The sequence below is a fragment of the Tubulanus polymorphus genome, chromosome 5, assembly GCF_964204645.1.
Source record: "Tubulanus polymorphus chromosome 5, tnTubPoly1.2, whole genome shotgun sequence".
NCBI classification, from domain to species: Eukaryota; Metazoa; Nemertea; class Palaeonemertea; order Tubulaniformes; family Tubulanidae; genus Tubulanus; species Tubulanus polymorphus.
In genome coordinates this window covers 6,619,662-6,685,943 of record NC_134029.1, presented here as the reverse complement: position 1 = coordinate 6,685,943, position 66,282 = coordinate 6,619,662, and the positions used below count along the sequence as shown (strand labels likewise).

General features: G+C 38.5%; 7 protein-coding genes across 10 annotated transcripts; 4 read left to right on the top strand and 3 right to left on the bottom strand.

Moving 5' to 3' along the window:
- Positions 1 to 12,965: 12,965 nt before the first annotated feature.
- On the bottom strand, positions 12,966 to 19,115 carry LOC141906141 (putative divalent cation/proton antiporter TMEM165). Of its 2 annotated transcripts, none has more exons than XM_074795353.1 (7): positions 19,062 to 19,115; positions 16,219 to 16,489; positions 15,717 to 15,818; positions 14,746 to 14,822; positions 14,194 to 14,349; positions 13,769 to 13,874; positions 12,966 to 13,138 (listed from the first exon to the last, which is right to left on the bottom strand). In XM_074795353.1, the coding sequence occupies exons 2-7, from the start codon at positions 16,403 to 16,405 to the stop codon at positions 13,029 to 13,031; spliced, it is 738 nt and encodes a 245-aa protein (XP_074651454.1). In that variant the 5' UTR covers positions 16,406 to 16,489; positions 19,062 to 19,115; the 3' UTR covers positions 12,966 to 13,028. The 2 variants fall into 2 exon arrangements, with proteins under 2 accessions (XP_074651454.1, XP_074651453.1); XM_074795352.1 differs by lacking the exon at positions 19,062 to 19,115 and adding an exon at positions 17,059 to 17,143.
- A 2,487-nt stretch (positions 19,116 to 21,602) lies between these two features.
- LOC141905617 (coiled-coil domain-containing protein 25-like) lies at positions 21,603 to 23,949 on the bottom strand. Its single transcript, XM_074794566.1, has 2 exons — positions 23,863 to 23,949; positions 21,603 to 23,470 (listed from the first exon to the last, which is right to left on the bottom strand). Exon 2 carries the CDS (start codon positions 23,413 to 23,415, stop codon positions 22,789 to 22,791), a length of 627 nt encoding a protein of 208 aa, XP_074650667.1. The 5' UTR covers positions 23,416 to 23,470; positions 23,863 to 23,949; the 3' UTR covers positions 21,603 to 22,788.
- A 64-nt stretch (positions 23,950 to 24,013) lies between these two features.
- LOC141905566 (NBAS subunit of NRZ tethering complex-like) lies at positions 24,014 to 41,001 on the top strand. Its single transcript, XM_074794476.1, has 49 exons — positions 24,014 to 24,130; positions 24,504 to 24,570; positions 24,702 to 24,825; positions 25,204 to 25,429; positions 25,526 to 25,620; positions 25,982 to 26,276; positions 26,361 to 26,432; positions 26,819 to 27,011; positions 27,112 to 27,161; positions 27,405 to 27,548; positions 28,072 to 28,256; positions 28,440 to 28,509; positions 28,594 to 28,722; positions 28,833 to 28,984; positions 29,104 to 29,241; positions 29,379 to 29,457; positions 29,541 to 29,645; positions 30,105 to 30,325; positions 30,422 to 30,496; positions 30,588 to 30,717; positions 30,916 to 31,050; positions 31,746 to 31,919; positions 32,290 to 32,423; positions 32,498 to 32,624; positions 32,713 to 32,771; positions 32,904 to 33,006; positions 33,124 to 33,347; positions 33,477 to 33,589; positions 33,670 to 33,749; positions 33,942 to 34,037; positions 34,438 to 34,559; positions 34,641 to 34,728; positions 34,826 to 35,149; positions 35,233 to 35,359; positions 35,466 to 35,831; positions 35,917 to 35,983; positions 36,076 to 36,186; positions 36,328 to 36,569; positions 36,975 to 37,093; positions 37,234 to 37,332; positions 37,411 to 37,604; positions 37,689 to 37,851; positions 38,013 to 38,155; positions 38,234 to 38,329; positions 38,442 to 38,550; positions 38,708 to 38,937; positions 39,838 to 39,961; positions 40,325 to 40,453; positions 40,647 to 41,001. The coding sequence occupies exons 1-49, from the start codon at positions 24,026 to 24,028 to the stop codon at positions 40,935 to 40,937; spliced, it is 7,044 nt and encodes a 2,347-aa protein (XP_074650577.1). The 5' UTR covers positions 24,014 to 24,025; the 3' UTR covers positions 40,938 to 41,001.
- A 903-nt stretch (positions 41,002 to 41,904) lies between these two features.
- On the top strand, positions 41,905 to 54,149 carry LOC141905339 (uncharacterized). Of its 3 annotated transcripts, XR_012619257.1 has the most exons (3): positions 41,905 to 42,231; positions 49,300 to 51,527; positions 54,030 to 54,149. XR_012619257.1 is itself a non-coding variant. In XM_074794180.1 (2 exons), the coding sequence occupies exon 2, from the start codon at positions 49,303 to 49,305 to the stop codon at positions 50,305 to 50,307; it is 1,005 nt and encodes a 334-aa protein (XP_074650281.1). In that variant the 5' UTR covers positions 41,905 to 42,231; positions 49,300 to 49,302; the 3' UTR covers positions 50,308 to 53,299. The 3 variants fall into 3 exon arrangements, 2 of the variants coding, with proteins under 2 accessions (XP_074650281.1, XP_074650282.1); XM_074794180.1 differs by lacking the exon at positions 54,030 to 54,149 and having other exon boundaries at positions 49,300 to 53,299; XM_074794181.1 differs by lacking the exons at positions 41,905 to 42,231; positions 54,030 to 54,149 and adding an exon at positions 42,822 to 42,950 and having other exon boundaries at positions 49,300 to 53,299.
- On the top strand, positions 53,892 to 55,356 carry LOC141905340 (uncharacterized). Its single transcript, XM_074794182.1, has 2 exons — positions 53,892 to 54,224; positions 54,436 to 55,356. Exon 2 carries the CDS (start codon positions 54,449 to 54,451, stop codon positions 55,118 to 55,120), a length of 672 nt encoding a protein of 223 aa, XP_074650283.1. The 5' UTR covers positions 53,892 to 54,224; positions 54,436 to 54,448; the 3' UTR covers positions 55,121 to 55,356.
- Positions 55,357 to 56,088: 732 nt separating this feature from the next.
- Positions 56,089 to 61,799, top strand: LOC141906135 (uncharacterized). The gene is made up of 7 exons (XM_074795345.1): positions 56,089 to 56,549; positions 57,099 to 57,153; positions 57,408 to 57,444; positions 57,805 to 57,944; positions 58,619 to 59,182; positions 59,467 to 59,542; positions 60,055 to 61,799. The coding sequence occupies exons 1-6, from the start codon at positions 56,181 to 56,183 to the stop codon at positions 59,532 to 59,534; spliced, it is 1,233 nt and encodes a 410-aa protein (XP_074651446.1). The 5' UTR covers positions 56,089 to 56,180; the 3' UTR covers positions 59,535 to 59,542; positions 60,055 to 61,799.
- A 385-nt stretch (positions 61,800 to 62,184) lies between these two features.
- Positions 62,185 to 65,620, bottom strand: LOC141905667 (5-taurinomethyluridine-[tRNA] synthase subunit GTPB3, mitochondrial-like). The gene is made up of 8 exons (XM_074794635.1): positions 65,107 to 65,620; positions 64,828 to 64,963; positions 64,245 to 64,398; positions 64,076 to 64,148; positions 63,823 to 63,966; positions 63,487 to 63,652; positions 62,990 to 63,376; positions 62,185 to 62,416 (listed from the first exon to the last, which is right to left on the bottom strand). The coding sequence occupies exons 1-8, from the start codon at positions 65,504 to 65,506 to the stop codon at positions 62,185 to 62,187; spliced, it is 1,692 nt and encodes a 563-aa protein (XP_074650736.1). The 5' UTR covers positions 65,507 to 65,620.
- Between the last annotated feature and the right edge of the window lie 662 nt (positions 65,621 to 66,282).

Below are 66,282 nucleotides of genomic sequence, written 5' to 3'. Positions count from 1 at the left end.
AGCCATCGCTATTCTATGATATGACCGGGCAGGTTATAGAAATACAGCCACCCACCCAATGTGTTAATCATTTGCACCAATACCTGCCAAATTAAAGTTCGTTATATGACGTGCTGTCACGTCATGTGCATAAGCTCTACGCGCCGTGTTCACCGGTGGCGGGCCGAGTTTAGGTAAGCCATCGTTCAGCAGGGCAATGTACAATATAGACACCAATAATGGACGGCTTCGTGTAACGTTATTATCGGCAACTTCATTCCGAAGATGCGTCTGCTACAAATCAAATTACGAATACAAGTTGACTAAACTGGCTGTTGGCTAAATATCGCTGTAGAGCCGACGTCCAGCGTTGGTGGACCAGAAAGCGACGTTTTATGTGTGATGTTGGTCCTGGTTCAATACACTCACGCCGACGTTTAAGTGTCACCGCAGGCAAAATGATTTTAAATACAGCCGCTCTTAGTTATTGTACATCATTAAAGCACGTAATATTGATGCATCCGGCGTGAACATCTAATGGTCCCCGTATATGTAGTTATAACATTCAGATTCTGGGCCCAGTTGCACAGTCGTGACTTAAGTCCAAAAGTGGTCTTAAATCTTAAGACTGGTCTTAATTTGTTAGATTGGCTATAGAACTAAGTTGGTCTAAGACTGGTCTTAAGTCTAAGCCATAACTATGCAACCGGTCCCTGATACAAATTTATTGCTCCAGAGATTATGCAATTTTTCGAGCAAAGGATACAAAAAATTAAACAGTATATGGCTATACGTACAATAACAGTTACTCCAGATCTGTACTGAAGTTTTTATACGTCGTTACATACGCAAATTGATTTACGTACACAACGATGGCTACATGAGGCTATACTGCTAGTTTCCTCAAGATGTTTGGATCTTGTGATGCAAGAATACTCTTAAATTTTCGTAGTTACTAGTGGTATGTACCGTCTTCTTAAACCAAACACAGGACACACCATTATACAATGTTACTCATCGCCGATTTGTATAGGTTAAAATTGGTCGTCCATTTCGGGGGATATTTTCATCAACCCGTTTCAATCGGTAGTCTGTAGTTTAAACAACGCAATCGTATCATATTAGTCCTTAGGCCAAAATGGTAGCGCTGATGCTAATTACGCAATCGCCCGGTTTTCGTGCTGTAGAAACACGCCGGACGATCAAATACGGCTCGTATCCGATGGCCTCTGTACGCGCCGGCCGGAACACGAAATTTCCGCGAACAACCGACAAAATACGACCCCTGATAAACAATTCTTATCGGCAGCTACAACTGTACAAGTTCTCCTTTAATGAAAAACCGGCGGCGGTCGGCGCTATTCGAAGGATCGCTTATAGACTCGTGTAGCTGCGTGATATAGATATATCGTCGTTATTTACACTACACACTTCAGATATCGAATCGGCGACTGTAATTTCCGGCGAGTGAAGAACTTCGTTTTATTCTCGTTTACTTGTGTTTCTTGTTATATTGGGCACGAGAACACGTTACGTATCACATTTCCCATCGACCTAATTCGATGAATTTTTACCAACTTCTGTTACGCATTGTTATCAATGTAATTTGTGTGTCCTTCCTACTTAGGCCCATAACGCACACGACGCATGGAAACACGGAAACCAACATCTTGGTCCCGGAAACATTGTTTTCAAAAAACATGTTACTCGTTTCTCGTAAACGTGTTTCTGTCCCCTGTCTCCTTGTTTCCCCGCATCGTGTGCGTTGTGGGCTTTATTTCATTTCGTCCTTAGTTTTTGATACATAGGTTGAAATTAATTCTGACGTGTAGCATGATTTCCCATAAGGTGCACGATAGAACCCGGAATAATGACAGTTCACACTCGCGTCCGGATTCTACAACAGGAGTAGTGTCTGTTAAATAATACAACAGCTCAATTACAGGGTTCACCTTGAGAAACCAAGATCTGAACGATTCAAAGCAAGATTATTTGAAATAGACAACAAAACTCAAACCAATGTTTAGTCTTGCAAAACTGAAGGATCTGAACATAGCACAAGATTTTCTTTAGGACCACCGCTCAATCCTTCAGAGTTAGTCTTAGGAACCAAAATAAACGATTGAATGCAAGATCATTAGAAGAAATCTGTCCATTTGATAGATTTTGATTAGTTAATATGTAATTACTTAATTTTAGTCGTGTGGTACAAATGTACCATGGAGTCGGAATAGCTTATCCTGCATCAGTCCGGCAACGGTAAATGCGACTCCTAATTGTTTTCCATGAAAATATGATGTTGGTTTTATTTGTAGACACATTCGTGTCTCAGTCTATTTGTTTTCGACGATTGATTGTAAATATTATAAATATGTTGGGATATTTTGTCATAACCCGAATCAATTCTCTTCCAACACTGTCACAGTGCGTTGTCTGGCGGGTAAACAAAATGGATAGGCTGCGTTTGTCAGATCCTTAACCTATGTCAGATCCTAAATGCCATCGCACAAGAGGAGAAGTACTGCGGATGATGAATTGGCAAAACGGTATCAGTTATTTTGAAAAAACAAGAAATGTGCTTCAAAGAATTGATTAACTATGCATAAAATACATGAGATTTCTATTTCATTCTGGGAGTGATTTCGTTTACTTCAATATTACGAGGTGTACATTTCAAGTTATAGTTTTAAGTGCATCAAGGATATCAGGCATTTCGCCATAGGTATTTTCTTCACAGTGAAGATATGGCGACGACGAATCTTACCTACTACTCAGGTATCCATTTGCATCAGCTATCAATGATACATCGAACGTATGATGATTTTGATAATCCACGAATTGCCGTTCGACAAGAAATTGCTAAGACAACACCGTAACAAATCCCACTCGTCCTCCATGATTCAGAAATAGATTTATATGAATGATATATGCGAATGATCTTTGCTTGTTGCCACACCTATCACAAGTATTTGTCGTATGGTGCGTGCACTCACCACAGCCAAATATTGTCTTTGATAAGCTTCGAGATCGATTTTATCATCATGCACCTTATTGATTGAAAACAGACCAAATTGCTGCGGGCGCCGAAAAGCATCTTTATTTACACATAAAATTGCCATATCCCATTCTATTCGCCGGCGAACGGAGTTCTATATTTGTGTTGCCGATCCATATTTGTCGATCTACAATATCGAATTGGACTAAATTAAAGCATAACATCGACCTGTGATTGCCAATCTGGCATGGGATGCAACGCAAAACCGTGCCATAACGTCGGAGAAATAAAGCGACGCTCGTTCCGATATATCGCCATTTGATATGATATACCTCAATCAAAACGTTTGATTTTGATTTATGGATTCATCAAAACAGCTCGTGCGGTGACGTCTCAGGAAATCCATACTGAGACGTTTTTCAAACATCCTTATTTTGCAGTTACGTTGATCGTCAATTTACAACACGGCAGCGCATTTTAATTGATTGAATTGACTACAGCCGCGTTCACACACCACTAGATCGGTCCAAAAGGGTCCGTACCTGGAACGGGCCAAATCTAGACCGGTGTTATAGAATGAAATGCCTCCCCTTATCCGCATCCGCTTATTCGCATGCCCCCTTATAGATCTCGGGAATAAGGATTAGGGTATGTGAACGCGCCCTGTGGATGCTTGTAATATAGAGGGCCGACATCTTTTTTTAGATCTATAAACCTTGAAAAACTGGCTGAAGCAGCACAGAGAAAACTATCGCCCCCTTTGCGGTTATTTATTCGACTTCTTTACATATCTACTGCCTTTTAATTAATAAATGGGAAATAATTCCCGAGGTGGTTATTTTCATTTACAAAGAGTCACGGCGACTGTTATCGCGCTCGAAAGCCTTAAAAATATTCCCATTTCCCGGTGTACTGTTATGAATTTTGAATGCATTTTGCCCGAAACGATAAAAGCAGCCGTGATGCATCGATAGCAATTGATGGCACAATGACTCGGGGGAAACTATATACGCTTTACCTGTCAACTGTCCAAGATAATCCTTCGAGACTCGATACGGCCAAGAGACCGACGAAATGCCTTAGATGTAATGAACCAATTCCGGCATTTAGAAAGAAATACCATCACGTTTACAGCGCAGATGAATACAAGGTTATGGGTTTATGTCAGAATTGAACCTCTCATTAGATTTAAGGGGTTTATGTGGGTCGATGTGCACTACGTCATCAGTATTGGCGCTTCAAAATAACAATTACAGTTGTGAATTTTGGCATTTATTTTGGCGGATATTCTACATGTATTTCGTGACTCTTATCTTATTTTTTTATAAATCTTAATTATTTGAGAGTGCTCTACGTCATCGATATAGCGGGCCTAGACTGGCTGCCAGTCAATTCAATTCAATTCAATTATCGATATACTCAAATCAAAAATAACTTTATTGATCCTTTATTCATTGTCGACAGTACGCAATATATGTCATATTTCAAGACGTCAATAAAGTTATAGTTTTCTTGTTCTGATACCCGAATGGTCGATAATGGCCAATTTCGCCATTAGACAGACGAGTGATATGTAGATGGAGCTTTTCGGTGCCACTACCACTACGGAATCTGGCGGAAGATAAATATTTGCGTATCGAAATCACCCCGATTTTTCCTAAGACTATGAGGGAAGTGGGTAATATGGAAGAAATTGTAGAAGGTTTAAGCGGATAAAGCGATCAGATATACTGACAATATTCGCGGAGAATGCGTAAAACCCGTACTATACAATTACACACCATTGCGGCATTTTTCGTCCGCAAATATTTACAGCATGATATTCGAGAGAAATGGTATTTGCACCAACCGGTTATGGTTCACGCCAAGCTAATCGGTCTAAAAAACTGATCACGAGTTATGACTGTTCTGGTTTGTAGTGTTTGGTCTAATTATCAGTATAATTTAAGATGAACTTCTAAATTATTATTTCTATTATCATCATTATAATCATAATTAGTTATGATAATCATTTTTGCCTTTATATGTGTTACTTTTATCATTTTCTCTCTCCCTCACCTCCTCCCTGCCTCCCCTCCATCCCTCCTGTACTTGTACTTCCTTTGCCGATAATGTTTCGTTACATTAAAGATCAATAAAGCTAGTTTTAATTTGAATTTGGTATAATCTAGACTAGCGACAAGCCCGGTCTTCGGCGGTTATTGATTCTATAACCATTCCTATAACCTAGTTCATAATACAGGGCCTTAGTCGATCCTCGCTTCGTAGCCAACCAACGGGCCTTTAGAATCAGAAATATTCGAGTTAAGTTACGAGCAACTGTATGCAGTCTGACTATGATTGAAACCATCCTTAATAGATAAACGTTTACCTCAATCAGGACGCGACCGTGTCTGATGACAACGGGAGAACGCCGTTATTAAACTCACGGCTGGAATTTTTCCTTATCCCGATGATTTACGGAACTGCTATTTGCATGAGCAATCATATGGGACGATATAACGAGGAACGTGCTTTTTGTCAATGACAGACGAACCGATCGCGCGTCATTGATTTACTACGATAACCGAAACTTCGACAGACGACTGATAAGTCATAAATGATATGCACGATTTTCTGTCCTAACGGATTTTCATCATACATTCATAAACGAATTGATTTTTCAATTCATTGTTAGATATAATACTAATTTAACCAATTGAATGGCTAAGATTTTGTGTTATTGATATGGTTATTGCCAATAGTAAACTTGCAATTCACTGCCAAAGTTGTCAAAATCTATCTATGGGCCGATGAAATATGATAAACACGTACTACAAATGGTTTTCTAAAAAAAGAGAAAAAATGAACCAACAATACAGGATAAAAGTACCCTAACAAAATGGCGGCTGGCAATTGTAAAATGGTTTATTAAACGATTGATTAAGACATTTTCGCCATGTTCGATTTTTCATGTAAAGGCTAACCGGCACGCTGTGAAGCAACAATCAATATACGACTGAACGACAAACGTGATGTGCATCTCGAAACCCGGGGGAGTGCGTCATAAAACGAACAAAATCTTATTAATTACGTTCCATGATAATATTCGTGACATTAGCCGTGTATTTAATAAGTTCGCTCGACAGACCTGGCTGTTTGATGGTAGACACATCACACGGAATGCATAACGTTAATTGCTAACGTCAAACTCGATAGATACTGTATCAAATGCAGTCTGTATAGATCGCTTCTCATCACAGGTCTCGGAGATAAACCACACCATACAGAAACCCGTTTAAATACACGACCTTGAGACTTCAAAATAATAGATAATAGGAAACGTAGCATCTACGTAAATATGAATTCAGAGGCTTAACAAAATACTGGAAAACATCGGAGTATTGAAAGAAATATTTCAGAAATTTGTTACATAAGGATGGTAAAATTAGTTTATTCAATGTCGCAACAAGTATATTTTCACGGCTTCTGATCCCTATGATATATATCACAAATCGAAGAAGTTCTAATGCTTGTCTACGAGGCTAAGGCTATATGTGTTTACCACTCGCATCGGGAATAACCGCAGTGAAAATTAATTATCACGGAAAACGCCATTGCGTTTTGATTAAATCAGTAGGGGATACTGCAGTATCATGAGGCAAAGATCCTTAGGAATAACTTTATTTGGAGGCAACCAGCATGGCTTTTCTATTCTATCGGTCCTCGCTCTCAAAATTCTACCCGCACTTTTCAGCGCGAAGATAAGTTAGAAATCTAAGCATTGGCTGCCTGGCTGAGACTTTGTGTAAATGATTGAAAAAATCACTTCAAAATAAAATCACAATCACAATCGCGATATTTTCATGTTTCAAATCATATGTGCCTTTCAAGAAGAGCTTGTCAAATAACACGTTCGCTTATCCCCGTGTCCTCTATTCAAGAGGAACGTCTTCAAAGTTGAACCATTCACCGAAAAAGCAAATAGAAATCGCAGCAGCACAAGGAACGTTTGGAATTCTTACGCTTTGCGTAATATCGGATAAATAGATATCTGTTGCATTTACGACCGAGACATTTCTCGTTCAGTAAAGCATGAATTATAATTGCTGCACCGTAAAATCAGATTAAACTCGTGCCTTTCGTCGACAACTGTGCGGTGAACTTTAAACTTATTTCAGCCGGCTTCTACATCATTACGCCGGAGAAATTGAGCGCCTATAAAGTTTATGTGTAATCCGCCTGCTTGTACATCGATTTGCGGTGTGTGATGTAATCGTAAGTCTTCTTCTGATCTTCGTGGGATTCGGAACATCGACGCTTTCATTGGCAGGCTTATATTGTCGTAATGAAAATCAAATAAGATTTTCACTCGTCAACCGTGTTGACTTGTCAGTGCTTTCCAAAAGCAAACAGAAATAAACATGTATATTAAAGATGTAGATTTATCCAGGGCCCAGCTTCACAAACGGGGATTAACATTTAATTTGAATTAGTTAAAATTATAAAGTTAGATTTCTAGACGTTAAAATTTGTGTACTGTCAACGTTTAGAAATCGAACTTCACTCATCAAAACTGACTCCATTTACTGCCAATTCCTTTTTAAAGTAATTAATTTGCCAAGTTACATATGGAATTAAATCCATGAAGAGAACTTCTGACATTTTTTCTTATTACTGCCTGACAGTGCGGGGGAGGGATACGCAATTTAGCCGCTAGGTACTCGGGATAATGGAGGCTTTAACAATAAAGTGATGCACGTACTTCTACCAGAGAGAAACGATGCCTGATAAGCATCAGCAATGATCATTTTCACATGTGTCACGCAGAAACTTACCAAAACAGCAAAAAAAAAGAAATTGTAATACTGACAAAACACGATCTTCATCTTCTCAAACATATTCCAAATAGAAAGTGACAAATGCATTTTTCTTAATGTACAAACATGATGTATTTTTGGTGGTACCCATAGCAACAATGAACGTCTCGATTTTCCCAAGTAAATATCAATGTAAAAATGCTTCTACGTGCCGTATAAAATCGGAAATTACATTCATTTTGGCTCTTAGAATCTGTCTGTCCAGAGATAGTAAGTCGGGGTTTATCAGTCTTAACAGCGGAGAAAAAGTCCAATCCCTCGCGGCTTTATCATCGGATTTAGCAAACGTGCGACCTTTTGTCAAACCATATCAAAGAAGCCACTTATAATAAGTTTGTGGTACGCACCCTTGGATCTGCGTTGAATTGGGTTCGGGTTCAGTTCCGGACTTCAATAATAGGACTGGTCCTACCTCGAACCGAATACGTTAATGGTCGGGGGAGGCTTTTTGGTATCGTGGGCAGTTGGAAGAAGAAAGTTCCACATCGTGAGCTTGTCGTGAAAAGGTTGAAAGGAGGTGACGTAACGATTCTCAAAAATAGATTCACTCGTCGTTGTGTTGCTTCACGTTGGTTGTCAACGTTCGTTATCTTTTACGAAAGGATTCATTCGTTGTGGGATGACGCGGTTTTTTATTGAGTTTCACAGCTTGGTTATTTTCATGTTCGAAAGCAATCACAGAATACAATGGAATATTTATGCAGTAGGCTGTGGGGCCCGGGATTCTGAAATACAAATGCTCAATCTAAGGTATTAAGCATTTTAGAAAGCTTTCTGATTACCTGACCCACTATACCTTTATTTCCGTCGTTCCCCTTCGCTAATATACAAATGAGACAACGTCTTTTTCTCAGAACGCAACTTATACCGCCGCCGGTGGTGATCGTAAACTCGGTGGAAACGAAGGAAAAACTAACCGTGCCAGGGAGGGAAAAAGAAAATAAGGTGATATTCTCTACAGCCCAGTTAAACGATGGGGACATTATTACTTCTCACAACACCTTTAGGTCTTACGTTCCGTCGGTGTACATTTTCCAATAATGAAGACAGATACGGTGTGATGTGTTTTGACAGTGATTATACGGATGACGAGCGCCTTCAATTGTTTGCACTCTCGCCCGACGTTGGCGAATATAGAACGACTACGTCATCGACGGAGGCGACGACCTACCGAATAGTCGCAGGAAAAAAACGCTGCAACTGACGACAAATCGACAGACGACAATTCGATTAACGACCAATCCCTCGAAGAAGGTAATATTGTGTTCAACTCCCCTCAAATCTGATGTAGCAGCTGATAAAAATAACGCCGGCACTGTCGCAATGACATAGCATATTTATACCGGCCGGACAATAAAAATTGACGCGTCCATTCGTTTCCAAATCTGGAGAGCAGTGTGATATATAAAATGAACAAGATCGAAACCTACGTAGGTTCTGACAGCGCTTTTGAACGTGTATGGTGATATACAATTAGAAAAGTGAAATGAAATGACCGGGTCATCGTTGTAAACTGCAATAAATTTGTAATCAGTTCATTTCCAAAACTGCCGGGTCTGTTATGGTTAACTTCATCATGATTTATAAAACGAAATGTACGACGGGGTAGATAGGCAGCCGACCAAAAGGCCAACGTTAATAAGGTCATCAGGAAGGAAAAACAAGGTATCAATTGTACGCATGGCGTCATCTGGAACATTGGACATATAAACTAACCCGATACGTCCATGTTTAAACTAATTTCGTTTCAGACACCGTCTGAAGTCGATGCGATTGATTTTTCTCTTTGCAAGATAAATGAATCTCGAAAGGCGCTGGATATATTGTATTGTTTGTGCATTTTGAGTCGTAGCCGGTAATGAGCATAAATGAAATGAGTTGTCGCGTCTGGACGTGCCTAGAGCCGAACTGGAACGTATACTGTCGATGTAACAGATGGCAATAACGGTCTACAACAGTAATATATATATGCCATATTGCGTCGTCAGCTTGGACGCGGTCAACTGGAAAAGCTGCACACCAAAGAAATATAACGAAAATAAGAACTATCAATAAACAAATAAATATGATGTATTTTCACTTGTATGATTTCACTTGGTTAAATTGATTTTACTTTTTTCGTTTTGTTTTGTTTCCAGAACATAAAGCGCAAACCGTTTCATATGATGGCAAATCGATTTCAACCGCGTTGAAATGAAACATGCCATTCATTATACGTATAACTCTATACGTTAATTACGTCCAATTTTCAAGTATATGTATTAATGTCGAGAGATCTGTATTTGTCATATCGCTTCATATTCAACCGGTAGCGTATAGCTATATCATTGTCAATTATGGGCGTTACTGCACAGGAAGACAGTCGGTACACCGGCATTTATAATAGCTCAGTTTCGTCCTCCTTACAACAGTGTTCAAACGTGAAACATAACTAAGAAAAAGAATGTCTATCTAATTGTCTTATTCGAAATGTGTCACGGATCTAGGCTCGTCTAACGTTACGCGCCTAGAATCGAGACTTAAAAATGCAACAATTAAGAAATCTACCCGCCAACCCCCTCCCTCTCCCCCCTAAGGCGTGCACATTCACTACCGACACTTACTTGATAACGTATATACGGTTTTTATGAAGAACTAAACGCCAATGATTCAATGATTCAGCTTACTTACCCTGTTTGATCGACATGACTACACGGGTGACTTCGAAAGATTCGACCTGTGGTTCAAGACCTCTTTCACTTGAAATATATGTGCATTTGACTCGTCAAAGTTTCGTTAAACTATATTTTCATCGAACAAGGTTGAAGTTTGTAACCTGGATCAACTGTATCAATCATCGTAAAGTTTATTTCTTTATAGTTAACAGCGCCGATGACATAATCTCCTTTATAAGGAGGCCCTTTATGTATTAGTCGCTGCCTGGCCTGCTTTGATTAATCCTGCGTAGAGCGCCGCATCTTCGCTTTGTAAATGACTGAAAACGTCTGAAAATTAATATCCATATTATAATCCTCGCGTCTCGGAAGACATTGTCCGCGTGTATTGATGAATTATTTCATTAATTCAATAATTACAACAGCAGATTCATATAATGCGCATATATTTATACATGGTGATATACGCGGCATCAGATGATATAAATCAGCCGAGTGAGCGGAGAAGGCTTCCCGCGACACGTTTGTTTTCACCGCGCGTTGAACGGGATCTGTCTGCCTCACGGAGACAGCGTCTCTCTGTCTGTCTTCCTCTATTCTTATCTCCCTATCCCCTGTCACCCTCTCACCCTTCCCACGAGGGAGACATCCTCCCCCCAACCTTCAAACTGACCGTTCGATCGCACAGGCTCAGTCTACTAATTCCAACAACCCTGTAATACAGTGATTTTTCTGTCGTCTTATCGTTAGTCGACGTGTTTCTGTGGCGAAAAAAAAATCCACGAATACAACAACCCTGTCAAAAGAGGTGAGTCCAATATTTCAGAGCCCTTGGATAATGTACTAAAACTTTTTAAAAGATTGAATTAAAAGCAAACTTTCTCCGTGAACACGTCTAATTCAGCTCGGATGACAAAAAACGATAGATACTGACGGGGATTTATCCATCATTTACCTAAACCGGAATATTGTGATAGCGACGCGTCGATTTATTTGAATTACAGCCTTCCAAAGACAGCAACACTCTGAGCGTATAAGAGACGTTTTCTTTAAGCTATTGAAATCTGATTTGCAGGTAAACGTGAAAAAGAATTACCAAGAGCGTGGGAAGGTCGTGCGAATCAATTTCCGACAGGGAGTCGTAATCAATAAACGTCGAGCTCATTAGGAAAACCGATAACTCTATATCAAACACGGCGATGTACTTTCGCTGAAATCGAATCTTTTCATTTCGTTGAATAACTTGATTTGAATTCGAATTTGGAATGTAATCAGACTATTGACGTGTTCACAGCCTCAAAATATTCTGCACTTGTTTTTTTTCGACGTTTTATCAGCTATTTCGTCGGTATGTTTTGCATTCAAACCACCACCGCATCTAAAATTCTAATCCGGCGTGAGGCGTCTTCGTTTAATGGTCTCGTTATATCGGCGATATTTCGAGAGATTCTAGAGAATTTCGATCAATTTCTACAGAGAATAGAAGCCATTGAATTTTTTAAAATGCTATCCGTAGAGTTACTTATCTAGAATTTGACATGACTGCAGTGATTGTACATTAAGCACACGACTTGGTTGGTGACATCATGAAAACGTTTGATCATGTTTGATCTCTTAGGGGAAATTAAAACTGCGTCATATAGCATTGCCGTTCTGAAACTGCATGGAATTTGCTGTCGATGATTCGGACGAAATGGAAAAATAATCCACAATGCGAAACAGTACATTGTTCGCTATTTCATCGACTTCGTCCGCGAGAGACAAGCTGCAGAAATTGAGAAATCTGCGGTGCATTTCGGCGTTTGTTTTTGCGCTACGGATATTTTAGCCGATCGATCGATAGTTCGGTATGTAATTGTCAGCTAGATCGGATTACACGGCGTTCGCCGCGGGAGCACATGTCTGAGACGGTCCCGCGGGATTACACTGCAAGAAATTACTTGACAATGTAAGCGCCCAGATTGTTCACGGTCCACGATTGATCAGGTTTTTCCTATTATGCCGCGGCTTGATAGAATTTGACGAAGCGATCATATTTATATTTACTGTTTATCCCCGAAGTATTAAGGTGCGATGTTGCCAATTCGTTTATGGTTGGAATTTAGACGTGTCGCCGAATGCGCGTTTGTCCTACCGTACCAGTCATCGCCTTAATAGCAAGTCGGCCTCTGGACGGTCGTTTCAGCTCTGTCGGGTCTACTCTTAAGCTCAACAGAAATGCGGAAGGAGGCATCATTATTTTAGGCTACAACAGGGACAGTAAGAATTGGACCGCCGAAGTCAGATCAAGCTTGTCTGACGGTTGTTTCTAATCGAACCGTCCTCAAAATAAGAAATATTAACTGCGATCAAACACATAAATGAATAAACGTATGAAAGACTTTTTATTTTCATAAGAAATTCAACAGAAGATAACAAATAAAATGTGAATTTCGACCAACAAATCGAAGAAGAAGTAAATAATACACAATACGATAGAACACTAGATTTAATGATATTACAATACAACACGAATGAGACAATTTTTACGAGATAGTGACCTCACTGGCGCTGAGCGGCGGGCGCCGACGATGGGTTGATCAATACGCTTATAATACTGTATAGTCCCGGTAGCGAAAACAGCAAGTAGACAATACCAGCGATGATAGAAACTGAATAATAAATACACTCAATAAAAAATTAAGGCATTTGATGGGATGGATTCACAGATGATTTTTCATATCAACTCATTACATGCAGAAAAATCCAGCTAAAATGACTCGTCTATTGTAGGAAACTTTGATAAAATCCGTAATACAATAAACCGTGGGAAAGTCGAATGATGTAAGTTGGAAAAACATTCAAATATGAGAAAAATGTAAACTACGATATAGCAAGCTAAAATAGGTCGATGACTAAGGTGCCGTAGGCCAACCCCGGATAATATAAGTTATACGTGGTACTAAGATTGAGCTGTATTATTCCAAAGCTGGAAAAATCCGACTTTCTCAAAGTCAGAAATTTTCTAAATTGGAGAAAAATTTCCAGTCCAACATACGCATTGATTTCCTGTATCTCTAAAGCTAATAAAATCCTAGGATTTAGAAATTGAAGTTTCTTGAACTTAAAATTCTATTTGTGGGACTTGAACACGTCATCTACACTGATTTATTACACGTATCGATTCAGTATTTCATTCTGATACTCCATATTTGGCCATTTCAATATATCGAGAATCTACTTAAAAAGTTACAATACAAAACTGAGAATTTTAAGTCAATAATAAAGAAGTCTTATCTTACTGAATTTCAGCGATAAAGTATGAATTGATCTTTTATCTGCGTAGATAGCGATACCAGTGCATAGAACATGGGATAAACATCCGCCAAAAAATAAACCCATGAGGTTCTGAAATGAAACAATCAATAAGAAAGGCTGTAAGAACAATTTTTGTATTCAGATATACTTTCAAGTTTTTCTCTGGATAGGGGCCATTCATGAAGTAGGCAATAAGGGCCACATCTCCTTATGTACATTTTAAGCTTGAAATTTGACATTAAAGATCAGCACAATTTTATTCTAAAAATGTTAGTTTCAACAAAAACATAACATCCAAATCCTGAAGTTAACTGCAAGGCCAAGTGTAGATGAAGCTAAAAATTCGAATTATCTAGACTTAATGAACTCAGATTTTAACGCATTGGATAGCGGAATACCCGGTAATTACCTGTCTCAGAGCCAGAGCTAAAATAACGAATCGAACCCTTTGCGAGCATTCGGCCACAAACAATGCTGATACAGTAGCTGAAAATACACGCGCGACATGTCTGCCGATCTTACCCCGTCTCTGATCACGCAATACATCCGTAGATTGTTTTTCCAACTGAAATATATTACAAAATTGGTACTTTGAACAAAATTCTGCATTTCTTGCTAATCTTTAACACTCCCGGGGCCAGTTGCACAGTCGTGGCTTAAGTCCAAAATTGGTGTTAAATCTTAAGACTGGTCTTAAGTTGTTAGAACTAAGTTGGTCTTAGACTGGTAAGTCTAACCCGTGACTGCGCAACCGGCCCCTGATCCCCACATAGATAACGAATTAGCGTTACGCATACATCGAGCAGTATAAACACTGGCCAAGTCAGTGGGCAACCGGTAGTTCTATTCGTCTACTGGTTAGCATGCTTGCTCTACATACGAGACCCTGGTTCAATCCCCCGGTGAGTGCGCGTAATTTCACCGTCACTTCTCTTAATTGCAACATAAAGCCACAACCTACCTCTTTTTCTTTTTTGTCCAGATGAGCATGAACAATGTCATATTTGTGAGAACTAGCATACATTCCCATTCCTTTCACTGAAAAATAGACACGCAGTTAACTCTAGTTGGGTCCAATTTGAATCAAGACTTTATACTGGCTTAAATCTAGTAAAACAAGATGGATAGTAGTTCATAGGTTGAATTGTTTACTTGAAATACAAGTTATATTGACAAATATTCGTTACTAATGTATAGTAGTAGCTTCATCCAGTAAATGAAGCTGCTATAAGTAGTGAAAACTTGTACTTCAAATACACAAGTTTACCTATAATTTAATAATTTCCATCTCATTTTACTTAATCTTCACCAGGTTGCACAGTTCCTCATTCCTGGCTTTAACCTAAAACGACTGGTCTTATTAATTCATTCAATTTATCATTAGGATCAAAATGGGACTAATGTCTATTTCAACTTGACTTGAGAGCATATCAAGTGGCCTAGCTCAGTCAGTTTTGATGGTACATACCTGATTGATAGAAGTCAGTCTTATTAGGACCAGAAAGGACTGGCAGCTGACTTAAAGCATTGCTTTTTATCCATTTTAAACTGTATTGAAGGATATCCAAAAAAGTCTTCATTGAAAGGGGTTAAAAAGGGAAAATTGACTCCATGATTTGAAAGTTTAACAATATGTTTCCATGCCAACATACCAAACTTCAATTGGTAGGCATGGAAACAGATTGTTAAACTTTCAAATCATGAAGTCTCTTTTCTCTCATGAACCCCTTTCAGTGCAGATTTTTAAGAAATCCTTCAATACATTTGAAGAATGGATAAAAAATCAATATTGAAGGTCCACTGCCAGTCCTTTCTGGTCCTAATTAATAACTTCTATAATGTATTTACCACCAAAACTGACTGAGCAAGGCCACCTGATGTGCTCTCAAGTCAAGTTGAAATAGACATTAGACTCTAAGTATGTACCGGTACCTGTATATAATGTCCTTGCAGCTAATGTCAAGTAGATGACGGTAGATAAACAGACAATTAAGAAAACTTGTAACCGAGCCATCAGGTAGACACCGACTGTGACTTCAATACATAATGAAATTTTTTAAAAAGTTTAAACTTTAACACAGTAGAACAGATGAACATTATACGACAAATGAGCTCATTTCAGCTAGCAGTAGATTACTGTTTCAGTTCATATCCTTCCATTCGATCAAGAAACAATACCGGTATTCCAACAAATGATATTATTAAATGGTCTCTGCAGAAATATTGAAATTTAGCTCGAGTTTAGATTGTATGATTGAAAATTGGGGAATCTTTGCATCAACATATCTACCAAATAAGTACTTCGAACAAAATTCAAATCAACATTTACTGACATACATGACATAGCATCCTTTGAGATGAGTGTTTCTTTTGCAATAAGTAGACAGTGAAAACAGCAGCGAAAAAATAATTTGTTCACAGGATTAGAGTTTACCTGTTGCAACGAAAAGCACCAGTTGAGTAAGAAGAGTGCCGAAAAACACCGCAAATTTTGATTGTCGGCTGGATAGACTAACTGTTGTGAGAAAAGCTCGACTACATAGTTCTGATATAACTATCATCGAGCAACTGTTCGCGAAACTCTGCAGTATCTCAGTTTTCCTTTCATCGTCCAACACCATAATTGTATATCTACGAATGAAATCCTGCTATCCAGAATAGTTAAGAACTTTGACCAGCAAGCAGTACAATCGCTAGGCCCTAACCTGCAAAAGATAATCAATATGGATGAAGACATGGATATCCAAGTAAAGTTTTAAAGGGCTTGTCACATATAGCCAAATTATTGCGTCTAGGTCTAAGGTGTTCATCTCTACCCCAGTATCCTCCCACATGCCTAGAAAAAAATAGTATTCTTCATTCTTATATTATGGCGCTTTGATTCAGACTTTTTGATTTTGGACCCAAGCTTTCTTAAACAGATGTTAAATGTTGGTTTGTTGAATGTTGTTTTTTGTTTGCTTTATGTCTTGTCTGTTTTTGATTCGAGCACACTAAAAGTAGAAATCCAGTCCTATGCAAATGGACAGGGGTATTGGTACGGGTACCTAATCTCTTACTAATAACAACATAAACATTTTCCTTATTTAGAAACCGTAAATTAAGAATTGGCAAAACTTAACATAAACTTGACAGACTATTATTGGTACCATATCGCCGGTTTTCAATCTAATTGACGCTTGAAAAGAACAGTTATTGGCAGATTACTGATCACCACATGTTGAAAACGCCAACATCTTTGCGCTGACAACACTTATTTAACCATCCAGGTTACCTTTCAAACTGTAAATTGGCAAAAATCTTTCGATAAATGAGAAGCAGACCAATTTCTGAGTTTTCAAGGGTAAACCTAATGATAGGTTGTCGGATTTCCACTGGTCATGTTTAAATCCAGTATCCGATGAATAGTGACAGCACTCGCTTCTCTGTGCAGACCCCTCTGCGCTGACTATCGCTTTCCTGAGCAGGTTTTCGGACACGGGCTGTTCAACAATTGGCAGGTTTGGACGTAATATGCCAATCGCATCTTCAAAAGCTTCTTAAGCATCAACCGCACAAAAATGTCGTCGGATTTCGTACGAAATGTTTTGGTTGGTTAGCCACCCTGGTTGGAGTTGATGATTGAGGCCGGAGGTCACTGGCGGATCCCGGCGCGGCCCATCCATGAATTTGGCTGTATATCCCTGAATTTTGACTTCATCCAATGGTTATTGTTTTGCTCGTTTTTCTTGCCGCAGGGACAATTCTTATCAACGGTAAATGCGGAGCACAGGAGGCATGTCGCCGAGTTAACTACCGCACTCTACTCATCCCGTAAACCGCCACATTTGCGTTCCAGAAGTTCACACAAATCCATTATCTGTCTGCAAATTGATGCAAATGCATCCATTTGGTTCTAGTCAAATTTATCTGCTATAGGCGTTCAACGAAAAATGATTGATAAAAACTGTTTAATGGCAAAGAACTGTTGGTTTCCCAATCAGTCGACTCGGCGAATCTGGCGTAATACTACGTGTTATTAGTGTATTTCGGGTTGACAACAACAACCCAACTATGCCTAGAAATCGAACGGGCGTTATCTGCTACGGTCTGACCGATGTCTACACTTACCCGGCAATAATGGCCATTATACGAGTCCTGTTGTATTTAATTGGTATAGTTGCAAACATTCTCGCTTTCTCAGTTCTCGGGGCTATGAAACACCAGGGAAGCAGCGTCTATTACTTGCGTATGTTAGCTATAGCTGATACAGTGAACTGTTTGACAGGAGTTTTTGCCAGAGATTTCGAAATGCTTATTCGTAAAGTCAACGCGATCAAATTCATACGATATAATCGAATCCACCAAATGTATCGTCTACACGTAAATCACTATGTTGACGCTGTATATCAAATGACTACAGCCACAAGCTCCTGGATACTTTTCGTGTTGAATATTGACCGATACATCGCAATTAGATTTCCACTCTCAGCGAAAAAACTATGCACGGAATCTAACTCCAGACGTATCTCTATTATCATCTGGATTCTGACATTTATTTTTGATTCGCCAACTCCGTGGGACACAATGGATATCGTCAACAAGCCCGGTCATCCTTGTGCACATACCCGAAAGATGCGTGTACTATTAGCTAACTACTATTATGCTTTATTCTACGATTTCATTTTCGGTAGAGTCATCTTGAATTTCATCCCTGGAATTCTTATTCTGATATGCAATGCTCATATGTTCTGGTTAGTTGGAAAAGCCCGACAGAACCGACGACAATTCAAACAGAAAGATGAAGCTGCTTATTCCAGTAGTAGAAAAGGAGAACTGCAAATAACACTTACAATAATGACATTAAATGTGTTTTATTGCTTTCAATACGCAACGGGTGTAGCAAATACGGTGATACCAGCTGTAAGTAAATTGGTTGGTTGGAAAACGCGACCTTACCAATCGGGGCAGCTTTTACAGGCAGTAAATGCAATGATGAATCTATTTGTTTATATGAGCATTCGTTCGGGATTTGCCCGGACACTTGTTTGGCGTTTGTCTTGTGGTTTTATCGGCTCACAGATGTAAATTATCACCTCGGAAACTCATTTCATTACCTTTACTTTATCTGTTCTACTGCCCTGAATCCAGCCCCATTTGATCAAAAACTCATAACGTGAGTTTTGTTAATTAGTCGGAAAACCAGACGGTCGTTACCATCATAGTCTTTGACTAGGGCTATAATGCAGATCCGGCGGTGAAATGGAAAGTATATGTACCATATACGTGATACGGTACCTTTAAGCTGGTTTACCAAGCGTGGTGTCAGGCAATATCCGCCGGTCCTTCTTGGGAACCTAGCTGTACCCCAGAAACTCAGCCATAAGCACTTAGGTATATAGTTCTAGACCATAATCTATCCCTTAGTCATCATATCGATTTTGTAGTCTCTAAGGTACAAAAACTAATAAACCCGCTGAAACACCGAGTAGGACTTTGAAATCCGAACATCTGGATAAGATCTATTGCTCGTATATCAGTCCCCATTTCGATATTTCTGAACTGACCCCCTTCAAACGCATGGTTTGTATAAGTTCAATGAAGACCACATATTTAGTTCTGTGCAAATTAAAGGTTTAAGTAGGAAAGAGGAAATTAATCTCAATAGACTAAGAGTCGACTTCTTACTTAAAAATCATTTCTTCTCACATAATTTCTTGGTGCCAGATGGAAATCGTATGTACTGTTACAAGAAACAAACAAGAAACAATTCATTTCTTACTCCAGTGTAACCAGCCAACTCACTTTTAATCTATTATAAACCTTTTGGACGAACTAGCTACCCTCGAAATTATTCATACTTTTAATTCCCTAAACCGAACTGAAAAATGTAATTTTCTTCTTCTTGGCAACCCAGCCTTGCTTGACTTAAACACTAATACTAAGATAATCACTCTCTCATCCAAATTCATTTGCAAAAATAGCGACCGTTTACCACTACCCTGATAGCATGTTCTCATTCTCATTTCCCCCAGTGTTATTCCTTATTCGTTAGTTTTGTGTTACTCTGTTCATATGTATATGTATGTAATTGTATGTTCAACCTGTCCATGATGGGTTTTTTCCCGCGCGACAGGTGTCTTTCTTTCGTATCTTATGTCAGTTTGATGTTAATAAATTGGATTATAAAACAATCAGGTTGAAGAATAAACCGATTCCTTACCAGTTTCTAGAGCTTTATTCAAATACGGGCTAAACCATTAAGAGGCAGTTTATAACGCCTTGGCCATATATGCGTAGCAAAACTACTATGACCTGGACTTACTTAGCAGCAGCATCCGAAGTATCTCGGAATACAGTACTCGCCTCAGTTTGAAGAAACTGCTTTTTGCGGCCCACCTTACTGTGTGATATTTTCGTCGGTGTGGGGTAATAACTGAATCGCAAATTTGGACTAGTTTCTCGGAGTCTAATGTTGATTTTATCCAATGATCATTTTATTCTCGTTTTTCTTACCATCGGGATTAATTTCTACCAAATAGCAATATTTACGCTGCTGCACAACAGTCAGCACCCCTAGCACTTGTCTTGTCACTAATCATATCGCAATATACCGTAATATCGATTGTGTTCATATTATCTATCTTATAGGGAGCAATTAACTATATTTGAACTATATCAAACAGTATCTGTACACGGAATCCAAGTATTTCAAATGGCCGAAGGCACGCATCTACATTCCGGTTTCAGAATTGAAGCGTAACAGTGATTGCGTTTGATTTCACCCAAACCATTATCCGGCTGCAAAATAAAATGTACATCGGTATTTGATGCAATGCATCCATTTGTTTCTAATCAAATCGTCTTCTATAGGCGTTCAACGCAAAGAGATGATTGGTAATGGCTAACGGCGAACTGTTGTTTGCCAATCGGTCGTTTATGGAATCTGGTGACGTAACGCGTAATTTGTCGAACTGATTCGATTTTGCCGACGACAACTACAACGTATCATGTCTGAAAATCGAACGGACTTCGCTTGTTTCCGGCTGACCGGTGTCTATACTTACGTAGCCATTATGGCCATGATTCGAGCCCTGCTTTATCTGATCGGTATAGTCGCAAACGTCTTGGCTTTCTTTGTTCTCGGGGTTATGAAACTCCAGGGAAGTAGCGTATTTTATTTGCGTATGTTAGCTATAGCCGATACAGTGAACTGTCTGACAGGAGTTTTTGGAAGAGATTTCGGACTACTCATTCGTCAAGTCGACCCATTCAAATTCATAAGATATGATCACATTTACCAATTGTATCACGTGCACGCCTATAAGTATGTTGACGCCATATTTCAAATGACTACAACGACAAGTTCCTGGATACTTTTCGCGTTGAATATTGACCGATACACCGCAATCCGATTTCCATTCTCAGCGAAAAAATTGTGCACGGAATCAAACTCCATACGTATCTCCATCGTCATCTGGGTTCTGACATTTATTTTTGATTTGCCAACTCCGTGGGACAAAGCTTATATCGTCACCGCACCTAGTCACCCTTGTATATCCACCGAACAGATACGAGTACTGTTGAATAACAACAATTATGCTTTATTCTACGATTTCATTTTCGGGAAGGTCATCTTGAATTTCATTCCTGGAATTGCCATTCTGATTTGCAATGCCCACATGTTCTGGTTAGTAGGAAAAGCCCGACAGAACCGACGGAAATTCAAACATAAAGATGAAACTGCTTTTTCCAGTAGTAGAAAAGGAGAACTACAAATTACACTAACAATAATGACTTTAAATGTGTTTTATTTGTTTCAATACACAGCGGGTTTGGCAAATACTGTAGTACCAGCTCTAAGGAAATTAACTGGTATGAAATTATGGCGACCTTACCACTCGGGACAGCTTTTACGTTCAGTAAATTCGATGATGAATCTATTTGTCTATTTGAGCATTCGTTCGGGATTTGCCCGGACACTTGTTTGGTGTTTGTCTTGTGGTCTTATCGGCTCGCGAATGTAAATTTGTCATTCGGACTCTAATTACCTTTACTTCAGTAATCCGTTTTAATGCCCCGAATCCAGCACCGTTTGATTAAAAACTTATATAGTAATAGTAATATGCTTAATCCAAATAACAGACAGTCTTCCAGGGCCGCACCGAGCATATAGATTTTGGGGGGCAGAGAAAAAGGGCAGTTTTATAGGATATAAAGATGTTTGCAAGGGCATTTTTCAAAAATCTGCAACTGCCCTTGACTAGGGCTATGCGGATGAATCGTGAAAATACGAAATATGCGATACGTAAAACATGTTTCCAATTCTTTACCCGTTTAATCACAATCACTTCATTCATATGCAAGCCTAAAATTAACTCCAGTGCAACGATTCTCAAGGAACTTATGTGGTTTAGTTTCAAAATAAAATATATCAATTCACTACAGTTAGTTTAGTTTCATCGTCGTTACAGTGCAATGGATTTTTCTGGCTGGGAAATTAGACATCCGAGAGTCACCCGGCATGATAATTCCGTCCAGCACATAGAAGAGTTAACACTTTACCGATGTATTAAATCATTCAACTGGTAATACATGTATAGGTTCTTTTTCGGTAGACAAGAAAATTTACAAGACACATTATGGTGAACTATCCTAGCTTCATTACTAATACACATTGAAATTGATACTCGTTTCTCATTTTTGCCGAGCTTAAAAGGTGACCTAGCCGGACGCCTATCTACCCTGTACATAACATTCTTAAAATCTTACTGTAACAAACCCAACAGTTATAGAAACGAATGGATTAAAAATGTTATGGCAATTTCCCAAATGACCTGGCAGATTAAGAGAAACAAGGCATCATTTCTTTAGCCTTACTTCATAAATAATCCAGTATATGATGAATAAGGACAGCATTAATCTTGTTTAAGTCCACTGCCTTAATGGAATGGAATCAATGAAAAATAACTAACTACCCAAAGACTTTAAGTCACGAAAATGTGATATATTCTACTATTGAAGCTCACATAAAATCATCTGATTCATTTCCATCATTATAGTTAGATGTCATATTTTCTTCCACATGTAATGTCTTATAACTCTTCATATCAGCTATTTCTTGTTTACGCTTCTCTTCTTCTTTTTCTAATTTTCTAAGTTCTCTATCCTCTCTTTTTTTCTTTTCACGTTCTTCGCGTTCCCTACTTTCTTTTTCTTGTTGCAGGTCGGGATTCTTTTCGACTTTAGTTTTATTTAAGCGGTTTACGATTTCATTGATACGTTTCTCCACATGGGTTTTTCGAACCTCTTTTTGGTTGTAAAATCCAACTTGACCAACTTCCATGTCGTTGGTTTTCTTAAGATTCCTCCACATTGTATACACGACGCTAATGTTATTCAGCTTATTCCCTTGAATACTGTTCGCCTTCACTAATTGCGCACAATCTGCTATCACAGAAGTAGGAACGTCATCCAATGTCTCATCCTGATGCAATCGCAAATAAACATGAGCTGATGAGAGCTTGTCGACGTGAAACCAAACATCCTCTTCGAATCCCCATTTGATCAAATCTTCGTTTTCAACTTTGTCTCTTCCCATATATATTGTGTAAACTATGTCTTCAGCTTTACAAGTGTAATAGAAAACCATCTTCACAAATGGACTTCTGGTGGTGTCTTTACCGGATTGGTGTAGTGACTTGAATCTGCAATGAACATGGAAGAACATCATCGATTAAAATAAATTTTAATAGTTAGTTATTTCATCAGAAGGTTTTTGTTAATGCCTCTGCCTATATTCATGAGTTGGCATTGAATTGGAAGTTTTAGACTAACCAAAATTCTATTGGTTCTTAACGAAGTTATCAACTTCATGTAAAAAAGATTGTCTTCCCATCTATCTCATCATCGATCTATGTTTCGTAAACCGTTTATATGTGTCTATTTGTTACAAATGAAAAAAGGATCAATAAAGTTAAATTTGAATTTTGTAATTAAACAACCTGTCTCTTTACTACGCCTATTTACGGCTACCTCGCAGCGATACCGAATCAACCATAGCATTAGGCCGGTCATTAAAACAGTAAGTGATACTAACCACATGTATAAATATCCTTAGAACGACAGATCCGCGTACGAATCAACCGGCGGCGATATCCCGCATACAAACAATAAAGATAACTTGAATTGAACTGAATATAGTTACATTTAATTGAAAGCGATTGGCGCTAGATGGCAGCATCTGACGGTTGATTGCCAACATGGAACTTAGCGAAAGCGGCAGCAGCCGCTCAAAAAACACCGAAGAAAACATCTTATACGACGTTTTACTGTTTGATGAATGGCCTCAGGATACAGAAAATGTCGTAAGTATCAGGGGAGTCATCTGTTCCATGCGTGAGTGAGCTGTATTTCTGACGGGTTTGCAATTTTTGACGGTGACGACTGACATGACTGACTGCGCTCAGATTCAGAAATTGGTCTGGGTGTAGACCTTTCGCCGACAAGGGGACGGGTTAAGGTTAATTTCTTTTGGCCCCGATTCTACCCTTAACCTGTTAACTTTGAAGGTATACTTAGTGATTTACTTTTTTCCTACGTGATTTGCTGATTTGGGATTTTTGACTGGTGATGTCGGTGATGACAAAAAATGCCAAATCCTAAATTCTTTAAATAAACTGTGTTTTGTTGAATAAGCTTAAACTTCTTCCAATAATTGTTGTTTGCACGCTTTTTCAGAGCAAATCTTCAAAGGAGAAGTATAAGCAAGTGTCGTTGTATGGAAGAGGCTTATCATCCACACAATGTAGGTTTTGTCAAATGTTAACTTACCTTATCTTACTTTAAAGTAAGATAACAAAAGTTACTTCTTGTGACAGTGTTCAGTTTCCAATGGATACTGCTGGTTGCTAACATTGTTTTATTCTCTCTTTTCAGTCGCTGTTGGTTCTGTATTACGCACCGTGGGCTACCCTCTAGAAAGTTACAGCCCGTGCGCGCTACCCGAGAGCCTTGTGAAATTAATAAACAGTCAACTTCAATGGCAACTAGCTGTCTCAAAGTATGAACGCCATTTCCTTTGTGGTATATTTTTCGTTCAACCCTCCAGGAAAATAATTCGACCAAAAGATGTGATTTTGTTTAAATCGTAAAACTATCCATCTTTGACAAGATTGCTGTTCGTGATATTGCTCAAAATTCTGGTAGACACCCAAAAAAAACATGTGGATTACATCAACCTCATTTTAATCTGTAATTATATTGGTGAAATAGGCATTATCTTATTCAAAATAAACCTTTTGGTAACCCTCTTCCTCCTATAAGTATGTTGACGCCATATTTAAAATGACTACAAGCAGGCTTATACATTGATGTTTGGAGGGCTTTAACAGATCTGGATTGAATGCATTTTGAATGTAATTCTATGATTTTATTACAGCGATGGAAAGGATATCGCCATTTTACAAGATCAGTTCATCGAGATCAGATCCCAGCGAGATGATTTCGGATCGGTGATCGGCCGCTGTACGATCGCGCGTGATAACTATCCGCAATGGCGTACGATGGCGTGGAGTCCCGATAATACGATGTTCGCTTGTTCAGACAGTTCGGGCAACATTGAAGTGTTCGATTTGGTCGGCACAAAAATATGCAACATATTCAGCGTAAACACAAAAATTCTCTATTCGTCGAGCTTCTATTTAAAACGTCGAAGCGATAGTTCTATTAATTTATTATTACCGGTAATTGATCTTTTGCAGATAACTTCTTATAACCCGAATATGCCGATCGACCTGAGCAGAGCATTAGCTGGTTTATTTTTCACTGCATTCAAACCGGAAGAATCCAGTGATTGGTAAGATTGAATTCAACTATAACACTTATATAGACCATTACACTTTTAAATGTTGTTCTTACTTTACTACATATATGAAAATAATTTTCTAGCATATGAGAAGTTTAGAGAAGTTTATTCTCATATGATATAAATGTTACAAAATTATTGATTTACATTATTATTGATATTTGCATTTTATGTATAAGGTAATGGACATGGTGCAGGCCTAAAGGCTGTATTCATAAATATGATTACAAGCACTGTATCATTTGAAAGGTGTCTGATAAAGCCCCCTCTAACTGTGAAATTGAGCCCATTGTATTGGCCCCAGATTAATTTTTGGCGGTATCTATCAAGCTAGTTTTTTGTCTTTTTGTAGGGTTCAAGAATTGATAGTTATTACTTTCCAAGGCAACCTGACCAGTTATCTGATCAGCGCCGACAGTGGATATAAAAAATCATACAGCTTCTCATTAAGTAGCCAGTACCCATATGGTATCAGTAATGCCATCTATCACCCAATGCACAAGCTAATTATTGTCGGAGGAACCACCGAACAGACGCATAACGTTGTGAATCCCATTGCCAAGGATTATGGGATTACCGCTTGGCGTCCTCTGGACATACCGCCATACTGGAAATTAGTGACAGACTATGAAGACAATGGAAACAGGGTCAGTTAGAATAAAGTCAACATTTCCATTTAATGTACAAATGCCAGAATATACCTGTAAAATGGGTTTTGTATATTTTTCTAGCGGAGGACTAAAAGTTTTATATCTAGGATTTCCAGCAGTGTCACTTCATACAAATGGTCAGCAAAAAAACATGTAAGAGAAGTTACAAATTTTAAGTACAAATTGAAAATAGCTTTAAGCAGAGATTGTAGCTCCAATCAATGACATTTATGAATTTGAAGTTAGACTTGTCAAGAATGCCAGTTTCATTTTTTAAATCTAAGTAGTGACAGCTTAAGAAATTCATCCATCGTTAATGTATTTATCAATCTATTAGAATTAGTTACTTTAGTACACTTGAGTAATCCAAATGTTTTGAAACCTAGTGAAAAGGCAACCAAATAAGTTCCAAGCATATTCCCAATATGGCGTATGGCATAGGCCTAATAAGATTATAGCCTTCGATGTGGAACTTTTTCTTAAACAAACTAGCAACGGAAACATCAATTTAGATGATGCTACGTAATTGATTGTTTCAGGACGGACTGTACCGGTTATGTTTATCACCTAGCGGTAAGACATTGGTCAGTTTACATCAGTCGGGTAAACTCGCTCTGTGGGACGTACCCTCTTTAAAACTGCGAAACATCTGGGAACAAGAAGATCAACCCGGTATCGAAGAACAAAATCCAAACATTGTAGAAAATATGCAACGACGAAAAGCTATAAAAGGTTAGATATGTCACACAATGTCCCTTAAAATATGACTTTGATAACCTCTGATATTCCTGATGGTGAATGATTGAAGAATAATACTGTCATCGTTTTTCAGATTTGAACCTGTCTCCTAGTTTAATCGATGCTAATTGGTGGTCGGAAGAGGTAATAAATCACATGTTTCTAACAGATATCCAACTGTCCATAAGATTATTTTATGATTTCTTATTTTATTTTCTTTGAAAATGAAAACCATGGATAAAATACAACTTGTACATGTAGTTTGTTTTGCACTGCCGATGAAAAAGTTTACTGCATCGCTTTTTGAGTGCCTGAAAGTCTCCTTGATTCGGAAATTCATGGTTTGCGAGTTGGTAAGATAACTGACATTTATCTGGTGTATTTTAGGCTGTGATTCTGGCTCGAGGTAATGGAGCGCTAACCGTATCATCCATCAACACAATGAAAAATCTGTTGGGAACATCACCCGAATGGATAGAACCCTCGCCTCGTGTTTCAACGAGTCACGAAGGCGGTTTCATCGGACTGGAGGTATGTATTGGTCTGAAAATATTGTTGAGAATTTTTCGGTCGACCTCGGATAACTAGTCACTCATAGGACTTTGGAAAAAGTGACATTTTGTCAAAATGACTACCCGGTACTAACATTTGGCGAAGGGAATTTGAAATACAAATTGTGACTCAAAAAAAGTGATGACTTATCTGATGAAGACTTAACCTGTTCAATGTATCTAGACAGCAATGAAGTGTATTAATCGGTGATAAACTTTGCAATTACATCATATCATGGTCTCTATTGAAAACACTGTTGAAGATAAGTAACTACATGTTTTATGATGCACCGCAGTGTAGACGCACTAAGGCGCCCATTATTCTATGCAATGGGGTGGAATTTTTCAAATTATCTCCAGTACTTTTGGGTATTGATTAGTCAGCACTGAACAGGTTAATGGAGTGTGATTGTAGGCGTACCACAGTTTAACGAATTCAGATAAAAGGTAAAAAAGACATAAGCAGAATGAAAGATATTCATCGAAGTTGTTCCGGTTTTCAGTGCGAATGTAAATATTCTGGTATGAAACGTCGACTCGTATCGTCAGATGGTGAGAATGAAGATGATGATGACAGCGATGATGATGAAGATGCCGGTATCGTACAGAAAACTACCGGTTATATGAAAAGCGTTCTCTACTACGTGACGGACAGCGAACGATTCACCCCTCCGAGGAAACGTGCAAGGTTTTAGAATTTTAAGACATTGTAAAATGGAACATTTGAATTGCAAATTTCATATACATAACTCTTGTTGATTTCAAGTGAAAATACTCCTAAGGTGTCTGCAATCAACGAATAGAGATTATAACCCTACTCATGAAAGATTCTTGAATTAACTTATGGATTATGTATACCTAATTTTTGTAGAGTTGTGAATCGCACCTATAGATTGTTCGGTCTGAAGTCGACTACTCCCGAAGAGCTCTATGCCAGAAAGGTACCGGTACATTTTCCAGCTTTCGGTTAAAATGGTTGCTTCTTATCAACTACAAAGATATTGACCAGCTGTTTTTTCTTGCAGATTGATGACAAAGAGTATGGCGAAGCGTTGATGTTGGCGAAAGCCTACAAACTCGACTGCGATTTAGTTTATCAAAGACAATGGAGGGAAGAAACACCAGTATCTGTAGCGTCTATACAAGACTATCTTGTAAGTGAATTTCATATGATATCAGATACTAGATTACTCCGTGGCTATAATCCTTTCAGTGGATCTCATGACAATATGGCATACAATTTTATTTTTGTTTCTGCGACCAGAGTAAGATTAGTAAGCGTGCGTGGGTGCTACACGAATGCCTGGAGCGCGTTCCGGAGGGTTTAGACGCGATGAGAGAATTGCTACAGTATGGATTGAGAGGAACTGATGCCGAAGCTTTAGTAGCTATTGGTAAAGGCACAGATGCAGGAAAGTAAGTTTAGTTAATGATCTTAGCATGAAAAGTTTGTGACATAGGGCAATTGGCTCTCTTTACTTTCTGAAACAAAATGAATATCTTGTAATATGAATAGTTTTTCTCTTTGAACGTAGGTTCATACTGTGTGACGTACATCATTACGAGGACTTGGATGAACATTACGATGAAGATGAAGAAATCCATCGAAATCGCCTGAAGAAGCTCGAAGATATGCGAAGAACAGAATTCTTGGAACAAGTAAACTTTGCCTGGTATGTACCGAACTTAAACCTATTGACAAGGAGATACTATGTATGGTTTGCTAGTTTGCCATGTTACAAAAAAACATTGGTTGTAATTAGACTGTATAAATAATACTAAAAGAACTAATGGTTTGTGTTGTTTACAGCCTCACCCTTGAACAGAGGGAACTATGCCGCGCTAGAGCTAAACTACTACAGTATTTAGATCGTTTGTCAACTTATGAGGTATGAATATGATTACATAATTTCCTTAACCGATCGAAGTATCTTTATTCTTGATGTATTACTCACAATGATTTCGGTTGCAGATGATACTGGGTGGAACTCACATAGCCGATGAACGTTACGATCACACTTTATTCAAGAAATTCCGTTCTCAGAATATTGTCGAAGCTGCCGTAGAATACGCTCAGGTAAATTCTACCATTAAAAAATGTATTTTCTACAGTTCGAGGTTCTTCGTAAAATTACTACCACTGTTCATAAGCCCCGTAACCAGCCAATAATTCGAGCATTTTGTTTTAAAAAGCTGGGCTTTTTATCCGGAGTTTTTTCAGGTGTACATTGTAATATTAGATGAAAATGAATAGGACTATCAATGCCTATATCAAACTTAATTTGAAAGCAAAATTTTGTAATCTATTTTACTTTTTGTATTGCCAAGAAGTCTTTATTCAAGTTAATATAGATTTATACATGATTTTACTGATAAATCGGGATGTGGTGGAAAACAGTGTTAACCCCATCAGAAATACCATTGAAACAAGTTTTGCATTTAAACACTGCTGATCTTTTTTCGCACTTTCGCTTTATGCCCCATGCGTTCTAAAATCATTTATTGAAATTCACCCTATTCTGTAAATCTTATTTAGAACGGTGATTGGAAAGCGGTTGATTGTATATTTACGTATCATGGCGAGGATGTGTTGCCACACCGGTTCGGTATCCTGTCGAATTTCCCAGAAACGTCGGCGCCCGATGAGTATCGATCGCTTCTCCCCGAGGCCGGTATGAGAATCGATGACCCCGATGTCGAACCATGGCAGACGGAGAAATGGAGAGAAAAAGATTGGTGCGAAATCGACCCGTGCAAGTAAGCTAAGGTTGCCTACCGCTTTGCTTGGCACTGTGATACCAGCATCTTCAAATACTTTCAGATAATCTTTACGCTTCATATCAATTTTTTAAGGTCGGCTATAGATCCAAACCCTGCTGATCTGGGAGCTTTCATTTACGAAAAAAATCCCGAACTGCTTCAATACAAGTAAGTAAAAAACATCTACGTTCATCAAATTGAGTAGTTTCTTCTTGAATTCAGCTTTTCAGACAAAACCACTGATTCATTGGTATTTCAGGGGCGTGAATTTGCGTAAATCTGATTTGACCGAATGGTATTCATATCGAGCTTGTGAAATTGAACGACTATCGCGACAAGTCGAACACAGTATTGATTTAATGAAACTCGCTATGGAGCGTGGTGTACAGGTCAGCTATTCTGAATATTCAAGTCAGTCACATTACACATTTAAGAATTAAATTTCTTCAATGATGCCTTAACTTTCATTTAGGTCAACTAAACCTAATTCATACAGCTGATTTGTTCCAGACCCAATTCTCTAAGACGTGAATTTATTCCACCTCTACTTAAATTGTTAGATAATTGAATATTTCTCATTGTTTTAGGGCTTGGAGTCAGTCTACAATGATTTACTGACTATGGAAACGTTAGTGTTTGAAGGTTACGTTAGTGAGGACGTTAAGTTCGATGATATACGCTCTATGTCAGAATTAGATAAGCTACAACTGTTGATGTCTCTGGTAAGACAGGAGATTGAAAATACTGGCTGTCATCAGCATTATTGGTTCTCGGGCTTGATCTTGATCTTGATGAGTAACGCCAACAGCAACCAATTCTGGCTTTTTCGTTAGCGGGTGATAGAGGCTTAACTGCACTTAGGTAGACTGGAGCCGCTGTTTGAAGGCTTCAGTCGAACTCAGGCTTCCATGAGACCAAAGTTTTGATTTCCATTCTGTTCTAGGGTCCCTACAACTCCTTGAATCCTTGAAAACTCCTTGATTTTTGAAAATATTTTTCAAGGTCCTTGAAAATCCTTTAATTTTGAGAAATATCCATAAACTCCTTGAAACTCCTTAAATTCTGGGAAAGTCCTATTAAAAATTTTCAAAAGGTCCTTTTCAGAAGACAGTGTATTCTATTATTCTTCACTGTGTGACTTGTGAACGAAAGTTGTTTCACTTTGAGATTTAGACATGTACTGGTAAAACCAAAACGGCACACACAACAACTGATCAAAATTTGAGAAAAACGGGAATTTTGTTTTTGAATTTTCGACTTTTTTTCCTTATAGCCTATATGACCGCGAAAACCTCCTTGAATTTTGAAAATTACTCCTTAAAAAGTCCTTGAATTCTGGATACCAGGAATTGTAGGAACCTTGTGTTCATTATTTTCCCACTGCTCCGACTACTAATTATGTAGTACTTAATTCTAGTCGAATGAAAAGATGTTTGAGAAGAATGTTTGGAGGTGGCTGGTGCCATTTTTGTCACGATGTGAGACAAACACTGCCGGAAGCAGCCGAGATATACTACGAGAGTTTGTCATTAACATGGCTAAAACCGATCTTGTTCAGGTCGTGAAGATATTCGAGAATTCGAAAGTCGGCGTAAGTATGCTATCCACTGAGATTGAGATCCTCACTTCTTGAATTAAGCTAATTGCAGAGTTGATCCAGAGATACTTTCCAGACAATTTTGGCTATAAGGTCATAGAATCGCCAAGGGCCAGTTGCTCAAAAGTTGTTTGAAGATAATCGGCAGATAGATAGTATCCAATGAACCTTTAATTGTCACTACGTCCATTGGTTAATATCCTTTGAACAACTGGTTCCAGAATTTAACCTATGACTGTACATCGAATTGAGTCCAACCTGATTTAATGTTTGATTGATTTAACATCTATTATTTTGTACATGCTTCATAATGAAATATTCTTTCAAAATTTATAAAATTACCATCATTTCAATCGTGTTACAGATGAAAAACAGAGTGATCGCTGATGATTGTGAATTCATGGTGTTAGCGCTGGAATGTTTGTACGTGTGTGAACGCGACGACCAGCTGAACATAGCATTCAAAATTCTCCACTGTTTACCTCATAAAGGATACGAGTAAGTTCAATCTGCAAGATTTTTTAAGTGCAAAACTGACTTATATTCATAGTAAAGTAATTTCTTTATGAAAGGAAATCGAAGCCTGAGGTTTTACGGCTACACCAGCAAATAGATGAGTTGGAGCAGCATCTGAAAGCTGCCGATATCCTCGAAAAAAACAAATTGCCAAAAACATTGAAATACATCAAAGACACTCAGGTAAAAGCATACACCAATGTACATAGGCTTAGTACACTGATTTAGTATACCGTATAAACATAGTTGTACTCTTACTTTAATGTTACAGAGTGATTTTGAAGAAACTAAGAATTTGATGACACGGTTATCTCGATCTGCTGGAAGAAGGTATTCCTTATAGCAACCAACACTGACCGATTTATTGAAATCAGATCTTGCATTACCAGAAACGAGTATCCGTAGTGTTGCCAAAAGACTAAAATGATTTTCTGATTCCAGTTACCGCTTATTCCATTTTAGGACCCCACCTCCGACAGAGATGGAGTGGAAGAAAATTCAACTCGATATGTTAGAATTATGCACGAATGTCTTCAAATGTATGCAGCCTAAGTTTTGTCATGAGGTATGGCCTTCGTTAGTAAACTGAGAATGTCTAAATGCCTCATTTTTTTCCATCGGGATTACCTGGGGAAACACTTTGATATTAACCACTCTCATACTTATTTCAATGCCTTTGCAGATATTTACCGAGAGTCTGTTGTGTTCGGGATGGCGTGAATGTATTACACTAGCTGGAGAAACGCTAGAACGAACTCGTGACAGTACGGACACGGGCATCCTACCCAGCGTTATGGTACAACACAAAGTTAGCTACACTAAAGCCGTGCAGCTTGTCATCAGTGCTGCAAGAGAATACTTCAATTCATCAACAAATCTTGTTGATCCATGCATGGAACTTGCGAGGTACTGGCTATGAATGGTGCTCACTCTCGAATTACCTCCATTCATATATTATCTCCAAGAATAAACAACATGAATAAATTTCAATCAGTTTCAAAACGTGACTACATTTTTCAATTATTCAATTTGCAGATCGTGTTTAACATTGATTCACGATTGTCACCCCGAAATAATAGAAGAATTAGATTTGATCTCGGCTCTAGCAGTTCTCGACGATTGTGGACTGAAAATACTTCCATTACAAGGTATTTTAGCTAGCCCGCTTTTAACTTAGATCGACTTTATTGAACAGTTCTAAATCTTTGTATAATTCGACCTATTTCAGTTCGTTTATGTAAAGATCGACTTCAACTCATTCAGCAAGCTATTGATGCTAAATTTAGTGTTTATTTCAACCAGGCTAAAGTAAGTGTCGGTAAATCAGTTGTACCGGATACTCAATATATGTCATCTGCCTTAATACCCATCAATTCGTAGTTGAATCAATTTTTGTCACTGTAAACCAAATTGAGAAATTAGTTATCCAGTCACAGATGTTTTGATAAAATTGAAATTTTATGTATCGGATGGATATGTTTGTATGGTTCTCTGTTGTAGCTGTTGAAACTGGGATATTTGTTACGTGTTCAAGCTGAAAATAGTGTGGAACGAGATGGAAGAGTCTTACAGTTAGTGGCTCAAGCTGCGCTTAAGGTAGAAAAACACTTACCTTTATAAGCATGCCATATTCTGTATTTCTTTAGTGGAATAGTTAGGAATCAACACTACTCCGGTAATGAGCCAAAGTTGACGATTCAGGAAGCAGCTAAAATGCTTCCTTTTTAAGGAGGCATTTTATAATTTGTAAAGCGCTTTGAGCAGCTTAGCTGGATTTAGCGCTATATAAGATCCTTTATTATTATTATTATTATTATTATTATTATTATTATTATTATTATTATTTAACAATCTATTCTGACAGTTTCGAATTTTTGAGTTATCTTCATCATCAGAGAAGATCACTACTTCCGTAATTCATTCCATGGTCCAATTTTGGATTTGCCTCCAACCCAGATAGTGGTTCTCTATCATTCTTCCTATTATTTGATGGCAGGGTGGAAATCATAAAACTGCCCTTGAAGTCTGTATGAAACTGATGGATGCCGGCTATGCTCCAATCTGGAAGGAATGTAAACAGCTAGCAGAAGTCACAGATTTCAAAGAAATCAAACCTAAGTAAGAATCTGAGCATTTCGATATGGTAGCAGTATTTATGAAGTCAGTGTTGTTTATTTCGACTATGAAATATATTTCTAGATTTGATTTACTGTCATTCGCTGTAACTCACTGTACACCGGATATGATCGAACCAATTTTAAGGGCTCGTTCGCTTCTCGAAACTCAGGTCTGTCGTCTATTTATACCTAAGCATATGCGTATTTTACCTGTTTGAAATTCAAGAATTTGAATGAATTGATTGTATTTTATTCGACATCATTCAGATGTTGTATGAACGTCTGCAAACTGAAGTGAAAGGGACTGATTCAGCAGACGGTGGCTGTGTGTCGAAACCCAGTGTGCTGTCACCCGCCGGAGCACTACAACAAACCAAAGAACTTCTGTCGACAACTTCAGAAACTACGCGAACTGTGCTTTCGGCTCTAAGCGATAAAAACTGGTGGAGCAGCACGCTGAGTAATCTTACCCCAAGTCGTGTTGATAGAGAAAGCGGTAGCGATGATCAGTCCCGTAATAATAAAAGTTTAGAGCTATTCGCTTGCCATCCGTTCTATGATGATATAATGGAAAACGCATATCTTGATCAGGTAAAGAGACCTCTAATGTTGATCTTGTGAACGTTTTCACTGCTTTAATTCCATTTGAGTTCATACTGTCTGCGGTGTTATAGGATTCAGTGAACTATAGGACTGGCCAGTGTACCAGTATTGAACATGATACCAACCATGCTTTGCTAAGAACTGCGAAATTAGAGGAAACCTTAACCGAAGGCGGAAGTCAGAACCCTGCTACAGAAGGTATTAAATCTACTTGAAGTCGGTCTGAATTGTATAGTATTGTATAGTACATTTTCGAATATAGTACATGTATATTACTCTTGATGCCACATTGATTATATTGCAGTGCTACTTCAACTGGCTCGTGATGCGATGGCCAAAGATACGACTCTAGCATTGGCATATCTGCTCGCTCTATCGGAAATATCCGAAGCGGAAAAATGTCTCAGTTCGCTGCCGCGAACCCAGTTGACTCTCGAGCTGTCCGCTTATTTCTACGCGCTGCAAGTTTACAACAAACTGAAACCGTTCAACGAACCTCGCTGGAACAAATTGTACGGTCATTTTCCGATGGAGATCGTGCACGTTTTGGTTAAAAAGGGAGTGAAAAAATTACCGAAAGAGATGCATTTTCTCGGCGTGGAACTGCTCAAATACAGCGATCTATTGAGTGATTTTCTGCAAGCGCAGACGCTACAAAAATTAGGAAAAGGTCTGTATTGTTTAAGAAGGTCTAGAATCTGACATTTCAATACGTTCTCAGTATTCATTGGATTATGTAATTCTTTGTATGACAGGTGTAGATGTGGCTAGGTTTACTCAAGATAATGAATACAAAGAAGAAACAATTCTTGGACTTGTTATGTGAGTGTTCTTAACACATAAATAATTCCATTTACCCGGTATTCTGCCGTATTTAAATCCATATATTTACCGAATATGTCATTTTCTTTAAGGACTCTTGATGAAAATGTGATGAAAGTAGCAGTTTCTCTGGCTGAGAAATATGAGTTACCCTTATGGGATCTGTACATGACACATCTTGAGTTCCTTTTCTCAGAAAGCGGGTACGTGTCAAAAAGTCCGATTTTAGAAGCTTTGAGATGATAATCTATTTTAAATTGATTGGCAAATGAATCTGAAAGAATACCCAATTGCACAACAACATTTGTGGGTATTTCATAATCTTATTTCTCGCTAACAAACAGGTTATCGACAACTGAAATCGACACACGTGTGAAGAAACTACAAATTTTGCCTTTGTTGAAAAGCCAGGGTCGTAAGTTCTGGGAAAGAATGAATACGTACGTGTATCCGACGATTTCCGGTACTGATCAGTCTCGACATCTGTATTACTACACATTACTGCTGGATATCGACGAACATGACGAAAGAATTGATCCAGATAGTCATGTTAAAATACTGAGAAAATTAATGCCAGCCACGTCGGGTTAGTTACTCTTCCAGGCATCGTAAAAAGTGTTGTTGGTTCTCAGGCTTCCATTACAAGACCCTTATTTTTGCTCTGTCTGTCTGACAGTGTGTCTTCAAAAAGTTTTCTTGACAAAATCTAGCTATTGGCCCTAGATACAACATATCTATGCAAAATGCAATGGGAACTGACGCATGGTAATTTCGGAGTGCCTCATGCATACATCAGTAATGACGGATTGATGAGCCTGAGAGCCATTGTTGCCTATGGCTTGTTACATTTTTAGCCTCCCCTTTTGAAGGGAAACTATTGGTCAAACAAATTACAAATTATTGGTCTTGTATCTATAAGTTACATTCTTCAAAGCTGGTGAGCACATTTATTAATTATTAGGTACTCATTATTGAATGATTTGAATTCTAGGATTGAATTACAAGAATTTGATGGAAGGAATTGTCGATCCATTGACTGTACTTGGAAATTGCGTCACGGGGAACAATGTTAGCGTTCTTTCAAAACTAGCCAACAGGATTCCTGATCAGGTGAGAACGAAACCACAAATTAAAACTAATTACCGGTTTGAGGATTTTTCGGAAAAGGTCAATTATTTCTTCTATATTTTACTAATAAACAAAGCAAGTCGGGTCAAATCAAATTCTTCATTCATACTTGTTTACTATAGAACGGTGGACATCTAAAGCCTAGCAGTATTTACGCGCTGTGGGCAAAAAGATTTTTCTGGCAAGGCGATCAGCGTGCTAAGAAAAGACCAGAAAACATGGTAAGATGATTTGCCATTTACCTACAGATGAATGCCTCTTGTAAATTCATGAAATAGCTTTTTGTGCTTGATATCCAGGGTGAATGGATCCACAGATATGAAGCGTGTTCAGAGTGGCAGCAGAGACTACTCCCCGAGGATATGGTGTTGTTCATCGATGGGGTGACATTCAGCGCCGAAGCCCGCTCACTGACCGATGAGTGTCGTGCTGAAATATTGCGTAGAGCTACCAAATACTGTAAACAAGGCGGCAAAAAGAAAAAACTGGACCCGTAAGTTTTTCCAAAAAAAATACCGGCACTGGCTTGATCCATATAGGTTTAGGGTATTTTGAATGTTCTCGATTCCTTTTGAAGGGTGAAAATGACATGGGAAGAGGCGTCTGAACATTTTACTCGATCTCAGGTGCATCTTGAACGTTTAGCCCAGGATACGATCATTGCCATGCGATATGCCGAGGATGCTACTATCAAGGGTTACGCCGACATGTTCGATTCCAGTCGTTCTGAACCTGAAAAAGTACGTTCTATTTCTGCAAAATTAACAGGGTGCATTTTGCACTAATAAATCTATTTCAATGGCTGGATTGAAAATGAATTCGATTTTTGGACAATTGAAATTGCGTTGTACCATGAAGTACCCAGTAGCAAAGTAGACTCAAATTGGATCTTCATTTACAGTTATCCAATCTTCTGTTGACAATGGTCATAGATGGACAGACACCAGATATGATACAGGATATTCTGGATGTGGCTCCTATCGATAGGTGGTCATCAAAAACTGTATTCCAAGAGGCTATTAATCATATCATTCAGTCAGTCAGGTACGTGAACTTTCAAGCCGCTTTGAATTATGGCTTTTTGCGATACTATGTATCTAATTGTTGATACTCTTGTATTAGGCAACCTGAACCACGAAGTGAAATACTCGGTGAAACAGCTCCAGTCCATGCCCTGAAGAAGATTGTCGAATCGTGTGCTGAGCATATTAAATGCGGGTGAGTTTTTTCACTCATTTCGCTCAATTTATGAACATCTTTAGTTCACACTGTACTAAATTTACTTATTCATTTTGATGATTGTATTAAGTGAATTATCATTTGAATTCAGAGGTGATATAGTGACTCAAGAAGATGTGATGTCGATACTGAGACCTTTTTCTGCAGACAGTGAAATATCAGTGCAACCACGACTTGAAATACTCAGAATATTGGAACAGGTAAATTTGGTATTTCTATGAGTAATTAATCTAAGCTAGGTATTTGCTGTCATTGTAAGTTAAACAATCTGCAGCCTGGACCCACCTCCTCAGATTTTTACACCCTATCACCATTCCAAGGATGAACTAACGTGTTTCGTGTTTCTCTGATTGACAGGCGTTCCTGTTGGAGGAGGCAGATTCATCGCTGCTGGTTTACTATCGAAGCGAGGCTATCGTGAACGATTCCTGGACGAACGTCCGGGTCACCGAGTCGGAGGTACAGTCCGATGACAACAGACAGCGAATATTCGAGAAGTTACTCTCCGAATCTACGAGCATGAAACATTTACTCTCATTGTGCAATCTACTTTCTGTATGGCCTGCTTTGAAATCTGCTGAAGCGAGGTGGGTTATGAAAATTTCGATTCATGGTTTTAAAGTTCATGTTTTTTTCAGGCGATCTATAAAATGTATGCACTCAAAAAGTTCGACATTAAGCTAAGATGTTTACAATATGCCAATAAATCTCTTTTATTCTTCATTTCTGTTCTGATTGTGAAGAATGTGAGTATTTGTCAATACATGTACAAGTATCTATAATTGCAAAATATTCTAGCTCCCTTTATTCCCATTAATTGGATTTTTGGACAAGATTAATCCAGATTATCTAAAAATCGAGAATCAAAATTTGGGCTTATGAATGAATTCCATTTCTGACGAATCTGTTTAAACCTTTTGTGTTAACTTTCAACTTTCCAACGATACAGAGTTTTCCTAACTTAAAGAGTCCACCACGGACGTTGATGAAAGATCTCTTATCATGATCCTTTGGCCAGATAAAGTGGGCTCGTATGTAGGTAAACATTATGGCTTATGGTTCATGTTCAGGTGGCTTGTCACAGGTTGCAGAATTTGTTTGTCTACACACTCTTCAATACAGAAAAGAAACATTGTACAAAATGTATATGTTCATTTTATAAGATAGGTATCGGACTACTTGACATTACATAGGCAGTTGACCTTGGATAGTTTACCCCTCTCTTGAGTGAAGTGTTATTGTACTATACCCTAGATACCAATGTTGAGAAGCACATTGTTGAGGACAAATACTGGATAAAAAATTCCCATTATCGTTCACGTTATAGAAAAATGGCAATTGAAGGTGACGGAAATAACCTACCATTGTAGAGGTGTATTAGCAAAAATACATAAAAAGGATGTATTTTCGGTATTAGTGATAATAAGTAATAGCTATCTCTTGTTGGCAGCTTCACGTTATATTGTTAATTCTAATTTTTCTTTTAGTAATCCCGATGTAAATCCATGGTGTTTGGTCCTGTCGGAGATGGTAAAGAAGTATCCCGAATCTGGAAAATCCGTGCTCGAAAATGTCATATCGTTGCAGCCTACGTCAGCTTTATCTAGTCAGGTGAGGATATGGTATTTCACTGCAATAAGATTCTCAGTGAAAGAAATGACACAGAATTAGGCTTAGAGAAAATGATACCTTATTGCTCCTGATCAGCATGGTCACTTAAGAAAACTGCAGTAGAATTTGTAATCGGTGCATATCTATAGCTGCCTGGTCTGTTTTTGTTAGCCTGGTCAAGATTTTTTTTTAATGTACAGGTTAGATAGGTGGCTGGCTGGGTCAACTTTTAAGTTTAGCAGATATGAGAAACAACGTATCAATTTTTTTAGCCTTTACTTATACAAAATCATTTTGTTTACGGTCATGTATATGTATCGAACGTTTTCTGAAAATAATTTTAGCAATGATTCTATATTTCAGTGCATCCGACAATTATTTACTCTATTGAAAGAAAGTGACCAGTCAGTATGTGCTATTAAAGTTGTGCTTCACAGTGGTTACAGTGAACTGTATGAACTAGCCATTTCTGAACTCCAGTCTCATAAAGCCGTACGTATGATGTTGATCGCATTGTTTAGGGTGCATAGTCATCAATTCATAAAATTGTTCACACAAATTTTTGCCAAGTGACATATTTTGAATGTATTTTTCGTAAACATATTTTCTTTGTAAACCTCTTAAATTGAGTTGACGAATACCGTACTTATTGTTGCTTTACTGCTCTACTTTTTCTGTCCAACAGGTGCTCGATGATAGTGAAGAGTTCATGGAACTGCTACTAAAATGTCGCTTAACGCCGAGTACTGTGCGTTCGCATTACTATCCCAAAGTTATAGAATATCTAGTCAGTCGACAAGTGAGCATCGACCAGCCACATGAGTACATCAACACAGATGAAATAGCTAAACAACTGCACTCAGCCGGATTCGTCGCAGAAAGCGGGTCTTTATTGCTACTTCAAAGAGGCACGCACTCTAGTTTACGAACATTTGATGCAGCTTTGGCAATATTTTCAAAATGGTTAAAACAATGATTCTATGTTAGCTAGCTTTTTGTGTCATTGTTAAGTTATGTTTGCTCAATAAATCTCTTATTTATCTTAAGAAGTTATTGCTTGGTACATGTATTTTGTTTTCAAATCTGATTAAACTTTATTCAGACATTGACATGATATAAAAGCGATGAACATGAAAACATCTTTTTTTATGAATAGGCCCTAAAAAGGGAAACATTTAGATGAAGTACGCATTTAACAGAAAAAATACATTTTACACAGATAGCCTATCAATACATATGGTTTATAGGATGTTTAACCAACATCTGCATTTAGGCTTTTCAATGACATGTAAAGTACACTGATCCACTACCTTAATTCATCAAATTGAAAAGATAATTTTCTAGTACTTTGTGTTTTTCATTGCCATTGTTCCCCCAAAAAAATTTTTCTTGTTATGATCCATCTGAACTTCAATCCAGCAATTTGTGAAAATTCGTTTTCTTTCTTGATCCTATCATTTGAATCGATTTATTTTCACTCCTTTTTTATTCGCAGAGTGTGAAAAAAAACTGGAATGATGGAATTTTTATTTTTTCCTGTTTTCTTCCATTTTGAAAAAAAATGGGCATAAAAAGGCTTGGTGGCCCCCTCCATATCAATGAAATTAATGAAATTTTATTCCCACTTCTTGCATTCTGTCTTTTCCCCCTTCCAGAAAGGGAAAGATTTGAAATTTACCGTCAGAAATTGAAATTAGCAGAATCTAAATTTAAATTCTGGATCCGCCTCTGAATGTAGTTCAGTCAATAACTGATGTTGTTGTCGGGGCTTTAGTGATGCTGCTGGTAATTTTTGAGTCTGAATGCTCCGGTTTCATCAACAGTTTCCATGGTGATAAATTTGATCTGAACTATAACACAGTGTGCGTGTAATGGAGAGAGGCGAGTTTATGCACGACGAGGTTTTTATACTGCATGCTGGTGCTATATAGAGCTACATATACACTGTCGGTGCGGTGAATAAGCGTTGGAATTCTGAATGTATACTACCGGGTCGGTTTGTTATACAAATCGTCAAATGTTTATTATACGTGTGTAACCGGTCTATGTTTGTGACGCTGTTTAGCCCTACAAGCCGCCGCCGCCGCCGGTTTAAAGGCCTGCAACGAGAGGATAGAACCGAGAGTATGTATACTGTCTAATGGTGGAAAAACCAGCTCTTAAAACGAAAGGCTACACTTATACTACAACTACCAACAACTCGCCGACGATTTCTCGGCCTTATCCTTAGACTAAGTGTGCCTGCCTAACCGCCGTAAACGCCATAAACGGTGAGTGACCTTTCTTTCAAAAAAAGATAGTAGCCTAATGTCTATTTCAACTAAAAGTCAGTAACCTGACTGGTTTGATCGGATATTTTCACATTGGCCTGGGTATTAAGCTCATCCGATTATAAAAGCTTACCACCAACGATTAGGTAACTGATTAGGTAATTTTTTTTTTTATTAGTTATCAGGCGAGGCAGATCTAGCTGGGGGTTTGCCAAGAACCTTAAGCCGCGATCACACGGCCGGAGGATTTGGCCGGGGCCAAATTGGCACTGAACAGGCTCGGGCACAATTTGGCCCGTGCTTAATTAGAGAGCGCGTTCACACGCAAACCTGCTCAATGCTCAAATAAAGCGAAGTGGATCATTTCCAGTGCCAGTCGCAATTCAAACGCAATCATTTGTCTGGTGCAAAAATGCTCGTGTGATGGGGCTTTAGTGTCTGCACCGCAGATTGGTCACACTAAGATCTCAGCGACAGACCGTGGAGACAACCGCTGCCAGGACTGGGTGAAGCTGGGGGGTGAATAGGGTGGCTAAGAGTCACCCCTTAATGTCTTTTCACAACACATGTATCATCCCAGCAGTTCAGCAGGTGTTGGCAGTGCTTGACTCAGATTGTTGCTTTGCTGCCTCAGAATCAGAACTAACAGTAGCGCGGAACTCCGTATACTGCGTGTACTAAAGAGCTCGCGTCGCGATAGCGATGCCACTGGCACTAAGGTTCTCAGTGAAGATATTTGTTATGAGCCCTATTTTTCGTTCGGGTAGGCTACAGGCATTCCGCAAGGCCATTGGCCTATATGAGTCCAGTAAACGGTCATTTTCCCAATCAAAATTATCTGAATTTTTCCCAATCTGTGTCAAAAAATTCCCAAAACCAGTACTATGACGGATTGTAAATCATAATGACTAATGTTTGATAGATGACCTGCTAAGTTTCGGCAAATCAATTGTGGGGGTACCATTAAAATCCTTGCTGCGGCACTATGACTCAGTAGGCTGTCATAATTTGTACTGAAACCATTGCTCAAACGCTTTCAAATTCCACCATTTTTTCGAGGATTTTTCAAAATTTTCTAAACTAATTAGTCTGAATATCAAACACATTAGGAAGGCTTGATTTTGAAATTTTGTGTCGGTTATAGTGTTTCCTTGTTCTATTGGTAGTAAACGTTGGCTTGGACTATACTGCGTGTTTTCGCGCGACGAAATACCAAGAATGAGGACGATTTGACCGGGTCTGCGAGGACGTTTTGACCTGACACCAACCACATTAGGATAGCAGAGTTAGATCTGAGCAATGAAAGCCACTTGCCCGGGGGGGCCAGCATATCTGAAATTTTGCTTGCCCCCTCCAAAAGCTACTTGCCCTACATTGGCAGTCTATATAAATTGGGGGCACTATCATCCGTTGTATCGAGTGGGAAAAAAAGCTTTGTGGCATGAAATTGCACTAGCCCGGGGGACAAGTGATAATGATGACCTACTTGACCTGATGAGAGTATACTTGTCGCGGGCTATCGCACAAGTGCTTAGATCGGTAAATGAAGAAATCCCACACTTCGAATTTGAAATTATACGATCAAATTTATTATTACGAAACCACAACGTTTCGGTTGTTGAGTAACAGCCATCATCAGGTGGAAAATTTGATCGTATAATTTTAAATTCGAAGTGTGGGATTTCTTCATTTATCTACAGTTTACACGGATTATAGTGTTTATTTGACAACTAGCTTAGATCGGTACCTGGGATAGCAAAGATTAAAAACTTCATATTCATGGGCTGATTTGTAGAGTTCGCTACTTCGTAGAATCGTGAATTTCGATTCCATTTTTAATCGTTTCCCGTTGCGCAATGTATTATTCATTCATTTCCTGGTTTACAATACAAAAGCATGACTTCATATCTCTTCGATAGGTCATGTTACTTCATTAAAAGATTCATCATATCCCTCAGCTGTAACACCAGACCGTACTAGTCTCTAATCACCAAATGTCAGCAAGCCCATATGCTTAGAAACTTAGCAATATGAAAATCTAAATTCTATAACGTTGTGGGCTATTTGATAAGTACTGTTTAACCTACCACTATCCTCTTCCTGCCTGGCTCTAGGCCTAGTTTTTACGCTGTAAGAACTGTTACGATATAATGTATAGGGCCTACCGGTAGGTCTGATGATTGATACATCGGCTACGAATATATTTGTAGCGGAACTGATGAAAAAAAAACGGAAGTGCGAATAAATTCGTAGCCGGCAGCGAACGTGTTAAAAAGGTCCCGAAAACACCCCTCTAAACCTTCGAATTTCAAAAATTATAATCATTTTAGAAATTCTCGTTTCAAGTACATGCTTGTTTGCTTTCAGCATTCGGCTGATATGGTGCAAAGTATGGCGTATAGTTCCGTATTAATTCTGACCTCCCTTTCGAAAGATCCTTGTGAGACGTCCCTGATCTATTATGTCGAAATGTGAATTCTTTTCTGATTGTTGTTCGTTCGTCATATTGTGGTTTTACCCCGCAATTGAGCTTGTTCATTCACTCTTGTCTTTGGAAACCGAAATTAACCATTACAGTTTTAGAAATTACAGTTGGCTTGTCAGTCAACAAAGTGACGAATTCACTGTTCGTTAAACCATGGACTCGAAATCGTACAAATATATTGCCCTCTCTTACCAGAAAGGAAGACTATTAAGATGCGCGCGAAAATACTGCATGTTGATTGGTTAGATTTCTCTCGACTCCTCTCAACTAGTCGAGTTGTGTCGAGGAAAATCGAGCAACTTTTTCGTTCACACACGTGACTCACTTCAAAATAGTAAGTGCTCGACTGTGAGTTGCTCAATTCCTCGATGAAAAATCCTGTGTGTGTGTGCGTGTGCGTGTGCGTGTGCGTGTGCGTGTGTGAACCTAGCATAAAACGAAAGTCCATTGTTTAACCATGGACAGAGTCCATGGTTTAACTCATCATCGATCCACTCTGTTGGCTAATTTAAAATTATGAACCGTTTCATCACGGTTCAACAAAACATCTGCATGGATTTGACATCTGTAGCACTTGATGGTTATTTGAAATTGATGAGACTGAGCAATTCATATCTAAGGCAGGTGCGGCAATAGCTAGACTATGTTGTAACGTCTATAGCGAACAGTTTTGCGAATTGAGAACATTTAGTTGTGTTGGTATTTGTCGCGCGAACACGAGAAAAATTCTATTTAGTAAAAAATTAGTCACAAACGCGCTTTATAGACTATAGGTTTACACCAGGATAGAAAGCAATAATGAAGGTCCTCCGCTTTCCTGTATCTTTTATGAAGGTATCTATTTTTAGAATTATTATTAAGGTTTTGAGTTTTCATAAAATCAAAAACGTTTTTGGCTGTGGGCTTCGGCTATTGTAGTTAGTTGCTTATCTTAGTTTTTGGAAAATAATAATTGTTTAAGCATATGTTACTCCATGACACATTATTAATATTATTAGGTGCCAATAGGCCCTTTCACACGACATTATTTAGACCGGTCTTAATTTGACCAGTTCCAATTTGGACCTGACCAAAGCGTTCACACTTGCAAAAAGTCCGTTCCAAATTTGTTCATTCTATTTTTGACTGGTAAAATTGGAACGGACTAAATTCTGTGTGTGTGGACAGAAACTGGTACCAGGTCCGTTATAAATCGTAATCTTCGGTATGAATTCAATTGTAATGCATGCACGCATCACCAATATTCGTCATCAAGCTGATTAGTATAGTTTTCAGATAGCATGTAATTTCTCTATTGCCTAAAAAATGATATGTAAGGCTAACGGAAAATTATCCATCTTAATGGGCCTATCTGTCTATTGCGTGTGTTGCTCAACAGTAGCTGTTCAATTGTTTTGAAAATGTCCTAGAATTTGCCATTATAGATTGATGTGTCCAGATATATATGATAAAGTGCAGTCGTCAAAATCTTTTGAAAAGATAATAGCCAGCGACTCATAAATCTACTATTTAGGTATAAACCTCCGGGTAAAATACTCATGGTAACATCTTTCGAGGCCAGTGGTAACTACCATATCTGTGGCCAATTTAGCTATGCGTGTGTGTGTGAACCCAAATTCTGATCTGGCCCATTCCAAATACGGAGCCATTTATGGAGCCATTTTCCGTTTTGGACCATTTTCTAACTAGTGGTAATAATATATATTTAATGATAATATATTTTCTTATATAGCGCAGATCTAAGAAATAATCGCTGCGCTTCACAATATAAAACACAATACAGAAAATTGTTAAAATTACATAAGTTAGGTATACATGCATAATAAAACAATACATAGTAGGTTTTAAGAGTAGGTTTGGCTAAAAAGGTATGTCTTAAGATTACGTTTAAAAATATCAACGGATGCACTTTCTCTCAGAGATATTGGAAGTTTGAACGCGGCTTGTATGCTTGTAGACGACCGCACCAGAGACCTGAGTTAGACTTTTTACTGAATAGAGTCAGCTTATTGTTCGTTGTTCCTATAGAATCCTCATATCAGTTCTTTGACGAGTTAGATATACGTCTGTGTTGTCAAAAATATATCGGCTTGTATTTATGATATTACCCAAAAATTAGAGAAATGTCTCTATATAACCAGTTTTACATGGATTAATACGGGCATTGAATGTGGTGAATTGAACTTAAAAAAACCCCACTTTTTCAAGTCTCGAAAACAAGTTTTCTTTCAAAATTTTCTTTGTTAACCTCCCCAGTAAGTTCGGTGCACATTTTTGCAGTCCTCTCTCTTATCGATAAGCAGACAGTTCTCCGTTGTAAATCGTTGATGGTTCAAATTCATCCCTAGCGAGAGAATTCTATCGACTGCTCATACTTACGGGGTTCAAGGGGGACGGGATTGTTTGGATGTGGACATATCCTGTAAGCCCGAACTAATCATTTAGGGCATTACACCGGGGAGGTGGCCTTCTCCCTGATTACATGGATGATGATTACATCAGAGAAATAGTTCACATATATATGTTTTCAAGATAATGTATAATAAGAAACCGTACTCCAGAGTGTGTAGTAAATCATAAATGATTAAGCAAATGAAAAAAAAACAATATTTTGCACCAGACTAAAGCCTAGCGCACATCGACACTGCAATTGGAGACAACTAGTTGCAAGGCAGTTTTCGGTGCATGAGAGGAACTGGCTGGATACGATCAGTTGCTTGAATGTGTCGATGTGAGCGAGCTTACGATTGGTAAGCGTCGATCTATCTCCAGTTCCAGCCAGTTGTCCATGTTCTACTTTTGAGCAACTGGTTGTAGGCCTACTCAATCGCAGTCATATCCGTCGATGTGCGCGCTCTGGATTTCGACGATCGACACGCGCCGTGCAGTTGCTGCAACTGACCAGTTGTAACTAGATTTCGATGTGCGCGGGGTAATCGTTCGGTAGCAACTAGTTGTCTCCGATCGCAGTGTCGATGTGCGCTAGGCTTTATGAACTGCCTGTTTGTCTGATGAACAAGTGGTTAGCGCAATCTGGTCAATTTCGCTGGAATGGGGGTCACAATTTTTTTTTGTGGACGTCATTTATGGACAGCCCCTGATTGTGATAACACGTTTCATCATCGTTGCCAGCTGTCTAATTATTGGTGTTTAAACCATCTGGAGCGTAGCTGTAATTCTCGTTCTCTATGAAAGTAGGATTCCACTTGTTGCCAGCTGTTGATTATTGGTGTTTAAACAATCGGAAATGATTACCTTAATTCTCTTCTCTAGTGGGACGAAAGTGGACCTGTATCTCCTGTTTGAAAAATCTATATATCGACTACAAAAGCAGGATTCACTTGCTGCAAGCTGTTGATTATTGTTGTAAAATCTATTAAAGACCGCCGATGCAAGTAATTTGAAATTATGAAATTATTAGTCGATTAAGTCTATTGCAAGACCGTTTAGCTGTACAGATGGCTTCATTGTCGTTATTATTGACGATTATTGTAGGTATATATCGTAGGGGATTTTCATTTTCTTTCCTCGTCGTCGGTGGTCGATTATGTAGATGAAATATATGTATTATCTTTTAAGGCGCGATCCGCTTCAAAAACACGCCACGTTTCGTTTCAGTTGATGTTATCGCTTTTAACGGAATTTCATCGAGTGCATGTGAAATTATTCATCAAGGACGTATATTGTATTTCTATAATTCTAGTTTCATATTGTTACATTACGCTTAGTATCTCACCATAAAACACTCTCTATGTGTGGCTACTTTTGTCGGCCTGCAAATATTTTCCTGCAACGCTCCTCAGTATCAACCTAGATATTCAGCGACAAGATCGGCAGCAAATCGCTATCAGTCGCCTTTAGTGTGCAGCTACTGATAGCAAATCAGGGCAAGGGTCTCGTTGAAAATCATGTGATTCACAAAATAGCGGCTCCTTGAAGTGGCACAAGTGACTGGAGGCAGGGTCCCTACAACTCCTTGATACTTAAAAAAAACTCCTTCTAAACGGGAAATACTTTTTAAGGTCGTTGAAACAATTTTGATTTGAGCAAAATGTCAGGAACTCTTTAAAACTCTAAAAAGAAGTAGTACATTAAACTTGTAAACTCAAGTTGTACAATTGCCTAAATCGATACAGTTGGAACCAGGATTTTTTTGTTAGAAACCGAGTTTATAGCATGTCAAAAATAAAGAATTGCTTATAAAACCACCACGGTTTACCCAGATAAACGATAACAAATTTAGGAAGAAGTCTACTGTAATTGAGACATAAAAGTAATACAGACCTTTACGTGAAATGGGAAATCTTCTCCATTCAAATTCCTTATATCGAGGAATGACTGAAACCCTGAGTTCGTGACCTGAGATACGCATGCAAAAATCATCTGGTATGTGGTCACCGGTGACCAGACAGTGATTTCATATAACCAAAATTGCCGATGATTATAAAGATCTTAACATTCACGACTTAAATTTGCCTCGTACTGGCTTCAGACCTTGTCAAATTTTCATATCTTCCAAGTTAGTTCATGAAAATTTCCATTATCAGATTCATTAATGATGTGTATATTATTTTTGGTTTCAGAAAATGGCAACGAACGCAGCGAAAGGATTTTTTCTGATGGTAATATGTTGTATGTGCGGGCTTCTCGTGTACCAGTTCGGACATTCGGTGATGACGAAGTCGGACTCGCGAATTCGCCAGCTTTTAGATGAAAATAAACACCTTCGAAGCATCATCGAAAAGCATAAAATCGTCATACCCGCGATCGCGAAATCGACGCCCAAACCGACGCCCAAACCGAAGCCGACGACGCAGTCGTTGCAACTGAGTACCGAGTTTCAAGTGCCGAACCATATGCATTATACGTGGTACCATCCGACGAAACTTACGTGGCGTTTCCACCACATGATCAGCGTTTTGAGCGCGCAGCGATTCAACAAGCCGGAGAAGATTTTCTTCTGGTACGAGAAATACCCGCAGGGCCCGCTGTGGAACGAAACGTTGAAAAAGGTTCCGAACATCGTGATGAAATACCGCAAGAAGGTGACGTCGGTATTCGGCCGGCCGGTGAACGTTCCCGAACACCAGTCGGACATCGTGCGTCTGGACGCCGTGATGAACTACGGCGGTATATACACCGATTTAGACGTGGTCATCGTGAAGTCATTCGACCCGCTACGTAAGTACGCGACCACCATGGGACTCGAGACGCCCGGCGGTTTGTGCAACGGTATCATCATATCGAAGGCGAACGCGTCGTTCTTGAAGATCTGGCACCAGTCTTACAAGACGTTCAACGACAACCAGTGGGCGTACCACTCGGTTCAGTTGCCGGCGCAACTCGCGGCCAAACACCCGAATCTCATACACGTCGAACCGCGTTCGTTGCATCGGCCGAACTGGATGGAACGCGAGTGGATTTACAACACCGGTAAACTCTACGACCTCAGCAAAAATTACGCCGTCCACACGTGGTTTAGGTTTTATAATAAAGACCACACGGCGGAGGATATCAAGAAGTTGAACACGACTCTCGGACGGCTGTATAGAAACGCTTATTACGGAAGCATGGATATAATCAATACGTAATTGCTGTAGACTGTAGGGAAGAGAGGGAGAGTTTTATGCTCCTATAGGATTAAGAATGAGAGTTTTTTACTATAATGATTGATGTATAGATTTCCGATTAGTCGTGATTGTTGTAAATCGACAGGTGTTTGCGGCAATATCCATGTGTATATACATCACTTTTATTACCGATCTGATATCTACATTTCATATGTAACAGTTGATTTATTAGCCAACTCTCCGCAAGGCTATCGCGTTCACTTTTTGTGTCCATCGTTCGTCCATCCATAGATGGAATCCCAGTTGTAAGACTTTGATACACAACGTAACACAAATAATTATAATCCAAGATCAAACACGAGAGACAGCAATCGGTATGACTATATAGAGCGTTGTTTATTCTTCGAGTCGGTTAGTAGATTTGACAGTGATATAATAAATGTTAGTATCTTTTATACATAATGGTTGCTATTTACAATAAACAAAACATAAATATAATTAAAAACCATGAGCACTAATTAGGCTTTGTCTGGGCGGAACCCGTTAATCCGTGTTCCGCTCAGGCCTAACACAGTGGTGGATCTAGCCCTGGTTTTTGAGTTCTGTGTTCAACTGTGGAAGGACACCTATATCATAGCCCAATGAATAATAATTTTGAATTTTTAGTGCCCTGAGATACAATCTGAGCACATTTGGGGCATCAAATCCATCCGGAATATAACTTACTACATATCAGTACAATTCAAAATGGCATATCCCTTATCTAAGTCAAATGGACTCATCAATAATGGCTCACCTGCCAGAGTTTGTTTCTTCCTGGTAAAACGGGATTTTTCATGACCTTGAAAAATCGAGGGGCAAACCTCAGGCTGGAGTATTGCTCAAGCGGTAGTAGCGTAGGCTGGATCCACCCCTGAATCTAGTTTGAAGACACTTCAATGGGTTGTCTTTAAAATTTTGTTTTACCCAGTTCTTTTTCTCTCCACAAGGATGACTTAGATATTGAATTATATACAATTTTTCAATAATATTGGTTCCTATGCATATTCTGTAATCATATTCAATGCCAATATGTGGCTAATGACAGATTTTATTGTTCTCGTGGGTTTCAAGGTCATTGTATATCACCTGGCGGCATTGAATAAGCAGAATAAAATGATATTTCCATGTACATATTCGTATGCATATATATTTCATATCTACAAGCAGTTGCAAAATTGTAGCTCATGACATGATCTGTGGTGAGTTTCAAGACAATTGATTAATCATTTGTTCGCCAGGGGGCATTGAATAGTGAAATTGACAAGCATTCAAACTAACTGGGCTTGATTGATGTCCATGGATCCATAGTCCCAGTGATTGTATGAAATTTCTGATTTGTACGGGCACTGTATCAATCGGTTTCATTATTCATTCCAGCAAAACGTATTCATGTATGTATTTAGTAGCATGTCTGTTTATATATTTCCCTACATAGTTCTGTGTATATGATATTGAGTGGGGAGTGTATTTTGACAAATATAACTGATTGCATCATTTGCCATTCATGAAAAGCCGACTGACTGGCCGTAGTGTCCCTTGGGGCTCTTGTTTAATCCCAATTTTAGTATGACTTATGAATAAGTCCACAGTGTATAATTTTGGCACTTGAATATCTATTTGAGAAGCCATTTGTGAGCAATTCTATTTTTAGGCAAATAAAAAAAATTGAAATTTCTTGAAATCACTGAAACGCTACCCTCGCTTATCTGCCAGACTCACCGGGGTCCGAATAGTGGCGGATAACCGGGAGTTCAGGGGCGGATCTAGGACATTCAGGAGGCCGGGGTCCAGAAGAAACTACGTGCGGGGTTCCACCCTTGGAATTAGATATTTTCGAAGAAATATGTCTGAAAATATACTATTTCCGAAAGGATGTCAAATTCGCAGGTTTTAATGACCTTTGATTTGACGAAAAGGGCAACCGCAGTGGGAAGGCAGGGGTCCGGACCCCCAAGGCCAGTCCTTAAATCTGCCCCTGGAGATGACTGTAGTTGGTAATCTACTTGTTTCTTTCTCTGAGTAATAGTGGAACTGCATTAAAATGAACTTCAGTGGGTCAGTAAAAATCAGTTTGTTACTGAACAAAAGGTTTGTTACAAATTTACATCCGATAGTTTGTTATAAAACGGTCCCACTGTATAGAACTCTGTGATAGAATGCTCAACATTGCCATATTTCTTATGCGGTGTTTGACCAACCTCTTGCCGTGTAAAAAATAGGCTGCTCGATCCAGAGGCTCTCCTTATATGATGTCATAGTTGATTAATTAGTTCACTAGGAAAACGAAATTCAGGTTGTGTATCAATTAGATGCACCCATGACAATACATCGATGTTAGGCCTTTTTTATTACTTGAAGTACGGATCTGGCTATTGGAATTAGAAAAATCTTAGAGAAATATATTTCTTCGGTTATGCCAATATTGATTTTCCATCTAGTGACTTGTAAATTTTATGTTCGTCTTAAGTTTCAATCTTGTGATCTGCCAAAAAAAATTTTCACCCTTATGCAGAAAATGCTCAAATAGAAAATATATTTATATTATGTATTTTTTCTGTTCCCTTCAATTTTAAAACGCCTATTAGAAAAAAAGATTTTATTGTATTTTTTCCCCCCATACTCCAAGTGATAAAAAAAAGCCTTAGCGAAGTGGCCATCTTTTTGTAGAAACATTTTCATATTAGCTGGACCCAGAAATTCATAACTGTAGAACTGGGTCGTGAATTAACCAGGTAAAGCACATTGTACCAGGTAACAAATGGGTAAACTGCACTTACAGTATTTACCCTTACTGAATTTCTTTATCTACCATTTGATGTTTTTAATGTTTCGTTGATATTTTCATTCTTGAATTTGGAGCTCTAAGTGTAAAAAGTAAAAACTTATTTTCCTTATTTTTGTAGTTGCTTAGTTGTTCATTCAGAATACACCTCATGATTCATCGGCAAAATAAAAAAAAAAGAAAACAATAATCAGGTTTTAATCAATTGTTTATTTTTTTGTATTGGTGGAATACTGATGACTGAAAAACAAGAAGTCTTGAAATTTTCTCTCCGGCCAGGGATTCTTTTGTAGAATTAACAGATAATAATAAAACGTTAACTACCACAGTTGTGATCGAACTAAAAACATTTGTAATATTTCCGTCAAATGGTTACATGTAGAATCCTTCAGTCAATGTAGGCTTTAGCATGAAGGGATGGAAGTAACCACCCAAAATATTTCTACTATTAGTAAATATTAAAAAATTAAATTACAATTGTAGCATTTACGTTTTGTTGTCTCGAAAAATTGTGGTCTCGAAATAATTAATTGACGACTAATGTAAGCAAAGGACTGGAGATTGCACTTATCGCAAATAAATACATTCACAGGCTGAAAAGGTCGAGTTCGTGCGATAGTGGTTTTTTCGATAAGACGCCCGCAGTGACTGAATTGTTTATGATATGATACCCTCTGACAGTGGTAGTAATCCATAACGCGTCCAAACGCATTTGTCGTATGATAATAACCAGGTCCCGGTTCCACAGTTGTGAGTTAGAGTTAACTCCGAGTTAGTTCATTTTCAATGTTTTAACTCTAGAGTCAAATTTAACTCAGAACAGTGGAACTGGGTCCTGAGTATTAAACATGATCTGCTAATAGATAATAGTTTATTTGCCGTGCCACGTATTATCATGGAATCGAAACTCGTTTTTTAGTGTATATGGTATTGTTTAACCGGTGGTTTTGTTGTACCGTACTGACGTGTATTGGCGTGTTATGAATATACAACTACGCTAAATCGACGTGACATCGTAGTCATGGCTACCATGTCATAGCAGTACTGACACAAACTTCCTTCGGTAGACGGCGTTTCTCTCAAATTCGACTTGGTATTATTATTCAACCGTAAGGTATGTACTCATATATTTGCTTAAATACATATACTATGTATTTATGATTAGTTCCATTTTCTGAAAAACATACGTTATCTGGGTTGAGTGTTGAACAGTTGAAGAGAAGGAAGCTCGAATCAATTCAGCGCCGCCAATAAAGTATCGATTACACATAACGAACGTTTACGATTTTGTCCTTGATTGTTTGATTATGGGAAAGTTTTATTAGATTTCAGGCAAGGATGTTGGCAGCGCCCGTATCCCCGAATACTGGCCCTCGCGTCAAAGCGGAAGCCCAGGGAAATTACGAGAGAAACAAGGGTTGTTTGGGTTTGTTTTTTAATCAAGAAGCAAATAAACAGTATAACTCTCCGAGGCCAGCAGGTCGATGCCCTTCAGGGGCTGCGAGAGAACAATTAGAGAAACATCGAGGACAAATGGGTAATTGGTTGGATGAGTCGAAAAATAAAGAATATGAGTCACCCAGACCAGTTGCTAGGTGCCCGTCGGCTGCTGCGAGAGAACAAATGGAGAAACATAAAGGCTGTATGGATTCAATGATGGGCGGTTATCCGTCTATGCCGCCGTCCAGAAAGGTGCACGCGCGGGCCGTGAAGCCCGAAGCGGGTGGTAATGCCAAGGCACATTCCGGCGGTGCCACTAAATCACTATTCGAAAACTACGGACATCAAAAACAATCGGCCCAACCACAACCACGAGTAAAATCAGAGGCTGAAGAAAACTTTTTTCGAAATAAAGGCTCGATGTCGACTATATTCGGCGATTCTCGAGGCGTTTATTCGCAGCCTAAACCTGAGCCTCGAGTGAAACCAGAGGCCGCTAACAATGCTGAATTGAATAAAGGGAATAGGGCCTCGAAGATATTATGCATGATGCCGCCATCCTCGAGATAATCCCCTTATTCATTTAATCCGATTAATTATGGAAACTGGTGGAAGTGAATTTTTATATTATGAAAATTCATTCGTTCGCTTATAATAAGCGAACGAATGAATAGGATGAAATATTCATGTTTCTATAAGTGAACGATACCAATAACATCTGTCCTCAGAATTACATGATTCGCAAACGCTATCGTGTTCAAATTTTGTAACCGTCATTCCGTAAAAACAAAATAAAAAAGTCTTGTGTCAATGTTGAAAAAATTGGTAATTTTGTTAGTAACTTGAACATCTCCGGGACTGTGTCCATATTGCTGTGACTTTGGCCACTCGACCCCTAGTCAGTAACCTGTCTGTGGTTTAGTTTCACAAACCACATAGGTATAAGCCCATCCGAATATAAAAAGCTTACCACCAACGATTAGGTAACTACCCCCGCATTTTGCGCAGTATCATGATGTACTTTAGGAGTGCCCATTCACTGCTGCTCCTCAAAGTCGGCCCTGGATCCGCCCCTGCTTATCAGTGCCGGTACACGGTAAAAATATTTCAATGTCATTTTTACCTACTGTATATTTCAAATTTTACCAATGATTATCACGACCCCATCTTCACCCGTCAAGGGATTCGAACCCACTACGCTAAAGCTGTTCCCTGAAGCTGGTGGAAGCGAGTTCGGGAGTGATACCGGACCCCTGGCAAGCGAGGATGTCACGACCGGGCACGGACACGACCCGCCCGGGCTAGACAGAGTGCGATTCAGCAAAATCGTTAACTTCTTCAAAAATATAAGGTACGAGGTACCTTTAACCAACAAGAGTAAGATGTCAACTTTCGGCTCCAATTTAAGTTAATAATGCATACATGTTTTGGAAAATAAAAACTTAGACCTGCCGGCCGGCACCGACTTTGTCGTGGCCGCAGTGAGCATGACACCTGTTAGTGGCGCCCCCATTTTGGGATCCCAGCTCCACACTCGAAATTATTCGGCTACTTGGCGTCTTTCTTTCGTTCCTAAAAATTGTTTTTGAAGTCACTTTTAGTGGATATAAAACCGAGAACTAATTAAAACATGTCAAACGGTGCATCGTCATCTGTTAGAGGTGCATTACGGTCTGGTGGTAATCGTTCGCCGCCGTTCGTGGTAATCGGATTAGTCGTCGTAATCTGTATCCTCGGTTTTAACTACTGGAATGTGTCGTCCAAAAATCGCAGGTTTGTCCAAGAGATCGGCGAACTGCACGACAAATTCCGACTGCTGGCGATCAAGAAGATATCCCTTGAAAAACGCAACCAGCTCCTGATAGAAAAAAATGCTGCCCATAAACAACAATTATCGAAGAACTTCGCTTTGTTGAGCGACCATGAAAAAAACCTCGGCGTCAGGGATTCCGAAATGAAGCAAAAGTCAGACGAATTGATGCAATGTAAAGAGAAAGAAGTGAGTGTTTGGATAATATTAAATATATGCTAGAATAGTTCAAATTGGCAGGCGATATTCTATTCCCGCTACACCATTTTACTGATAGTGGCAGCTCGCTCCAATTGGCTAATTAACACTGCATGCGCGTTCAGGTGCATGACTTAGAAAATTCAAGGAAAGTGCATAGAATAGAAGAGAAAAAAGAGCAGTATTCGAAACAGCATATTGCTAGCACAGCATCTTTTGACTAGACCACCAGAGCTTGTTGAATTCTTCTGAATGTTTAAACTACACACAGCACTCAACCTAATCCTAACCCTATCAAAACTCTAAACCCTATACCTAAGAAAATGACTTTTTTGTTATTTTTATGAGTATATCATATATAGACGTCAACAAAATAGTGTTCCCTAAAATAATACAGGGTCAGCTTGAATTTAATTTCCTTCCGTTCAAATTTCGTTTGTCTTGTAAACCATCTTAGGGAAAGTGGTACTGGTTATTGATAGGCCTTCTGAATTTATACTGCGCTTGAACTCTGTGTAATCTTTGCGATTTGTTTTTCAGGCTACCTGTCAAAAACAGCTGTTTGATGTCATTCATAGAAATGGACCAACGCCAGGTAAGAGATCATTAGAAAATGCAGTATGTGGAGTGGAGTTAATTTGTGATAGATCATTGATACTTTCTTAATGCCCGTACTTCTTCATAGTTCTTAGGAAATTCTTTGTGTCCATCCTTTTTGTGCCGATGTCTTGAATAGAAGATTGGCTTGGCTTGGTTTCCCATTCTTCCCTCAGTCACTCATAAAATTTCCTGGTGATACTACAAGTTATGAATTTTAGAAGAAATAAATCGCTGTTCTTCCTTTTGCAGTCAAAGTAATTGCTGACAGACCAGATGCGGATGCAATGTAAGTACAGCAAATGCCGCTCCTTTTAAGTTAGTATTGCTATAATTGCATACTGCAAAGAAAACAGTTGATTTCAGGGCGTGCGTCTATAGTAAATAATGATACGGTAGCTTATTTACAGTTGGTTTCCATTTATTACACATAAGCACTATTATTACAAGGACTTTAGATATAAAATTTGATGAAGTGGGTCACCAAAATTGTGACTCAGAAACTTGTGTCGAATGTTTTGTCTTGTCATGAATCCAAACAATGCTCTGCGACAATTTCAATGCACTGATAGCGTATGTTTTGTGCTTTCCTATTATAAACCACGGGTAAAAGAATTAAAAACGTTACGTGTTTTGTTTTTATTTAAAGAGCCGATAAGCAGGCTGAAGAATTCAAAATTGCGCATCATCAAGAAATGAATAATGAGAAACGAGCTGTATCGATAGACCAACCGAACGAACCTGATAAAACCTATAAATCTTCTAACCAAACGAAAACCTTAAAAAACGGTAAGTATCCTATTGGTTCTGTAGCTTCCATTACGAGACCCTTATTTCCATACTGTCTGTGTCTGTAGGTCTGTATGTCTGTCTTACAGCTACTTAGCTTTGTTAGCTCCGCTCTGACTGAAGGCCAGCGGAGCTAATGGGTTCGTTCGTTCGTCTGTCAACTTTTTCTTCAAATCGCTACTAGCCCTACAGTTTTAATCAGATCAATTCCAAATTAGGTATGAATGTTCTATAAACCAAGGCCTATAAAGTTATAGAGCCATTTTTTGGATTCGTCCCCCAGGAGCGCCCCTTGGGATGGAGTTTCTATTTCTTCAAATCGCTACTAGTCCTACAGTTTTAATCAGATCAAGTCCAAATTTGGTATGAATGTTCTATGGACCAATACTACAAAGTACAGAGCCTTTTTTGGATTTGGCCAAGAGGGGGCACCCCTAAGTATGCAGCTTCTATTTCTTCAAATCACACAACGGAGCAATATAAGCCGATAGGCTCCTTGTTAATATTGGGTCGATCTTGATGAAACTTGGGTACAATGTTGGTATGGGGTCTAGTTGTGCAGGGCAATGAATGGACCCAGTGTGCCACCTAGAGACAGACCTAGGCACTAAAAACTGTTTTTTAATACACATAATAATAAATAATGCAATACATTTTGGGCCGTGTAATTGCAGTTGACTCCAGTGACAAAAATGGAATGTCAGATGCCGAAGTTGAGAATCATGGAATGTCAGATACCGAAGTTGTGGATGATGAAGATGAAAATAAACCAGTACGAAAAGATAAAAAACCAAGCAGCCCAGCGGAAAAACCTGGAAAAGCTGAACAATCAGAGAAAAGCAGATACAAAAATGATGATGATCCCGACACAAAAGTAAAACCAAATGTTCGCAAACCCGATGTTTCGAGAGGTGTGATAAAAGCAGAAAAGCTACAGTTGGGGGGTATAAAAACCGAAAGACACGAAAAGACCTTTGAGGAGACTGGCGTGAGAATCGACAAAAAGTCAAAAAATACCAATACCAAAATTAATGATGAATCTCACAACTTGCCGCCCAAGGATGCCGTCGCAAAAGAAGACCAAAAACAGTCCGATCGCAGTCAGAAGAAAGACGCGGAACGAGAACCACATAAAAAAGAAACGTACGAACGGATGAAAATCAGAAAAGGAAACAATGTGGACGGTAAATCGAATGCGAAGGCAGGAAAATATAACGCAGCTGGTTTACGTGAGAAAGGTAAGATTGGAATTAAGAAATGAAATTTTTCCGCAAGATTTCTCATCTGAGATATGAATCTCCGATATAACCGATTGAATTGCATGAAAATGAAGAGCCGATTCCACGCCATTATACCGAAGGGTTATCCCAAAAATAGTTTCTTTTGTGCTTCAGGTGAAAAGCTATTTCCAGGATTGGCTAATGCAGCACACCAAACAAAACAGTGGAAATAAAAACAAATACATTTTTATATCGAAATCTGTTATGATTCATAAATTCAATTTGTTTCACTGGCTTTTCAGAATCTTCAAAATATAAAGGGAATAATGCTGAACCAGAAAAGCTGCGATATAAGATGAGGAATGAGTAATACGTCAAGTAAGTTGTTTGACTACCGTGAATAAAACTGATTTAACTCGAGAAAGAAATCAGCTTACAGTCGTATCCGTCCCGAATCAGGCAGAATACATTCGGATTTTTCAATCCGGATTTTCACTTGATTCGGTTGAAATATTTCGTCCATTTAACCTGGAACCATGTACACTATTATTCTTAATTCGGAGAAATCTAGGCAGTCTCTAGTCATCCAAATTATTTAAAGTGAGTTCTACTGTTGAATGATTCTCTTAGACAAAAACACTTTAAGTGAACTAGATTTTAGAAATATCAGGGGCCCATTTTTCAGTATATGTTTAATCACTGGAATACGCTAAACTTAGGCGATAACTGCCATTACGGAATGGAAATGGCTTTTTCGATATTTGAAATATTCCCTCTTATTGCAGGGATGTTCAGCCGAGTAAGACTGGGCTGAGTGCGATACAGGTTTTCACAACTGTTGAAAAAGTTATGTCGCTCTTGCTTTCATGCACGTTAACTCATATTTTCAGGAATCTACGAGGGATGATTAAATCAGCTACATAGAAGGAAACCTGAACCTCAATGCTTACGTACATTCGACTTCATTCATTTCATATCATTTATATTGAAAAAAGTTCTTCATTTGTTATTTATTCAACGAGGCATAATGCAAACAAAATATGCTTGATGTAGATGTGTTAATTCTCACAGATATGTACAGTTAGATATATTTATTGAATCTTCGTCTTGTAAATTTATCTATTTAATGCGTGCTTAATAACTTATCGGTATTGAATTCTTCAAATGAAAATTGCTACGATTCAGGTACAACCAATCTGCAGTGTATTTATCGTCCAGGCTTCACCTGTTACTTGGACCTCACCTCCGGCATATTCGGCACACTTTTGAAAGGTGTTCTTCCAATTTCCACACTACAATGGTGAATGTTTTAAGGGGATGCAGTTGGGTGGATTATCAAATTAGTAAGAATGGATTCATTTCCTCCGTCCACTAGAGTTTTTAACTTGCATGGCCCTGGTATCTATCTTTGTTAGTCTATGTTCTGTAGTCAATGTACCGGTACTTACTGTGAGTGATATATATTATTGTAGCATAGCGAACAAATTGTATGAGTTTGAATAGCTTATAATCTAAAAGAAAGCTTATTCCTATATATCGGTGTCTTTACTTGTCTTGAACACTGGTTTTATATTCTATATTGTAGCTAAGTAAGATTATTTTAATGGTAAGATAACTAGTGGTTGTCGTGATATTTCAGTCGCAGCAATGAGCTGAAGTGGAATACGCATAGCACCTTAACATCTGTATCAGATCACACTCCCAAAGCCCACTGGTTCTGGTAATTTGATGTCTTTAGAATATTTAAATGGATTGAATTGATATGAACTACAATATCCATTCCAACACGAGATCATTTATACTTGTAAGCTTGTTGAATTTGTGTTAAAAAATATAACATATTGGTGCATAAGGAAAGCCGAAAAAGAATTCGCTCACATTTTGTGAAGGTTCTTAACCTGCATTAGGCTGGGTATTTGTCAGGTCCTGTGACAACTTGATATTGATTTGGGTTAGTTATGCAAACGTATATTGCACTAAATGTTTTTAATTACCTGTAATATACTCCACCCTCAAATCATTGTATAAAAGCTTTTCCTGTTTATTTTCAATTCAAGTGTATCTAGCTGTTGCTCTAGGTTACCAGTGCCAATGAGTTTTTATTCATGCTGCCTTTTTAACGTTGAGATTGAATCAATTACATTTTATTGGAACATGTACATGACCTAATTTCAAGCTTCTTTACGTTGATTTACCTGGTAATTGGTTAGCTTCCAATTTGGTATTTCAAGTGTTTGTACTGAATTCACGGTATTTGAATTTATTACATGTGTATTTTGACGAGTTATTATAGAACGGCATAAACTGATATCTAATATTATGTAATTCTCCAGAAATAACGTAATCGCTACATTCTCTGATCAGTTAGTTTCATTGATAGATCGTTACTGAAAGATTCGAATTGTATGTAATGACTGATCGTGTCTCAAAATTTTGCCCAGTCCACCGCTTGTTAATACTGGTGTATCAATTCAGCACCACTACTATCTATCCAATAATATATTGTGATGCTACATAACAGACCCCATAATGTTAAGTTTTTTATCTAAGATTCCTCTTTTAACTTATTTATTTCATACTTCCATATTATAAAGTGTTTGATAACAGTCGTGTGAAATAAAAGAAAACATTCCATCCATGTATAATGTTGGTTTCTGCGTGTTCACTTCAGGAGGAAACTCAATCTTTCAGGTAGAATTCAGGCGGATAGGGTTTTTAATGGGTACATGACGTAGAAATGTCCAGTGTCAGATATGTCTGCAAAGCTTAGAAGTATAATTCGTGCTGATCTACCTTACAACCTTTTACCAAGAACCTTATCCGACGTTACCACAGTAGGCAAGGATCATAGATCGACAGTGATCACAGTGGATATGACCACTTCCAGCTCTGGGTGAAGAGCATAACCTCTGATGATAGATCGTATGGCCTGAACAAAAATTTTGTTGCCAGATTTGATAAAACAACAAATTACAGAGAAAAAAATCCGGATGTTATCTGTAAATTGATGTTTTTATTCATCATTTTCCGATACAAAAATCTTTAAACAAAACGTCCAATATTTCATCGGTTGTGACTTGTCCAGTAATTTTACCCAACTGATAAATCGATTTTCGAAGTTCATTTGCGGCCAACACGATATCAGTGTTTTTCAGATATAAATAAGATTGCAGTCCGTCTAAACAACGCGTGATATGCAAGCGATGACGACTTCGAGTGAAACTAACGTCTCCCATCGATGGATTTCCGCACCTGAAATAAGAAATGAAGTGTTTACATGCTGGAAGTTTCATAACAGGACCCAGTACACGGTTGTGGATCTTGATCGGTCTTAAGCTGTTAGATAGGCTATAGAACTAAGATGGTCTTAAACTGGTCTAAAATCTAAGCCATGACTGCGCTACTGGCCCCTGATGTTCAGATACTGGGGCCGGTTGCATAGTCATGGCTTAGTTTTATAGCCAATCTAACAACTTAAGACCAGTACTCTTAAAATTTAAGACCACTTTTGGACTTAAGTCACGACTGTGCAACTGGCCCCAGAAGATATATCCGATTCATTGTATAAAACAGGATAGCCTGGCAAACTCAGGGAATCAGAAAAATCTAGAAAAAAATCAGGGAATTTGACAAATCTTGCCAAAAAACTGGAAAACTGAGGGAATTTGTCTATACCATTTAGCATGCATTTCTCCATTCATCTGCCAATTCACTTGGAGGATTTTGTGTTATAACACGTAAGTAAAATCAGGGAATTTGTAAATGAGGGGAAGTGGCCACCCTGTAAATGTTTCAAATTTGTGAGTACTAAAATATTTTTCTTACAGCGCTTGGACTCTGTTTTTGAGAGTTTCAAGAAATTCGTCGAAGCCGTGTTCAGTTTCACATGATAGAACACAACAGTTGATGTCGGATACCGATTTTAATTCCCTGATTATTTGATTCTTATCATGTCGATCGATTAAATCCAATTTGTTGAACACTAATATCACATCATTCAAGTCTATTACACTTGAATCACTAGTAACCGAGTCGTCACAATTGACAGTGCTTCCACTTGTTGTATCGCACTGTTCGTTTTCAGCTGATTTTGAGATTATGAATCCCAACTTCTTCAAATGTTCTTCGATAAAATGTCGGATATTTCCTGCGTGAACGGCTGATAGTTGCCGCACGTCTGTCATGACAATCTTTAAATCTGACTCGTTTGTCCTGAAATAATAAACAACAATCTAAAAAGATATTGATAACATTATAAGTTTTTCAGTTCTAATAGAACAGTGTGGAGAAACTTTCGAATTTTGAGGAAGTGCCTGCATCACCTTTGAAATGCTCTGCGAACGCCTTCCTTTTCCACTAAATCGACAGTGTCGCGTAATCCGGCTGTATCGCTGATTACTACTGGATATCCGCCAATATCTAAAGCGGTATCCACGATATCTCTCGTCGTTCCAGCTATTGGTGAAACTATCGCCGCCGGCCTTTCACCTGTCAGAAAAAGATACACCCATTCTGCTTAAAAACAGTGACTCGAAATATCTTCTCACAAAAATATCTTCTTTTATTGGCCACAGCACTTTCGGCTATTTAGCTCTTTAAAGCTTTTGTGGAGATAATGAATCAAAAATCGAGAATTCTATGCTAATGCAATGACTTACATATCTTATTCAGCAGACTACTTTTGCCTATGTTTGGTTCACCGATGATAGTCACTTGGACGCCGTTGCGCAGTCGTTCACCTTGTCTACTATCCGATAGGTGAGCGCGCAGCTTTGCGAGCAAACTAGTCAGTTCTACATCAACTGTAAAGCGATAAGTGAAACAAATATCAGAACTATCAAGGCTGTCATCCAGATAAACAGAAACGAAAAACATCAAAATGCTGTTTTCCTAACATCAAAGAATTCACACCATGATCCAGCACATCTTCTTCGATATTTTCATCCTCGCTGAAGTCAATGTAGGCTTCGACATTTGCTGCACACTAAGTGAATAAAAGATCGGAAAAAAAATTGAGGATTGAGGAATTGCTCACAAAAAGCAAGATTAATATTTTTGTGTCTACGTATAATAAACCAACCTTAATCAGTGTATTTCTCCATTCAGAGTAGATTTTGCTTAGTCCACTGTTCATTTGTCTGTAAGCCTGTTTTCTTTGAGCTTCTGTGTCGGCTTGTATTAGATCTCCAAGGCCCTCTGCTTCTGTAAGATCTAATTTACCATTGAGGAAAGCCCTAAAGATGAATATATAGGCCTATCATTTTTATCAAGTGACTCTTACTTGAGTGACACTTCTACAACCACCAAATTGACAACAAATTTGCACTTATTATGCATTTATGCATTATACTTATAAAGTATCGAATTGATTATTGAGATCAGCTGAGTGGATTACGATCCAGTTGTCCAAAGTTAAAGTCTCAATTCTCATAAAAGTCGTTTTTGAATTACCAGATTCTGTCTTCCTTGACAAAACAATGTCAGGTTCTTACCCCTTATACTACCGGTAGGCCTACTCCTAACATTCCCATTTAAAAGACTCCACTACTAAATACCACAGACTCCGATTAGGGCCTACTCTGTATATACTTTTTTTGAGTTGGACATTCTACTGTATTGAAAACATTTTAGTATCTTGAGGTAGATCTCAAATTTGTACGTACCGTTTGGTGAATTCACCGGCTTCCGCTGGGCGGAGATGTGAAATCGTACCTAAAGTATTCAACATTGCAGCAACCACTGCACTACCTCCATGAACATGAAATTCGCATGAATCTTCACCGGTAAAACTTTGAGCCCCTGTGAAAAAGAAAAATATTATCCCTTTTTAGAGTTTATTTCAAAGGTTGATCGGTAGGTTTGAACTTGCACTTTTTTGAGTGGGTAATTTCCACTCAAAATTCTATTAATCATTGTGGAATGTCGCACAACTCCAAATTTACCTTTAAACCATATCAATATCCCGGTATCAATTGGCTCCCCAGAATCATGTTTATAGAATGTTCGCAAGGAAGCTACGCGAGGTTTAGGAGTTTCATTGCGGCGCGTCATTTTTCGTAAACATTTTTCGGTATCAAAGCCACTCACTCTGATGATGGCTACACCACTCTTACCAAAGCCCGAGGATAGAGCAAAAATCGTCTTTTCACACGAGGTCCAATTTGAATATTTTCGTCGGATTGGGTTTGCTAATCCAGGTTCTTCAGTTTTCAATGTCAGTTTAGGCCTCATTCGACTCAGATTATGAATAATAGTTCTCATCACTACTGGCACTGCTGCTGTTAATGTTAAGTAAGATCTCCTTGACGAATTCAAAAGCCTATGCAACAGTATAAAACCCATGTCCTTTCTCGCTGTCGCAGCTTGTCAAGCCCAGTGCATTAAAAACGAGCAATTTGATGTTTTGGATGTGTTTATTGAATGTTTTTCATCGCAAATCAATTTAATTAAAAAAACCCGGAAGTAAACCGGAAGTATTATGGAGTATTATAGGCTAAGGTTATTTCATAAACGCGATACACTCGATAAACGTCAATTCAAATTAATTGTATTATTCATCATCAATCTTACTCGTTTGAGTCGCGCCGTGTAACTGTTAACAATGATATTTATAATGATCGTGGTATATTGATGATACGTAGAAAAAATATCTGAATGAATGTTTGCGATATGCTTCTCGACGCGTTTCCGATGACGAGAGACACTTTTTGAATCAAAATCAATAAATGCTTGTGGCCAAAAGATATTATTTCCGATGTTGATCTGTACAAAAACCACTGTAATTGGACGGTAATAAAGGATTAGGGCCTAGACTAGTAACAATGATAAAGAATATACAACAATAATCATAGCATAGGCTAGATTAGATTTCTCTGGTTTCTAAAAATGAATTAGCAGCAAAAGAAATTACAGTGTTTAAGTCGAATTGACGTATTCAATCTAATGTAAAGAGGAAGTAGTTGAAGGGACTTATGGAAGTGGAACGCATCATTTTGTTGCAGGTGATAATATGGTCGAGCACAGACCCCCGAACGCCCAAATCAAGGATTGAAGTGAACAAATACGAAACTTTTATTTGAGGTCAGGTCATCGGATCCTGCATCACTGCACGACATTAA

What these genes read in the sequence shown, in the direction of transcription:
- LOC141906141 (XM_074795353.1), bottom strand. Translation starts at nt 16,405, where the DNA reads ATGGTGTTGGACGATGAAAGGAAAACTGAGATACTGCAGAGTTTCGCG. An exon ending in TGCAAGGACATTATATACAG is followed by an intron (nt 14,823 to 15,716) that starts GTACCGGTACAT and finishes TCTATTTTTCAG; the next exon opens with TGAAAGGAATGGGAATGTAT. An exon ending in TAGCTCTGGCTCTGAGACAG is followed by an intron (nt 13,875 to 14,193) that starts GTAATTACCGGG and finishes GTTTCATTTCAG; the next exon opens with AACCTCATGGGTTTATTTTT.
- LOC141905617 (XM_074794566.1), bottom strand. Translation starts at nt 23,415, where the DNA reads ATGGTTTTCTATTACACTTGTAAAGCTGAAGACATAGTTTACACAATA.
- LOC141905566 (XM_074794476.1), top strand. Translation starts at nt 24,026, where the DNA reads ATGGAACTTAGCGAAAGCGGCAGCAGCCGCTCAAAAAACACCGAAGAA. An exon ending in CCGGAAGAATCCAGTGATTG is followed by an intron (nt 25,621 to 25,981) that starts GTAAGATTGAAT and finishes GTCTTTTTGTAG; the next exon opens with GGTTCAAGAATTGATAGTTA. An exon ending in GTCGTTCTGAACCTGAAAAA is followed by an intron (nt 37,852 to 38,012) that starts GTACGTTCTATT and finishes CTTCATTTACAG; the next exon opens with TTATCCAATCTTCTGTTGAC.
- LOC141905339 (XM_074794180.1), top strand. Translation starts at nt 49,303, where the DNA reads ATGGCAACGAACGCAGCGAAAGGATTTTTTCTGATGGTAATATGTTGT.
- LOC141905340 (XM_074794182.1), top strand. Translation starts at nt 54,449, where the DNA reads ATGTTGGCAGCGCCCGTATCCCCGAATACTGGCCCTCGCGTCAAAGCG.
- LOC141906135 (XM_074795345.1), top strand. Translation starts at nt 56,181, where the DNA reads ATGTCAAACGGTGCATCGTCATCTGTTAGAGGTGCATTACGGTCTGGT. An exon ending in TAGAAATGGACCAACGCCAG is followed by an intron (nt 57,154 to 57,407) that starts GTAAGAGATCAT and finishes TTCCTTTTGCAG; the next exon opens with TCAAAGTAATTGCTGACAGA. An exon ending in AGCTGGTTTACGTGAGAAAG is followed by an intron (nt 59,183 to 59,466) that starts GTAAGATTGGAA and finishes CTGGCTTTTCAG; the next exon opens with AATCTTCAAAATATAAAGGG.
- LOC141905667 (XM_074794635.1), bottom strand. Translation starts at nt 65,506, where the DNA reads ATGGGTTTTATACTGTTGCATAGGCTTTTGAATTCGTCAAGGAGATCT. An exon ending in GGAGAAATACACTGATTAAG is followed by an intron (nt 64,149 to 64,244) that starts GTTGGTTTATTA and finishes TTATTCACTTAG; the next exon opens with TGTGCAGCAAATGTCGAAGC. An exon ending in AGAAGATGTGCTGGATCATG is followed by an intron (nt 63,967 to 64,075) that starts GTGTGAATTCTT and finishes ATCGCTTTACAG; the next exon opens with TTGATGTAGAACTGACTAGT.